The 69,530-nt window shown below is 51.3% G+C and overlaps 1 protein-coding gene across 1 annotated transcript; it reads right to left on the bottom strand.

Annotated features, from left to right (window-relative positions):
* Positions 1 to 26,296: 26,296 nt before the first annotated feature.
* Positions 26,297 to 68,645, bottom strand: LOC101405346 (tyrosine-protein phosphatase non-receptor type substrate 1). The gene is made up of 8 exons (XM_087445497.1): positions 68,542 to 68,645; positions 49,415 to 49,768; positions 43,589 to 43,909; positions 42,687 to 43,016; positions 40,654 to 40,764; positions 37,592 to 37,616; positions 31,290 to 31,329; positions 26,297 to 28,840 (listed from the first exon to the last, which is right to left on the bottom strand). The coding sequence occupies exons 1-8, from the start codon at positions 68,618 to 68,620 to the stop codon at positions 28,589 to 28,591; spliced, it is 1,512 nt and encodes a 503-aa protein (XP_087301623.1). The 5' UTR covers positions 68,621 to 68,645; the 3' UTR covers positions 26,297 to 28,588.
* Positions 68,646 to 69,530: the final 885 nt, after the last annotated feature.

Genomic DNA, 69,530 nt, shown 5'->3' with positions numbered 1-69,530 from the left:
GCATGGATGTTAGCTCAGGGCTGATCTTCCTCACACACACACAAAAAAAGGGAAGAAATGGAGTCTTTAAATATCGTAGAGCTTGGCGTTAGTGAACTAAAATGGATGGAATGGGACACTTTCAGACAGAGAACCACAAAACGTTCTACTCTGGAAATGACAAACCCAGAAGAAATGGAGTGGCTCTAATACTGAGGCAGGACATAGCCCAGGCAGTGAGGGGCTTGATGTAAGGAGTGATCAAATAACATCAATCAGACTTCCGGGAAAACCTACTAACATAACCATCATCCAAGTCTATGCTCCAACTACAGATGCTAGAGGAGATGAAATTGAAATTTTTTTTGCAAGAAGAAATTGATCATACACCAAAACAAGACACGCTGATAATTATAGGTGACTGGAAAGCAAAAGCAGGAAGTAAAGTGGAATCAAATGTCGTTGGAAAATTCAGAGTAGGGGTCAGAAACAAAGCAGGAGATCGGCTCGTGGATTTCTGCAAAGCCGACAATCTATCCATCGCAAATACATGCCTCAGACAACTGAACGGACGACTGTCTACATGGGCATCACCAGAGGCCAAGACAGAAATCAGACAGGCTGTGTAAGTGGACGCAGGAGATGGAGAGGCTGTGTTCTCTCTACCAAAACAAGACCAGGAGCAGACTGCAGTCCTGACCTCGAGCTGTTCACATCAAAATATCAGAGCAAAGCTGCAGGAGAGAGCTCAAAGAATCCTAGTGCCGAAAGTAACGTAAACAACATTCTCAATCAGTTTAAATTCCACATCAAAAACAGATTTGCGTTGTTCCACTTAATGGACCGAGAACCAGAAGAACTAAGGCCTGAACTCAGAAATATTATTAAGGAAGAATGCGAAAAGACAATGCCTGAAGTAAAAAGAAAAGAAACATCGAGATGGATGACAGAAGAAACACTAAAAATTGTTAAGGACAGGCGAGAGCAAAAGTAAAAGGTGACAAAAGCAGGGTTAGAATCCTGAACTCAGCTTTTTAGCGACTGTCTCATAGAGATAAAGAGAACTACTGTAATAGCCAATGCAAAGAGATAGAGGAAAACCACAAAAAGGAAGAACAAGAAGTCTCTTCCAGAAGATTCAAGAAATCAAAGGGAAACTTAAACCTAGATTAGGAATGCTGAATGACCAACAGGGAAGCACTATCTGATTACGAGAAAATAAAGGGAAGGTGAAAACAGTACACTGAAGATCTACACAGAAGAGACAGAAGGATGACAGGTTCCTTTGAAGAAGATTCCTATGAGGAAGAACCTGTAATTCTAGAAAGTGAAGAGAAAGCTGCCCGGAAAATATTGGGAAGAAATAAGTCACCAGGGGTAGACGGGATACCGATAGAATTATTTTAAGCCTCAGAGACTGAATCTGTTGAAATCCTAACAAGAATATGCCAACAAATATGGAAAACAAAACAATGGCTTATAGACTGGAGACACTCAATATACATCCCAATCCCCAAGAAAGGAGATGCCAAGGAGAGCAATAACTCTAGGACCATTGCTCTAACTTCCCATGCAAGTAAAGTGACGCTCAAGGCGCTGCAACAGAGGCTTTCACCTTAAGGAGCAAGAAATGCCTGCTGTCCAAGCTGGATTTTGAGAAGGGGGAGGCACACGAGATCTAATTGCAATTATTCGTTGGGTACTGGAGCGCTCTAAAGAATTTCAGAAGATGCTTAGTCTATGTTTTATAGACGACAGTAAAGCCTTTGATTGTGTGGATCATGAAAAGCTCTGGGCTGCTCTGAAAGAAATGGGCGTGCCTCAGCACTTGATTGTCCTGATGCTTAACCTGTATTGTGGACAAGAAGCCACTGTCAGGACAGAACATGGACAGAAAGAATGGTTTCCTAGAGGCAAAGGTGCCAGACAAGAGTGCATTTTATCTCCCTACCTGTTTAATCTGAACACAGAACATATCATACAAAAACCTGGGCTAGACTCAGAGGAAGGAGAAGTGAAAATTGGTGGGAGAAATATCAACAATCTGAGATATGCAGATGACCCCATCATACTGGCAGAAAGCAGCGATGACTTGAAACGACTTCTGACGAAAGTGAAAGATGCAAGTGCCAAAGCAGGATGGCATTTGAACATCCAGAGGACAAAAATCCTGACCACAGAAGAACTACACAACTTTAACGTAGATGGTGAAGACATTGAAGTTGTTCAAGATTCTGTTTACCTTGATGCAGTCATCATTGATTTCAGCCAAGAAAGCAAGAGAAGACTGAGACTGGGAAGGGCAGCAATGACAGAATTAGGAAAGATCATCAATGTAAGGAAGTGTCATTGAGACCAAGGCCAAGGCTATCCACACCCTTGTATTCCCAATTACTGTGTACAGGTGCAGAAGCTAGACAGTGAAGAAGGCTGACAGGAAAAAAATTGATTAATTTGAAATATCGTGTTGGAGGAGCACTCTACAGATACCCTGGACTGCCAGAAAGACGAACAAGTGGGTCCTACAGCAAATTAAGCCTGACCTATCGCTGGAGGCAAAAATAATAGAACTGAGGCTGTCCTACTTTGGGTACATTGTGAGAAGGCAGGATTCTTTGGAAAAGATAATAATGCTGGGAACAGTAGAAGGCAGCAGGAAAAGAGGAAGACCAAATAGGAGATGGATTGACTCCATGAAGGAAGCCATAGGCACGAGTCTACACGAGCTGAGTAGAGCTGTTGAGGACAAGACATTGTGGACATCACTCATTCAGAGGGTCGCCAGGAGGCAGAGCCGACTTGACAGCATGTAACACCCACCCTGAGGCATGAGCTTTGTGAGTACTCTGCCTATGGCCTTGTGAATTATGAGATTTTCCACTCTGGCTGCTGGGAACAGGAACTATTCCCAGCCCCGTGCCGGCTCCTGGGACTGTGTCCTCTAATCTTTTCGAGTGGTTCTTTGCTGTTTCATACATGTTGTGATGGCTAATTTTATGTGTCAACTTAATTGGGCTAAGATATGTCTAGACAGCTGGTAAAACATTATTTTGGGGGTGTATCTGTGAGGGTGTTTCTGAAAGAGATTAGCATTGAAAGCCATAGACTAAATAAAGAAGATCACTCTCCTCAATGTGGGTGGGCCTCATCCAATTCGCTGGGGCTCTGATTAGAACAAAAGTTTGCAGAAAGGGCAAAATTGCCCTTTGCTTGAGCTGTGACTTCCATCTTCTCTTGCCCTCAAAATTGGTGCTCCTTGTTCTTGGCTGTTGGATTTGGGTCAGGACTTATACCGTCTGTCCCCCTCCCCCTAATTCTTGGGCCTTTGGACTCAGAGTAAACTACACCAACAGCTTTCCTAGTGAGACTTCTTGGCCTCAATAATCACATGAGCCAATTCCTACAATAAATCTCCTCATATATAAATATTCATATATATATATGTATTTTATTGATTCTGTTTCTCTAGAGAACCCTGACTAATACAGATTTTTGTACCAAGAGTGGTTCTAGAGGAATAGAATTTTAACGATCAATTTTCTGAATTGGTTCTGGGGTTTCTGGAATGGCTTCTCTAATATGATTAGATTTATAGACACAAATGACTCTATATCCAGTAGCAAAGAGAGCACTGATAGTCTGTGGTGTGAACTGTTTGTAGAGACACGCAAAATATCAGCACTGGATACTCCTAATCAACCTGATCAATAAGAAGCCAGGAGCTGGGTGACTCTGTATATAATACATTCAAACATTTTTGGAAAACTAAGGAACATAATGACATTGGTTGGTTGCTCCTAATGTCGCTGGACAAAATGGTGAAGGAAAAGGATGAGCTCGGGGATTCCAATTCCCAGCTCAAGCACTGCATAAATGACTTAAGAGCTCTATGCGTGCCCTGAAGGAGAGCCTTATCGCCTGTAGCTGCAAGGCTGGAATTGCTGAAAATTAAATGCAGAGCATCATCTTGTGATTGGCTGAATTACAGTGTAAGCTGAACTATCAGTCTCATGAGGTGTCTGCTGTTAAAGTGAGGGCATTGATTGGGAAAGAATGGGGTCCTATGAGTTGGGAGGGGGCCATGTAGAAAGATTCTGATGAAGCTTGGGATACTGAACCCCTAAATTCTGATGAATCTTCTTTGCCAGTGGAAGAGTTCTCCCCACCCCCAGTGGAAGTAGCCACCCTGCCCCCAGCAGAATTGGCCTCCCCACCGCCAACAAAAGTGACCTCCCCAACCTTGGCCTTTCCACCTCCAGGCTTAGGGAGTTAACCCTGCATTGCCTGAGGAAACTGTAACGGCCTCCCCTGGGGCAGTCACCATGCAAAACGATGCTGATACTGCTACTAAACCTCTTAATCTCAAATATGTGTGCCTGATGCACAATAAGCCAATCACTGAGACCGTTGGGTGCTTGGAGATGGAGAAAGGTTTATTTGAGTTGACCAAAATGAGAAGGCAGGAGGATAGGTTCACTCAAATCTGCCTAAACAAAAGAAGAAAGTAGGGGGTTTTATGGAGCTAAGAGGCTTGGGAGGAAGAGTTTTGGAGAAACAAAGGGGAAATCCATTATTTCTTTCATTTCAGATAACCTCCTGGGCAATCTCACTTCTGGGCATCAAAAGCAGCTGGGGGTTAGGTTAAACCCTAACCCCTCAGGTTAAGCAAGAAAACAGCAAATTAACAAGATTAACTTCTTTTCATCTGTGTCTGTGTTGGGAACAAGACTGAAGGGTAATCACGTTCTCATCGAATATTTAGAGTAATTCTCAGGTGCCTGGCTTCAATACTCCTCAAGATCCACCACCACCACTCCTCTTTTTTTTTTTATACTTTTATTTATTTATTTATTTATTTATTTATTTATTTATTTATTTATTTATTTGTGAGGAAGATCAGCCCTGAGCTAACATCCATGCTAATCCTCCTCTTTTTGCTGAGGAAGACCGGTTCTGAGCTAACATCTATTGCCAATCCTCCTCCTTTTTTTTTTTCCCCAAAGCCCCAGTAGATAGTTGGATGTCATAGCTGCACATCCTTCTAGTTGCTGTATGTGGGATGCAGCCTCAGCATGGCCGGAGAAGCAGTGCATCGGTGCGCACCTGGGATCCGAACCTGGGCCGCCAGTAGCGGAGCCCGCACTTAACTGCTAAGTAACGGGGCCGGCCCCACCACCACCCCTCTTTGCTTCTAGACCTATAACTAGACTCAAATCCCAGCAGCCCCTAAATGTGAGGTGCAAGGTGAGCTACACTCCAAAAGAACTACTTGACTTTTCTAATTTATACAGACAGAAATCCTGGGAACATGTGTGGGAATGGGTGTTTAGGGTATGGGATAATGGTGGAAGGAACATAAAGTTGAATCAGGCTGAATTTATTGCCACGGGCTCCCCAAGCAGAGATTCTGCATTTAATGCTGCAGCTCCGGTGTTAGGAAGGGCTCTAACAGCTTGTGTGGTTGGTTGGCTGAAACATGGACCAAAAGGTGGCCCACTGTGAGTAAAGTGGAAATGCTTGACCTGCCTTGATTTAATGTAGAGAAAGGGATTCAGAGGCTCAGGGAGATTAGAATGTTAGAGTGAATTTGTCATTTAAGACCTACTCCCCCACACTGGGAGGTCCAGAAGACATACCATCACCACAACTGTGAGAAAGAAATTTGTGAGGGGAGACCCAGCATCCTTGAAGAGCTCTGTGATCACTCTTCTCTGTAGGCCAGACCTCACAGTGGGCACTGAAGCCACTCAATCGGAAAACCTAAATGCGTGGGAGTAATTGGATCCCAGGGTGGCAGGGGCCTAGTGGTGGCACTCATTACCAAAGGCAAGGTGGGCATGATTACCATAACGGGCAGCAGAATCAAAGCAGTGATCAGAATAGCCTGACTCACATGCACCTATGGCATTGCCGAGTTAATCGTGGTGTTCCTAGAAGTGAAATAGAAAGGAAGCCTACTAAATTCTTATTTGATCTGTATAAGCAGAGGAGTTCTAGGTCAAGTGGACAGTCTAACGTGAATCATAAAATAAACAGAGTCACGGCCCCTCAATTAATTTACAGACTTGACTCGGTTTACAGACTCAACCCCTGAATGAAGTGGAGCCTGGGTCCCCTTGAAGAAGGACCCTGATACACTACCAAAAATTTATACTGTTAATCTTTCTCCAAGCCTTCCCTCAAAGGGACCTATAGCCTTTTACCAGGGTAACAGTACGCTAGGGAAAAGGAAATAATCAGACCATTCGGGGACTTCTGGACACTAGTTCTTCTTCTTTTTTTTTTTTTTTTGTGAGGAAGATTAGCCCTGAGCTAACATCTGATGCCATTCCTCCTCTTTTTGCTGAGGAAGACCAGCCCTGGGCTAACATCCGTGCCCATCTTCCTCTACTTTATATGGGACACTGCCGCAGCATGGTTTGACAAGCGGTGCATTGGTGCACGTTGGGGATCCGAACATGTGAACCCTGGGCCACCGAAGCAGAGCACACACACTTAACTGCTATACCACCGGCACGGCCCCTGGACACTGGTTCTGAACTGACGCTAATTCCAGGAGACCTAAATGTCACTGTGGTCTACCAGTCACTGTAGGGGCTTATGGAGGTCAGGTGATCAATGGAGTTTTAGCTCAGATCTGTCTCATAGTGGGTTCCTGAACCCATCCTGTGGTTATTTCCCCAGTTCTGGAATGCATCATTGGAATAGACATACTTAGCAGCTGGCAGATTCCCTACATTTGTTGGCTGACCAGTGGAGTAAGGGCTATTATTGTGGGAAAGGGAAAGTGGAAGCCACTAGAACTGCCTCTACCTAGGCAAATAGTAAACCAAAAGCAATACTGTATTCCTGGAGAGATTGCAGAGGTTTGTGCCACCATCAAGGACTTGAAAGATGCGGGGGTGGTGATTCCCCCCACATCCCCGTTCAACTCTCCTATCTGGCCTGTGCAGAAGACAGATGGATCTCAGAGAATGACACTGGATTATCATAAGCTTAACCAGGTGGTGACCCCAATTGCAGCTGCCGTACCAGATGTGGTTTCATTCCTTGAGCAAATTAACACATCCCCTGGTACCTGGTATGCAGCTATTGATCTGGCAAATGCCTTTTTATTCATGCACGTCTACAAGGCCCACCAAAAGCTGTTTCCTTTCAGTTGGCAAGGCCAGCAATATACTTTCACTGTCCTATCTCAGGGGTATATCAACCTTCTTCAGCCCTAATTTATAGTTTAGCACATGTCATAATTTAGTTCACAAGAGTCTTGATTGCTTTTCCCTTCCACAAGATATCACACTGGTCCGTTCCATTGATGACGTTATGCTGATTGGACCTAGCTAGTAGGAAGTAGCAACTACTCTAGACTTATTGGTAAGACACTTGTGTGTCAGGGAGTGGGAAGTAAATCGGACAAAAATTCAGGTGCCTTTTACCTCAAGGAAATTTCTAGGGGTCCAGTGGTGTGGGGCATGTTGAGGTGTCCCTTCTAAGATGAAGGAGAAGTTGTTGCATCTGGCCCTTGCTACAACCAAGAAGGAGGCTCAATGCCTAGTGGGCCTCTGTGGATCTGGGAGGCAAACTATCGAGTGTGTTACTTCAGCCCATTTACTGAGTGACCTGAAAAGCTGCTAGTTTTGAGCGGGGCCCAGAAGGGGAGAAGGCTCTGCAACAGGTCCAGCCTGCTGTGCAAGCCGCTCTGCTACTCGGGCCATCTGATCCGGCAGATCCAGTTACAGAAAGGAGGACCGTAGCTGTCGTGAGTATTTCCTCCTTGTTTTATTATGAATACATTGGTGTATACATACAAATATTGTCAATATCTTTGTTTTCCTCCTCTTATTACTTTACCATGTAACAAGATGTATTGACTTTATATCAGTACTTAAGTATTATTAATTTTACATCATAGTATTTAAGTTATGAGATATCAGAAGAGTAGACATCACTCAAGTAAACATTTACCTCTTCTTCTGGGGAAGAGATTAGCGCATTTTTGGTTGTAGAGAGGGTAATTTGATCATATTAGAGGGAATTGTGGCCTTTTATTGTCATTATTTGGAAATTAAGTATGGTGTAAGGAGATAAGGATGTGTGCCAGATTGACAGGGGTGGACTTGTGATGGTTATGACCGCGGGTAGTTTCCACACGTGAATGTTGTGATGGTTGCTTTTGTGTGTTAACTTTATTGGGCTAAAGGACGCCCAGAAAGCTGGTAAAACATTATCTCTCCGTGTGTCTGTGAGTGTTTCTGGACGAGATCTGCATTTGAATCAGTGAACTGAGTCAAGAAGATCACCCTCATCAATGTGGGTGGGTATCATCCAATCCCTTGAGGGCCTGAACAGGACAAAAAGGCAGAAGAAGGGCAAATGTGCTCTTTGCTTGAGCTGGGACATCCATCTTCTCCTGCCCGAGGTGCTCCCGGTTCTTGGGCTTTCAGACTTGGATTGGGACTTACACTATTGGCTCCCCTGGTTCTCAGACCTTTAGACTCAGACTGAATTATACCACTGGCTTTTCTGGTTCCCAGCTTGCAGACAGCAGATTGAGGGACTTCTTGGTCTCCATAACTGCATGGGCAATTCCTATAATAAATCTCCTCTCCCCTTAATGTATCTCCATATATCCTATTGATTCTGTTTCCCTGGAAAAACCTGGCTAATACGGATGTGCTCATCAGTACTCAGAAGACTCGAGGGCCGGTCCCATGGCTTAGCAGTTAAGTGCACGCGCTCCGCTGCTGGCGGCCCGGGTTCAGATCCCGGGCGCGCACCGACGCACCGCTTCTCCGGCCATGCTGAGGCCGTGTCCCACATGCAGCAGCTGGAAGGATGTGCAACTATGACATACAACTATCTACTGGGGCTTTGGGGAAAAAAGATAAATAAATAAAATTAAAAAAAAAAGAAGACTCTAGCGGTCCTCAGCAGATCTCCAGAGCTAGCACATACTCACTCTCTTCCTTTCTCTCTCTCGCAATCCCTCCCTCCCCCTTTCTCTCTTTCTGTACAGCTCTCTCTTCAGTGACACTCTGCCCTGGGAACTCTAGCCACTGTGTCCTCCCAGCTGCATCTCCTCTACTCAGGGAGACCACTGGGCTCCACGTAGTTTCCCCTCCTGCACTATGTCCTGAAAACTCCCTCCAGATAGTAAGCTGGGATCAATTGTGGGCTCCCCTCTTTTGTTTTCTATCTCTCAGGGATCACTGCCTTTGTTGTCTGATGTATAATGTCTTGAAAACTGTTGTCTTGTGTATTTTTCCCAGTTTTTTGGTTCAGGTGAGAGGATAAACTCATTTCCTATTATCCCATCTTGGCCAGAAGGAAAGTCAATGAATGAGCCCAGATCTCTTCTTTTTTTTTTTTTTTTTGTGAGAAAGATCAGCCCTGAGCTAACATCCATGCCAATCGTCTTCTTTTTTTGCTAAGGAAGACTGGCCCTGGGCTAACATCCGTGCCCATCTTCCTCCAACTTTATACGGGACGCTGCCACAGCATGGCCTGACAAGCGGTGCATCAGTGCACGCCCAGGATCAGAACGCGGACCTCCAGCAGCGGAGCACACACACTTAACCGCTATGCCATGGGGCTGGCCCCCAGATCTCTTCTTAAGGAACCCATAGATCTCCAGATGTTTCTATTGGGTAACTAAAATGGAGAACTATTGATCTAAGCCACCCTAATGATACCACTTCAACACAAGGTTGACATAAGGGAAGCCATATTGTAGAAAAGAAACCCTATTGTAACTTTGGATGACCTCTGACTGACTCTGGACTTTATGGCCCCTCCCAGCTGCTATAACTTGATAACTTTGTTCTTTTGAGTTCCTTGGGAATGTGATGACCCCTGGGCAGAGACTCTATGCTGATAGCCATCATCAAGAACAACTGAAAGATCAGGGTATAGGGTGTTGCTCTGGTCTCTGATGCACATCCAGTAAAACAAAAGACTATCAGGAACTAAGGCCAGATGTCTGCCCTTACCTGGAGGCCAGATGCCTTCCCCATCGGGAGACCTGCCCCCTATATAACTGGCCTGTAATCTTTGTTCTGTAAGATGGTTTTTTTCGGACATTAGTTGGCCATCTTCCCTCTTGCTACCAAGCTGTAACAAAAAGTCCTTTCTCTCTTACCATCTTGCCTCTTGACTATTGGCATGACTTGCAGCTGGCAAACGACGCCCCCTTTGGGTGGTAACACTAATTCCTCTTTAAATATTTTTTTCAAAAACACGGGATGCACCAAAGACCTTCTATAGGCTATATTTGGCCCTTGGCTTGCCATTTTGAGATCCATACCTTACCTATTTCCAGACACTTTTTACTTGTTATTTTAGCTTGTTTAAGCCTCAAAGAGTTAGTCTTCACATTTTATAGGTTCAGAAATTAAGACCCAGAGAAGTTAGGCAAACTCCCCAGAGTTAGGAGTTGGAAGAGACAGGATTCGAACCCAGGTCCTCTCTGACTTCAAAGCCTGTGCCATTTTCCTACCGGAAATTCCTACCCCTTTGTCCTCATTGGCACGGTTTCATTTCATGGTTTTTTGTGTGTGTTTACTGTGGGCTTCTTCCACTCCGCCAGGCTCTGAGACTTCCTCGTCTTTGTATTCCCACCCCTCCGTGTTTAGCAGAGGGCCTGACCCGCAGGAGATGATGAGGGAATTTTTGTTGAACAAACGACTTTTCTCCTTCTGTTTGCCTGCTTAGTGTTTTACACCTTCTCTAGTCCACACCTGTCTATTAAGTGGGAGGTATGTTACCAGCAGCACAGGTGGGATTTAAATCAGGCAGCTGTTACCTGAGAGATGACGCCTCTGCTCCCACAGGCATGAGGAGTGTGGAGTGATGCCAAGATAGAGTCGGTTCATTAGAGAGGAAAAGAGCTGGTTGACATCATGTAAACACAAGCTTTGAGGGATTTTTCAAAGAAATTTAAAATCCTAAGATATTAGAGAGTGGATAGTCAACTTCAGTAGTCATCAAAAAATATCAAAGTCAAAACAAACAAAATATTAGCATACTTAAAGAAAACAACAACACTGGTATTGATGAAAATACAAAGAAACGATGCTCTCATATGCTTCTGATGGCATTATAAATCAGTATTATTTTTCTGGAAGGTCAGTTAGCAAAGCTTATCAAAAGCCTTAAATATGTTCATACCATTTGACTCAGCAATTTCATGTCTAGAACATTCTATCCTAAGGAAATAGTCAGACAGGTGCGCCATGACTTATCCATGAGAATGCTCATCGAAGCACTGTTTCTATTAGTTGAAAACTGGGGACTGAATAAATGCATCAATTCAAAAGACAACCTTGCAGTCTTTAAAAATAAATATGCAGAAGAATAATGACATGAAAAATGTTTATGAACAATTGTTGAGTTAAGAAAACTCAATTATAAAGTTATATGCATTTTCATCATAATTAATACTTCCTATGTGCTCTGCTTATTTAATTAACTCATTTAGACTTTACACTAATCTTAGGAGGCAGGTACTGTCCTTGTGGACGTAGAATCTGGAGCATGGAGAGGCCGGCTGATTTTCCTGCAGGCAGGTGGCGGGTGGCAGAGCCAGGATTCCAACCCCTGATGCTCAGACCCACGGTCCAGAACCTTAACCTCCACACCAGTGGTCTCCAAAATGTGGTCTCTGGACCAGGAGCTCCGCCTCACCTGGAATTTGCTAGAAATGCTAATTCCCAGGCCCAATCCCAGGCCTTCCGACCAGAAGCTCTGCGGGTGAGGTCCAGCAATGTGTGCTTGAACAAGCCTTCTGGGTGGATGCAGGCCGAATTTGGGGAACCATTGCTCTACACCATTCCACCTTTGCTTGAAGTTTTGTTTAAAAACAAGCATATGTAAAAAAAACATCCAATGAATTAGTCACTAAAGTATTGACAGCATCATCTCTGGATGGTGGGATTCTGGGTGATTTTGATGTTTTTCTTTGTGAGTTTTTTGTCGTTTCCAAAAGTTGTACAATGAACATTTGTGACCAGAAAATAAAAGGTGTTCTTAAAAAAAAAAAAACAAATAAAAACAACAACAAAAAAAACACAAAGAATTCCCCAGGGAGAAGGAATTCCACACTAAGGCTCAGTGAGGGTGTATGTCTGCATGGTAGGGGGATGTGCAGAAGGAAATAGTTCTCCCAAAGCATGTAGCTCAAGTGGTGCTTCTCGAGTGGGTGTGAATCCCCAGGGGGTCTTGTTAAAATGCAGACTGTGCTTCAGCAGCAGCGCAGGGTAGCTGAGATGCTGGATTTCCAACCAGCCCCCAGGTGAACCAGGTCCAGGGACCACACTTTGAGAAACAGGGGACCAGAGAGATGTAAATACTCTCAAATCACAGAATGCAAGCTCTGAAAGGGGAAACCCTTCTCTGGCTCAACAATGTACTCCCTGTGCTTAGAACAGAACAAAGAAGAGTTATCAAATAAATCGTGGGGACACTGCAAGCCGGGGCTCCTGCCGGGGACCCAGGAAACCCGGGTTTTGGTCGTGGCTCTGCACCTGCTGCCAGCAACCTCCCGGGTGAGCTGTGGCCTCCAGAAGTTCACAGGCAGAGTGACAGCGCTGGGCCCTCTTTGTCTATGACCCAGTGTGGAAGTCCTGCTCAGCCTGGGCCAGGGCTGAGATTTCAGCCTTGCTCAAAACAGAGAGGCCCAGGAACTTAGCAACTTGTGACCAGCTGTTGTTCTGAGAAGCCTGAGGAGAGGAGTTGGAAACGAAGAAATCTCTAAATTGAGGTTTCCGTAGAAACATTAACTCATCCACATAGGCTGTGTGCTGCATTTGGATTACAGGTTAGGTTTGTAAGCCCGAAATAAATTATACACTCTTCGTATTATTCAGCACTGTACTGTATAATAATAAATTATACAGTTATAGGCCTCAGCCCAAGTTATAACAGATTATACCACAGTGTATAATTACCCTGCGCTGCACCATATAATAATAAATTAGACAGCTACAAACCTAAATTGTGATTCCAGAAAGAGATATGAGAATGAACAGGGGCTATGGATCCATTCCTCTGATCAGAACCTTGCCAGACAAGCCGGGGGCCAAAGGAGAAAAGTGGATGATCTTTCCTTACTCCCTCCTTTCCTTCCTTCCTTCCTTCTCCCTCCCCCCTCTCTCCCCTCCTTCCTCCCATCCTTTCTTCCTTTCCTCCTTCTTTCCTTCCCTCCCTCCTTCCCACCTTCCTTCCTTCCTTCCTCCCTCCCTCCCTCCTTTCCTTTCTTTCTTCCTTCCATCCTTCCTTCCACGTATGTGCATGCCTCCTTGACTCTTGATTAGCACAGGTGTTAACTCCTCATAGTCCTGCAAGGTGGGCATCATCAGCTCCATTTCACAGGTGAGATGAGTAAGGCTAAAGAGACTTGTTCAAGGTCACACAACTAGAAATGGCAGAACGGGGATTTTAGCCCAGGACTCTCTGCTGGTTAGCCAGCCCTGGTGGTCTAGTGGTTAAGATTCAGCACTCTCACCCTGCAGCCTGGGTTCACTTTCTGGTCAGGGAACCCCACCACCCTTCTGTCAGTTGTCACACTGTGGCGGCTACACGTTGCTGTGATGCTGAAACCTATGCCACCAGTATTTCAAATACCAGCAGGGTCGCCAATGGTGGGTTTCAGTGGAGCTTCCAGACTAGACAGACTAGGAAGAAGGACCTGGCCACCCAACTTCCGAAAGAATTGGCCATGAAAACCCTATAAATAGCAGCGGAGCATTGTCTGATACAGCGCTGGAAGGTGAGAGGATGGCCAAAAAGACCGGGCAGGGTTCTGCTCTGCTGTGCACGGGCCCGCTAGGAGTCGGAATCGACTGGACGGCACTAACAAATCTGCTGGTTATACTCCTCTGAGGTGCTATACAGTGGAGTCAGCTTGGAAAGCAAAAATCAAGTATAATAAAAATTACACTTGCCACATCCCTAGGAGACACCAGGTTGAGACCGACGTGTCATCTCCTAGTGAGTGGGGCACAGCCAGGTTTCTCTGCAGCACTGGAGCAGGTTGCTCCTTCCTTCCCTGGAGCTCATGGGCCTGGTATAACATTAGAGTATGAGGTTATTGGGCATTAGGCACTGCTGTGAGCACCTCACATGCTGCAAACTGATTTTATCCTCTCAGCAACCACATGAAGTTGGTACTCTCCTTACGCCCATTTTACAGATGAGGAGCCTGAGGCACAGAGGGGTTAGCAACTTGCTCAATGTCACACAGCTAGTAAGCGGCAGAGCTGGAATCTGCACTTAGGTGAGTCTAGTCTGCAGCCAAATCCTTCATTCTCGACCACTAGGCTGCTAGTTTAAAAAAATTATCTTCGAAGTCTAAACTTATCTTTAGGTAGTTGTAGGATGAGAGGCCCCGGGGGTCTGAGCCCCAGAGAGCAGATTTCCTACCTGTATCTCACATCCACTCAGGGCATGCACGTGCTCAGTGGGCCACTGGTGCTTTATTTAATTATTCATCCTTCTTTTCTCTTTGTCTTAAGAGCATATTAAACATGCATAATTTGTGACTCTGTTGTAATCTAAGTGTGAAAGAAGCCCCAAAGGACAGAGAGGTGAAGGCAGGCACCTCTCTCTTTGCAGTGGTCAGGGAAGGCTTCTGGGAGGAGGTGGCATTAAAGGTGTAAAGGGTGAATAGGAGTTTAAATGGCATTCAGAGGAGGGAGAGACATTCCAGGCAAGGAGAAGAGTGAAGGTAAAGCCCTGCAAGTAAGAAGAGCTTGTCTCTTGGGGACTATCAAGTCCTTCTAGGTGGTTACGTGGGCTGGGTAGGAGGTGAGGTGGGGTGGCAGGTCGGGCGCTGAATGCCTCACTAAGGAACTGGGACTTTATCCTGAAGGTGGTGATGATCGATGTGTGGACTCGGGGTTCCCTGGGAACTTCCCAGCTTCAACTTGTAGCCCACGTGGGGGAAACTGAGGCCCTGCAAGGACCAACCTCAGCCTGTCCTACTCCATCCTCCAAGGCTCTCATATGCTGACTGAGTGCTGACTCGAATGTTCTTCTTGTCATGTCTGGCAAATGGAAGAGGCTCAGTTATGTGGGTCTCCCTGAAGGGCATCTATTGGGGGATGGAGATAACGGTGGCGAGACAAAATACAGCATGCTCGTGCCCAGTTAAATTTGAATTTCAAATACACAACAAATAATTTTTTATTATAAGTACGTCCCAAATATTGCATGAGATATACTTACACTAAAAAAGTATTCATTATTTGTGTGACGTTCAAATTTAATCAGTTTTTCTGTATTTTTATTTGCTAAATCTGTCAAATCTAGGTGGATGGGTGCAGGTCACTTTCCAAATAAAACTCAACCCCCTGTGCATCAGTCATGGTCCCATCAGAGAGGCAGAACCTTTATGAGGGATCTAGAAGGAGGGAAACATCATAGGGCCGTGACATCCTGCAGTGTGCAAGGTGGTGGGGCTGTCTGCACAGGCTGTCACCTCAGCATCTAGTGTGAGCTGGAAATTTCTATGGATCAGCCAGACCAGCAGTCGGAAAGGAGAGCCGCTGTGGACCAGCGCAAGGCCAAACTGGAACCCGCATCTACGTGTCACTACCCCCAACCTCGATGCCACAGTGACTTGCAGGAGAACCTGGTCCTGCATGCCCACCTGGCCCAGGACGCAGAAGCTGCAGGAGATCTGATGGGAGCTGCAGGATCTGCCGGTCTGAGCGCTGCCCCCCACGCTGGTGGGATGAACAGCAGGTCGGCAACAACCTGCGTGAGCGGCCTCTCTGCCTGGCGCCCTGCACAGACCTTCAGAGCGTAAAACAATGGTGGCTCCTTCACTTGTGCCTTTGAAACCTTGAGCAAAATGTCGCATGTGGTCAGTGTCAACCCAGAACCACGCAAGAAAGGAATTCTGGGACACGCAGCTCTGGCTTGGCCAGGTTGACATATTTCAAGACCCTGTGGCTGGTGAAAACCATGATCACAAGGAAGGGCCTCGGGAGTACTGGGTTTCCATCCCAGCTCTGCCCTTGACCAGCTCTACAGCCTTGGGTAAGTTCATTTCTCTGTGCCTCGGTTTCCTCACCTGTAAAATATATACAAAACACATACCTCCCTTGTAGAGTCACTGAGAAGATAAAATGAGACCATGGGTGCAATCTGGCAGCTGACACATGAGCAGTTAATGAACAATAATTACTCTCCATGTCAAGAATTTGCTATCCATCTATCTTGCCATGGAAAAAAAAAAGTCACTTGTCTTAAAAGATAAAATGTTAAGAAGCAGTCTGTTGCAAAATCCTCTCTCAATTAAGTATAACTCACCAGATCAGTCTTGGAAAGATAACATAAAACATCTTCAAAAGCATCTCCAAATGCCAAGATTAAAAACAGACACCGCACGCACACTAGTTATAAATCCCTGAGGTCTTAGCAGCCTTTCCCCTTCCCCAAAATACACGACACAAATAAGCCCTACGTGATGAGAAAATAGTAAAATTATGCTTCAACACTGCTGCGGGCAGATCTTGTAGCTGCTGATTAAAAGAAAATGCTTTCTGTAAAAAGGCCACTTATGAAAAGGAAAGTCTGGCAGCAGAGCAGGTGTGGAATGGAAGCCAGGAGGCCAGCCAGCAGGTGGTGGCCACCACCAGGGGATACTGACAAGGCTAGATGGGCCCCAGAGGGATGGGAGGTAGAGGCTCCGAAGATAGTGGCTCTCTCCATTCCTGGTGCTCAGGTCCTGGTAGGGAGAAGGGTTTTCCAACCAGCCCTTCGTCATTTGTAACTGCAGGGCCTGTTTTCTCTGCTCTCTCAGTGCCGTGCCTTATTTTCACAGCCGAACAGGAAAAACGAAGCAACTTCTCTCTCTGTGGTTGGAAGAATAGGGGCAAATTGGCCCTCTTTGAGGTCTTGGAGGCCTCTCTCTGACTCCCACTGGAAAAAAGCAGCCCCTGGGCAGTCTTTTTAACCACTTAGCCTGATTCTGAGATTTTCTTCTAAACAACTGGTAATTCCAGACTGCAACAAGAAATATGAATGCATTCGAGACTTGTGGGTTTGTGCCAGGGCTGGGGAGGCGGGGGGAAGTGTTCCCAGGAGCAAAGCAGGTAGAGAAAGTTGAGAGTGGAAACCGGAACTCTTTTTTGTTTTGTTTTGTGAGGAGGACCAGCCCTGAACTAACATCCAATGCCAGTCCTCCTCTTTTTGTTTGCTGAGGAAGACTGGTTCTGGGCTAACATACGTGCCCATCTTCCTCTACTTTATATGGGATGCCGCCACAGCATGGCTTAGTAAGCGGTGCGTCGGTGCACACCCGGGATCCGAACTGGCGAACCCCGGCCCACTGCAGCGGAGCACGCGCACTTAACTGCTTGCGCCACCGGGCCGGCCCCAGAAACTGGAACTCTTGCACTTGTGATGGGAGTGAAATGGAAGGCAACGTGGCAATCTGGATACGACAAAAAAATGTGTGTGTGTTAAATCCGACCATTCCACTTCTAGGAATTTCTGTGCAACGATGTTTATTGCAAAATTGTTTGCAAGTAGGGAAAAAATAGAAACAGCCAAACCTCCGTCAATGGGGAATTCATGACCTTCCCCATTCCTCTGTTAGTTCCCCTCCAGTCCATTCCTACCCCGCAGCCGGAGTGGTTTGTAAAAATGCATATTAGAGCAGGCTTGTCCTCTGCGCCAGTGGCTTCCTACTTCTCTTGGGATGAAACCCAAGCTCCCCACTATGGCTTACGGGTCCTGTTTCACCAGGTCCCAGCCTGCCTCCCCACCATCATTTCAAAAGTGCTCATTCTTTACCTCCAGCCAAACCGCATGGAGCTTAGTCCAGCCTCAGCCCTTTGCTCTGGTTGTTCCCTCTGCCTGGAATATTCTAGCCCAGGTTCTTCCCTTGCCTTCCCCCCTCTCTCTGCTGGTGGCAGTATGAATGCATGTCCTCAGGGAGTTAGAACACTGTGTCTAAATTGTCGTCCCTCTCCTATCCAATATCTCTCCATCACTTTGCCCCATCTTATTTTCTTCATAGACTCAGCGAAGGTGAAATGATCTCAATTATTTATTTGTGTGCTTGCTAATTGTCTCTCCCACTAGAACTGAGAGCAAGAACTTAACGTGTTGTTTGCCCTGGCTTGGTGTATAGAAGCTGCCACTTACACATGTTTGGCGAATGAATGAATGAATGAATGAACGAATGAATGTAAGAATACTATGAAGCTATCTGAAAGAATGAGGTAGATCTCTATGTCTTACTTGGAAAGGTGCCCCAGATATGTAAAGAAGTTGGATATGGGCCCATTTATGTAAAAAAAGTCTATTCAATAAGAAAGTACCAGTGTTTGAGGGCTCACTGTCATCCAGGCCCAGTTCTAACCACTTTTACATTGATTGTCTTGTGTCATTTGATCTTCACAGCAACCTTTGAGGTAGGTACAGTTTTAGGCACCATTCTGCAGAGGAGGAAACAGACAGAGAGGTTAAGAAACTTGCCCCAGGTCACACAGCTGGAAAGTAGGGAGCCAGAAAATGAATCCAGAGACTCTGACGTCCAAAAATATATTCACTAAATGGTGTAGAGTGATTATCTCAGGGGGTAGAAAGGGGCTGAGGTGAGATTCAGGAGGCCCTGGGATGTCAGGGGAGGGGTCCAGATGCCAACACATTCTTACAGCACTGTGTGATCTTGGGCAAGTCACTTCCCTTCTCTGTGCTCACCTGGGAACCCAGGGTGGTGGTCCAGAGCTACTGAGAGGAATAAATTGGATAGTGCACCCAAAAGGCCCGGAGCCAGCCCTCAACACAGGGTAGCTCTTAGCAAAGGTTATAAACCTTGGGGAAAGCAGGCCAGCCTTCCCTGCCTGAAAGCCATGTTCCGCCTCCGGAGCCAAGGCCACACAGGTTCTCCACAGGGCCTTGGCTCAAGGCAAGGGTCTTCCCGTAGGGCCTGGGCTCTCCTCCCAGCTGTCACTCTCGTGCTGCTCCCACCACGCTGAAATGCGACTCCCTGGGCGGCCCAGCCATGGGAATGCGCGGGGGCCATTCTTGAAATAGCTGAGCTCTGCGCACAAGGTGTTCAGAGCAGGGCAGGCGATTTCAAAGGGCCTTTGCTGCCTCTCTTCAAAGATGAGACTTTAAAACTTGTCCTACATCAGCGAACACACGGCTCAGAGGGCAGTCAAGTCGGGAGCGGTTGGCTCGGGAATTTGGTGCGCGCCTGGGCTGCGCTGGCTTCCGCGCAGATAGAAGAGGAGGGCCCAGTCTCCAGCGACCTCCAGTTCCGGCTGTGCGTTTGGGTTCCCTGTAAACGCCCCTCTGGGCACCCATCACTGACTCAGCTTCACGTTTACTTTGTGATTAATTGGTGACCCTCTCACCTGCGCCCACCATCCCCCAAGAGCCTGGGACTTGTCTGCTGCTCCACACGTGTCCCCCAGATGACCTACAGTGGATGCTGGGTAAATGCTTCGTGAATGAATGAATTTCCCCCTTCTGCTAGTTGCGTCACGTTGGAAAGGCCCTGGGACTTAATCCTGCTTCTAGGACTCACTAGTTGGGTAATTTTGGACTTTGTCCTCAAGGCTCTAAGGCTCTGTTGGGAGTCAACCCGTCTGGATTTGAACCCAGGCTCCACCTCTTACTAACCACTCACCTTGGGAAAGTTTCATCTCTGTGCCTCAGTTTCCTCATCTGGGAAATGGGGCCATCACAGTGCCCCCGTCACAGACTGGTGTGGAGGATGAATGGCTTAGCACATGGAAAGCGCTTCCAGTCAGGACTGGCACAGAGTAAGGTCCAGATAAATATGAACTTGTATTATTTTATTATTATTATCAAATCAACTTTATTAAGGTATAACTTACAAACAATAAACTGCACTCATTTTAAATACGCAGTTCGATGAGTTTTGATAACCATACACGCCCATGTAAGTGCCACCTCGGTGAAGATAAAGGACGTTTCCATCTCCCCAAATGTTCCCTCCGCCCCTTGGGTCAATCCCCTCCTCCCCCATCCCCACTTCTCTGCCTTCTGTCACAACGGATTCGGATTCGTTCTCCTGGTTCTAGACCTTGACGTTAGTGGAATCCCACAGTGTGCACCCTTGAGCGTCTGGCTCCTTTGCTCAGCAGAGTGTTTTTTGAGATTCATCCTGGTTGTCACGTATTAGGAGTTTGTGTTCCTTTTTATTGCTGTAAACTCATGTTATTACCCATTATTTTCCTAGTCTCTGCTTCCTCATCTGTAAAATGAGGTTAATAATTTCCACCCCACAGAATGTGGTAATAAACAAACAGGGCCGTGAGTGATGCTGGGGCCTCGATGATCCCCGCACAGAAGACCCACATCCCACACTCAAACAGTGCTTTCTCTCGGCCCCTCTCCCTCCGTCCCCCGTCCCCAGAGAGGCCCTTCCAACCTTGCAGGGAGCCTGGAGCCCAGAGGTCAGGGGCATTGTGGAGCTGACGGGGAGGAATCTTCCGAATGGATGCACAGCCTCGAGATGATGGCCTTGTTTATAAAGCAGACTGTTATTTTTCAATTCTCTGCCTTGTGTCCTTTCCCCTACTTCCCTCTTTTGAGGATAATTAAAATGCAGGCTGGCACTCCCTGCAAGGAGACAACGGAAGATTTAATTGCCCCAAGAAAAAATTTCCAGTGAAAGGTCCTGCGGTAATGGCAGCTCCCGGCCCAGCTGCCCAAGCGCCTTTGCATCCCGCATATGATCTTAGCGGTAACACGTTAATCTGCATGTGCACAGAGGCCATTTACGGGCACTGGGGGAGCCGGGGCAGAACGGAGCTGACAGCCGCAGTCAGGCCACAGCCTTCTCCCCATTAAACTCTCACCCAGCCTCATTCTGGAGACGGGTCTGTGGCCCAGATCCATGAGACCAGCTGCTGCACCAGCTGACCCTGCCCAGAGCAGGCCTGTGGGGGCAGAAGGCCCAGGCACCTGGGAACAGCACCTTCCACCATGAGGGCTTGGCCTGTTGTCCTTGAAGTGGGGCCAGGAGGACGCGTCTGCTGAGCCTGGCCAGCTCTCGAAGTTGGGCCATCCACCAGCCGTGCCAGGGTTGTGCAATTTCAGGATGGAGAAAGATCTTTGCAATCGCTCATCCTGTTTTCTAAGTATAGGCCCTGTTTCCCCAGATGAGGCATCAAAGACTCAGACAAGGGTCACTGGCTCCTTGCCTGTTGGGGAGCATGCATCAATTTTTTATGAAGTGATTGCTCTGAACCCAGGATCACGATGAAAGGCAGAGGGACTCGGTGAGAAAAGTCAGACGGACTGGGGTTTCAGTCCTAGTTCCAAACCCGCCGGCTCGGGCACTTTCAGTTCTGCTAAGACGCCACACAGTCTCCGACTTCTGGGCCTTTTTACATGCTCTTCTTTCCTTACCTTTTCTTCCTTCCTCCCTCCCTCACTCTTTCCTTTCTTTCCACCGGTCTATCCATCCTCCCACGCATCTGTCCATCCATCCATTCATCCTCCATTCTCCCATCCCTCCATCCCTCCTCCCATCCACCCAACAAATATTTATTTGATGCATCCTATGGGCTGGCGCAGGAGTTACATTGGTGAGCAAGCCAAGACCCTCCTTACCCTGAGACAGCTCCCAGGGCAGTGGGCGAGAGAGATGTTAATCAAATAATCACAAGGTCAGTGTATAATTACAAATTGTGACAAGGGCCTCAAAGGAGCAGTTCTGGACAGGACTGTTATGGCGGTGTTTAACAAAGAAACTTGGCTCAGTCTTTGGATTGGAGGACAAGCAGGAGAGACCCAGCAAGTGTTCTGGGCAGAGGGAGCAGCACGTGCAAAGGCCCTGTGGCTCATTGCAGGAACTGTCAGGAGGCTGGTGTTGCCAGTGCAGGGAGTGATGCGGAGAGTAATATACGATGCGGCTGCAGAGCTTGGCAGGGGCCAGCCCACACGGGAAGGCTTGCTTCTGCCTGGCAGTGGCTCTTCTACACCCTCTTTGTCTGGCTCAGTCTTACTCTCAGGTCTCAGCTCAGGGATTTCCTCTGTAGGAAGCCTTTTCTGCTCCATGCAGGCTGAGTGAGGCCTATGTACTTTCCCCTAATGAGAAAAATATCCAAAACTTGGAAATAAGGCAAAGAAGGTGGCACCTTCTTTCACTGCCATACCAGGGCCTGTTTAAAAAGGGCCACTAAAGGATGATTAATTCTATGGGGAGTATACTTGAGCTTGACTTTCTGTTCTGTATTTGTATGTATCATGTTTTATAACTTATGAAAATGGCAGATTGACATCCCCTTGTCCTAGTGGCACTCATTCACCTGTTGGGATTCCCAGATGTTCTGGCTCCCTCACATCCCATGAGCTCATAAGGGTGTGGCCCATCTTTTGTCAGCATTGTATACTCAGAATTTTGCACAGGGCCAACTTCAGAGTAGAAGCTTGAGAAATAATTACTGGCTGAGTGATCTTAAGCTTCTCTCTTCAACTCTCTGAGCCTCAATTTTCTTATCTGTGAAGTAGACATCACCGCACCCATCTCCAGAGGCAGTGAAGGGTCAGTGAAATAAAGAATTCAAGTGCCCGGGATGCTGTCTGGCACATGGTGGGCTTCTGTCCCCCTCCTCCCAGGGGCTGGATCCCAAAGGTGTGAAATGAAGTTCTGGTGTTGGGGAGCTCATGGTCTGGGTGGGGAGGGGTACGATGTCACTGGGGCAGAGGGTGACTCACTGTGGGGCCAGAGCAGTCAAAGGCGGCCCCACCTGGTATTTGGTGGGACGGGAAGACTAGCCTGGCCAGAGAGTGGAGTCTGGGCTGGGGAGGAGCAGGAAACGTCTTTAAATAGGTTGGGTGGGGTGTAAGGAAGAGGACCCTGGAAACTGGGCTGGGGCGTTGGACTCCCCAAAGTCGGTAAGAGGGAGCCACCCCAGGCTAATGAGGGAGGGAGGGACTTGATAAAGTTATTTCACCCAGGAGAGGAGACCTGTCATAGTTGAGCATCTCTGAGAACCTGGCCTTGGTGTGTGTGTGAATGTGTGTGTGAGTGAGTGTGTGGATGTGAATGCATGAGTGTGATTGTGTACATTTGTGTGGATGCGTGCAAGTGTGGATGCGTATAAGTGTGTAAATGTGTGAGTGTGTGTGACTGCTGTCTGCCCCACACCATGGCAGAGGTTCTCAGATCTATCCTCTATTTAACCCTCGCTAGGCCCCCGTGGTGAAGACTTCTACTATCACATTTCAAGGTGACCAAACCGTGGCTCAGAGGTGAAGCCCTTTGCCCAAGGTCAAGGGCGAGGACTCTGTGTGCAGCTGGCCCCCTTGCCCCCGGGGGAGGGAGGAGGGGTGTGGGTGGAGGGTGAGTGTGGAGGGAGGGGAGAGGAGTTAAGGGACTCTCAGTAGACAACGATGACAGATAAATGGTTCATCTTTGTAGCCGGCCTTGGCGTTCGTGCCCAGTCCGGCACTTTTTCTTTTGCGTTTCGTGTGCTATTTTGGTCCCTGGGATGCTATCTTTCAAAGGAACTCAGCAACGCTCCCTGAGCCCCTCACCTGGGCCAGGCACTGGGCTCCGTGACCAAACACACGGCGTTGACACCGTCTTAAAGAAACTGTCATGTTGGGGCAGGCCTCAAAGCTGGGCTGGGGGTTGAATCCCAGGGCGACAAGGCTGCAGTCTTTTCAAATCTTTGAGGTATGACTTATTCACAGGGGTTGCAGACATGTTAAGTGTGCATTTGATGGACTTTTACGTCTGGAAGACCCCACGTAACCACTGCTGAGATGGAGATACAGAATGTTCCATCACCCCAGAGGGCCCCTTCGGTCTCTTCCCATCACTGCCTCCCTCCAAGGATAGCTCCCTTCTGACTTCTGTCCCCAAGGTGTTGCCTGGTTTTGAACATCTGGGGCACGTCTTTTTGGAAGCATTTTCAATTTCACAATCCTGTACTCAGAAAAAAGTCCCAGACCCTGGTCAAGCACCGCGCCATGGTGAAAGGGGGTGGGGGGACAGTGGGGACCCCAGTGGTGGCAGGCTGAGCCCCAGGGAGGCCCAAGGGTATGTTGGCTGGCTGGTGACCAGGCAGGTGACTGGGACCACCCTGACGCTCTGATGCTTTGGGGGTGAGACCATGTGGCTTTTCCCGGCTGTGCACCCAAACACTGTGGCCCCCACAGTCTCTCTAGCAACCACCCGCCCCCCTCACACCCATCCAGGGCCCCCCACACCCACAGCAGCACCCCTTCTTGGTTGGCAGCCCTTGAACGAGATGTGTAACCTCTCCGTGCTTCAATTTCTTTATTAAACGGGAGATAATCATAGTATCTACTTTATAGGTTTGTTAAGAGGATGGAGTGAATTAATATTAGTATTTGTGCAGAGTTCAGGAATTGTCTGATACAGAGTGTTTATGTAAAAATTAAATAAAATAAATAAACCTTGATGAAATCTTGGCTGGTGGGAATATGCTGGAGGACACAGGGGCTTTTACAGTGGGCATTAGAATCTTGAGGAGGGGCAGAGATTTTCCCGATTATCATGTAAAGTGGGCAGGGGGTGCGGACGGCCTCTGGGTCCTCATGGAGCGGGGTGAGTCCTGTGGTTCTCCTTTGCACAACCAGGAACCCAGAGGCGGCGCCCGATAAATGCCAAATGCTTGACTGATTTCCTGGTGGCGGGAAGAGGGTCACTTGGCTCCTGTCAACTTCCATTTTGCCTGCCAGCCTGCAGCCCTGGAGATCTGGGCCGTGGAGAAGCGAGGTCCAGGTGCTGCATAAAGTACATCCCCCAGGTCTCCTTGCCTGGACCCGCGGTCCATCATCCCCCACCTTCCTGGAAAACAGAAGGCATCTCCCTGTCCACTTGGCCTGGATTCGTGCCTTGAACACCTCCCTGCAAGCAGCACACATATTTCACAGGTTCGGCCTCCAGGGAGGCCGAGAGCTGAGTTCGCTGTCACAGCCAAGGTCCTGGCCTGTGAGGCAGATGACCTCTGAGCATCAGGAGGCTCCTTGCATCAGGCGGTCCCTAATCACATGGACCAGGCCAAGGGCGCAGTGATGATCCCAGGCCCAGCTCCACTAAAGATTCACTGTGTGAGATTGGCCAGGTCATGTGTGCTTCCTCAGCCTCAACTTTGCTTCTCTGCAAAATGGGCAGAACCGCAGCTAACAGGAGAACAAACGAGGCAGTACAGTGTGGTGGGGAAGACCCAGACTCCTTGGGTTCAAATCCTGTTCTGCCATGGGACACTGGGGAAATGACTTACTGTCTCTGTGCCTCAGTTTACTCATCTGTCAAATAGGGTAATGAGTTCCTACCTCACATAGTGGTTGGGGGGAGCAAATCAGTTAATACCGTAAAGCCCTTGGCATATTACTTACTGTCACAGTCATTAGCTATTATCATTGCTAATCATTTTTCATAGTCAGTGCCAATACATGATGTATTGATTAACTCTTGGTTAGAAGTTGGGCCCTGAAGTCAGATAGCTGGAGTTTGGGTCTCAGCAACATCACTCATTCGCTGTGTGACCCTGTATAAGTTACACCACCTTTCTGTGCCTTGTCTATAAACGAGGTCAATAATATTTCCTACCTCAGGTGGTGAGGTTTAAAGGAGTTAATCGATGTAAAGTGCCGACACCGTAAGCACGAAGTATTATTAATACTATATTACATTATTATAGAATTGTCCCTAATGTGATTAATATTCAAATGGAGAGGAGGTAAGGAAACTAACATTTATTGAGCACCTACTGTATACTAGCACTGACATGCATCGTCTGGCAAGGACATTCTAGGACAAGCAGTAGGTTTCCGCCTTGGGTAGAGGAGGAAAGCGGGGCTCGGAGAGGGTGGCCTGCTTGTCCAAGATCACATGGGTGGTGAGGGGAGACCAGACCCTGCTGTGCAATGTTTAGGGCGTGAAGGAATGACCCAACGCTTCGGCCTGCCATGTGCCAAGCCTGGGGCTCGGTGCCTCGTGACCCCGTTATCCCTACACTAACCCCGGCGGGAGGTATTATTGTCCCCATTGTGCCAATGACAGGCTGCAGTCTCCAAGAGGTGAGTTGTTTGAATTCTCACAGCTACGAAGCGGCAGACCCGGGATTCAAACTCGGTTGTCTGCTGGAATTCTGCGTACACATGTGTTTTGGGCACAACCTTACACCGGCTCCCTGTGAGCCAGGGAAACAGTCTTTGTGTCTATAAAACCCCAGTGAGATGCCCAGACCCTGCAATCGTTTCCAAGCCCTGGGGCCACCGGCGATCCTCTCCCGGGCTCCCAGGGTCGGCGGACACACTCACAGAAACAAGGACACTCAACACCCAAAGGGTCGTTACCCAGAAATCTTTATTACAAAAATATTTTGCAAGCCAAAAAGTTTAAGTTGCAACTATATACAAAATGGGCCTGTTTCCTTCCCAGCAGTCTTAAAATAAACTCCCGAAACCACGCTCCTTCCGCACTGTTATTTCGATCTCTTCCTTTTCCTGGGGTTCCATACACAAGGTATGGGACTGTCCAGGCCGCCAGGCCAAAGCTAAGCTACACAACTTTCTCGGCTTCTCTTACTCCCCTTCCAAAATTCAAAATTAAATTAAATTAAAATGGCACCAAGAAAACATTCTTTTAAAATTGTGTGTGTGTATGTGTGTGCACGCATGCTCACGCACATGTGCTCTCTCTGGGCAGAAGACAGGGAGACTAAGGTTTACAGGCCAACCTTTTGGAATTTGGAAATAGCTCGAGCCAGGTGGCTGGGCCGCTGTGCTCCCAGATGCCACAGGGAAACTCTAGCTCGTCGGGCCAAAGCTGTGCACATGGCTGTTGGCTCAGCTAATTCCTAGATGCCATCATGTAAAACACCAAATCACTGTCCCCCAGAGAGCTGGGGCTGTGCTGAGCATCTGAAGTTCCACCAGAGGATCTCCTGAGGGGCAGGATGGCTCAGCTTCTCACTCTGACAGCCTGAGCCTGGAATCCCTTGAGCATCAAACGGCTGGACCCAGGGGCAGTGAAGACTAGTGTCTTAGCTCTAAGAGTTGATTAGTTACATGTGAAGACCAAACAAACAGGGCTTGCAACACCTGCTTGCCCTGGGCCCAGCTAGGCCCCCACACTGAATTGGAAGGGTGGGTATCAGAGGGTAACAAGGTGACAGCCTCTGCCCAAGCTCCTGAGACAGGGCGACAGAAGGCGGGTCAGTCCTGGCTGTCTTGGACTTATTCCAGTTTGATCCCAGTAGGGTTTGAGAGCAGAAATGGAAGATTCCTCCTGTAGGGATCAGCTCAGAGAGCTGGAACGGGGGAAGGTCGCTAAAGGGGTGGGGAAAACAGCCAGGCACAGCTTCCTACCCTGCATGGCCCTAAAGTGCTTGTGAGATGGAGGGGACGGAGGGCAGCCTTCCGCTCCCCTCGCTATGGGTGAGTAGACTGAGGCATTAGGTCTCGGCAGGACCGCCCTGTGAAGAGGCAGCCCCGAGAAGCAAGGGGCAGATTTGGACTACACTGGGGGCAAGGAAGGCATTAGTACCAGCCACGTGGCTTGGCTGAGAACATGGCCAATTTAGTCCTGGAGAGAAGGCTAAGCATCTCCATGGAGTAACCAAAGCGGAACCTTCTTCCCTATCCTCGGGACTCTGGAGGCACTCAGTGTCTGCTCTAAGAGAATCCCTCCAGGACAACCAACTGTTAAACCTTGGACTGCACAAGACCCAACCATGAACTTCAACACATGACAAAGAGCCAAGATAACGCTGCTGTTGTTTTAAGAAAAAACAAAACAAAACACCACAGATCAAATTTTCTAACACCTCAGTTTCAAGATTGCACGTTTCACATTTCTCAATAATTTACAGGCGTCCACAGCGAGATGTTGCTGAATTAGTGCTAGCTGGAGGAAGCAAGCTCAGGTCTAGAAAGGAGAGTTGGGTCCACATGGAGTGTCACGGGCGGGATGACGGGGCCTCAAGGAGTCTCGGAGGGTGAGGAAGAGAAGGGTTTTGTCCCTTGGTCCTTGGTGGTGGTTCCTTGGAGGGTCCTCTCCTCCCCCAGGGCTTGCGGCTCATCAGTCCAGCAATGGGAAGACCAGGACTGTTGGCAGCAACCTCCCCAAGTCTCAGGATGTGGGTCCCAGAGGTTCTTTTTCCAGCTTCTCCATGGATGGGGCAGTTCGATCTAAAGGGAAAACTTTTCCCAAAGCCCCAGTTGGGTGGTGGTGGTGGGAGGAAGACGCGGGGTTTTCTCCCTCTCCACCCTGGAAGATCAGGCTGCAGAGCATCAGGGAGGCAGTCAAGGGTCTCTAAGACCATGACCAAGATCCACGCATTGGTGGAGAGAGGCATGAGAGTTCTTGGATCCCTAATGGCTCTGGCCAGTTCCCAGGTCTGTTCCCTGGCAGGTCTGGCAACATCAGTCTCCATGTGTGGCAAGGCAGGGGGCTGCCGCCCTGGAAATGCTGGAGAGCCAAGTGAGTTGGGGAGACAAGAGCCAACCTCAGCCTTGGGTCCCCGGGCCCACGCCACCTCAGCCCCCCGGGAACTGGGCTGGCTGTCCTCATCACGGCTGCCCCACGTGGGACAGGAAGGCTCGTGGGGACAGACCCTAGAGATGACTGTGGTCCTGCTCACTTCCTCTGGACCTGGACACTGGCATACTCCGAGTAGGATGGCTCGGGCTTGGAGGCTGGCTGCTTGGCCCGGCTGAGGTGGACCATGTCCAGGTCAGCGTACGTGAGCGTGTCCTCAGGCACAGGCGGCGGGCACGCCTGGATGCTGGCATACTCCGTGTGGTTGTTGGGCTCAGCAGCTTGGGGGGCAGGCTTCTTCCCCTTGGGCAGGTTCAGGTCTGCGTATGTGATGTCATTGTTGTCCTGGATCTAAATGAGATGGAGAGAGGTCGTCCTGGAGCCCCTGGCCACTCATCCACCCATCAGTACCAAATCTGGATGCTTCTGTCTCCTCTTCCCCCACTGGCTCAGCCCTAATTCATAGCCCCGTCTTCTCTGGCCAAGGTTACCTGCCTCCAGCCCTACCCTTCCAACCCACCTCCCTCCTTACACAGCCTGAAGGATCTTCCTGAACACCAGTGGTCACCTCACAGCCCTGCCTCAATGTCACCTCCTCCTGCAGTCCGTCCTGTCTTTTCAATGCTCTCCCCTCTGCCTAGACTGTCTGGCCTTCTTTCTCTTTGTGAGGAAACCCAATCCGCCACGTACATTTCAGCACGAGCACCGCTTCATCCTAAGACCCTCCCTCGGCTGGGTCCAGGGCTCCTTATCGGTGCTTCCTCAGCCATGTTTCTCCATTACAGCCCCCACCACCTAGGACTGTGTCTGTTTGGGGGTCTGAGGAGATGCTGATCCCCCACTGGGAGGGGACAGTCATTCATTTACTCGTTTACTCAATATTCACTAGGCATTTGTTATGATGCAGAAACCAAGGCTGGCACAGAAAAAGCCCAATCAGTGATGAATGAGTGAATGAATGAGTGAGTGGATGGATGGACGGCAACAACTTCAGCCCCGCTCAGGGTGACGCTGGGCACTGGGAGACAGAGAATAGGGGCGTACGAGGATGAGACAGCAGTTAGCAGGTGGTAAAGGTTCTGCAGTTGAAACCCAGAGTTTGAGTCCTGGTTCTGTTCTCTCCAGCTGAGTGACTTTGGGCAGTTCACTTAGCCTCTCTAGGCCTCAGTTTCCCCAACTGTAAAGTGGGGATAATAACAGTGTCTCCGGCCAGGGTCACTGCGAGGACTGGATGAGGTCATCCAGGTAAAGCTCTCAGAATGGAGCCTGGCAGGTACCGAGTGAGCATTATGTTGCATAAATGTCAGCAGCCATCGACCACCCAGCCAATCTGAATCTGTCCCCAGTCTTATCACCCACGACTGCCGCCTTGCAATCACCCACCACCAAGTATAAGCGTGGCTCCTCCTGTGCCCGGCACCCATGCTGTAGACGCAGAGGGGAGCTACCGACAGCCCCGACTCCTGGTCAGTGCAGAACGGTAACCGCGGATCTCAGTCCCCAACGGCTTCTATGCCCCAGGCGATCCCATCGATCGCCTTACTTAGGCCCTGTCACGGCTCTGCTTGGTAGGAGTTCTTTACCCCATTTTCAGGTGAAGAGACTGAGACCCAGGGAGGTTAAATAATTTGGTCAAAGTCACACAGCTGGAAAAGAACCAAAGCCTGCTGGACTCTACAGCTGTGGTCTTACCACACGGCTCCTCTGCCCCTGCTCACTCACTCCTCTCTGGGAAACCCACGCCGACAGCATTAAATCCCGCCCTGGAGGGCTGGCACTGGGCACTGGGAGTCCTAGACTCGAGGCTGCAAGCTCCACACCGCTGGCTTGTGACTGCCTTGCTCCCTTCCCAGCGCCCAGCACACAGTGGGTACTCGGTAAGTCTTGGATGACTGAGAATTCTGTACGGGTTTCAATGACCAGTTCTTCTCACCATCGTCCTTTCCCCTGGAAGTTCCAGAAAGAAGTCCAGAGGAAAAGCGACTGGGGAGAAGGCTCCCCTCCCATGACTGGAAATTGTCTTGTTTTTCTAATTACCACCCAAGCTTGTGACTAGGGATGGGGTCAGGAGAGCAGGCTGTGCCTTTACCAGCCTGACCCTCTTCAACAGATGACATCTAAAAGGATGACAACCGCCAGGGAAATGTCAAGGACAGCCGGCGCTCTGTTGTTCGGGGTGCAGGGCAGGGCCTGTCTTCTTACAAGACTCAAGGAGCCCTCTGCCTCCAAGGCCTGACAGCGTCAGCGGTGGGGAACAGGGCTAGGGTTCTCGGAAACAGGCCAACCATGTTGCCTGTGAAATCACCTCAGCAATGTTGAGTGTGCCCTTGATGAGGTAATTACTGACACAGGGTCTCTCCATCAGCAAAGCAAGAGACCCTGGCTGTGCTGTGTGTTACTGTGTGAGAGACACAAGGGCTGCAGGAGGGGGCGGGAGTGAGCTGGGAGGGTGCTCCCAGTGGAGGGACTGGCCTGGGCAAATGCATGGAGGCAGGACGGCACGATCCACACCAAGGGAGGCCGCAGCCTGACCTCAGAGGCACCATTTACATAGCACACACTGTGAAGGGGGCCCCTGGAGTTGTGCAATGGGTGGCACTGACTCAAGGAGGCTGGGACAGACTCTCCTGGCTGCAGCAGAGGACAGGGGGGAAAATAGGAATGTAAGGATCCTCCCTCCTCCCCGCCCCCTCACCCCGGGGAAGGAGTCTTAATTTAGAACAGGATCTGCAACTCAGGCTGATGTAAGGAAATCACACCATCCAGTTTCCCAGGAAGGGCATCTCACCAAGGACCGTACCTGGGTTATTTCTCTGGCGTTCTTCTCGGGCTCGTGCAACCTAAAAAGGAAGGAGACAGACAAAAATAGCCTCCCTATCTTAAGTGCTCATGCAAATTGATAAGAATAACATTTAGGTTCCACTTCCTATACGGGTGGAGAATGTGCACGAGTGATTCACAACAGAAAGACAACCGCTTATCAAACGTATGGATAACAGGGTCAACCTCACTAAAAAGGAATTTTAAGCAATGCACTATTTTTATTTTTTAATCTACTTGATTGGCAAGGCTCTTTAGAAATTATAATACTTGGGGCCGGCTGGGTGGCACAAGCGATTAAGTGCGTGTGCTCTGCTGCGGTGGCCCGGTGTTCGCCAGTTCCGATCCTGGGCTCACACCAATGCACCGCTTGGCAAGCCATGCTGTGGTGACGTTCCATATAAAGTGGAGGAAGATGGGCATGGATGTTAGCCCGGGCCAGTCTTCCTCAGCAAAAAGAGGAGGATGGGCAGATGTTAGCTCAGGGCCGATCTTCCTCACCAAAAAAAAAAAAAAAAAAAATTATAATCCTCGATGCTGGGGAAGGTGTGGGGAAACTGTCCTGTTCACACTTCACTGGGAGGGGCACACCGGTACAGCCCTTTTTGCAAAATCAAGAGCTTGGAAGGTGTCCTTATCTTTTGACTCATAATTGCACAGTTTTTGGGCACCTGTCACAGAGCAGGATGGGGGCGGGAGGTTCACATCTTACAGCTCTGCCTATTGGAAGTTAGGATAGATTCATAAAGATTTGAAAGATTTAGGAGATATTTTTATTACAAATAATTACATTAAAATGGTAAGTGAAAAAGAAAAATTCTCTGTGGAATGATCTCAATTATGAAAAATGTGTGGGTAACACTGGCAGGAATCACAGTAAAATGCTCACAGCAGTGGTCTTTGGGTGGTATTTTTTTTCCTCTTTTTAGTTTCCCATATTCTCCAAATGTTCTATATTATACACATCTAGGTGTTATAATTAAAGAAAAAGAAAAGAGAAGGACCACCTATCCTGGTTAATCAAAGAAGCCGTTCACGCACTTGATTCTATAATCGGAGGCCGTAGCGTGGCTCGCTGCAGGGTCACTGTCGAGGTGGTGAGCAAGCCACCCGCAGGAGCTGTGTAAATTCTCAGGCCGGCAACGCCGGGGATGTTAGTCTGGATAATGTCAGAGATGAGCAACCAGGCTTGGCAGCGGGGTTATAAGTGGATTTGGCATGAGTGCTTGGCTCAGAGAAGCTCTGGGGCACGACAGCCCCACGTGGCCACAGAAACGGCCCTCCAGAGCAGGGCCACCGTCTGGTAAGGGAGATCATGCAGATCTAGCCTCACCCCTCCTGCTTCCAACTCTCTGGGGCTCCCCACTGCCTCTAGGTCAAGGCTAACTTGTTAGCTCCCCTGCCCTCATTTACCCACTTCTTCACCCACCAAATATTTCGACAGGGCTACTTGACGCTACATACTTTACACATCAACAATGGCCCTGAGTGACCCCCTCGACACTTTTTCTCTTGGTTAACTTTTGTGTATCCTTCAAGACATAACTCTAGTGTTGCCTCCCTGGAAAGGCTTCTCTGACAGTGCTGGGCTGGCTGGGCTGCCCCTCTATGACAACTTCAAACCTCCTTGCATATTTTCTTATCTGGTTTATGTGCCTGTCCTCTCTCTGCCTGCTATGCTTCCTCACCACTGGGTATAGGAGCTCAAAAGTGACTTGGAATGAATGCCAGTCAGACTGCCCCAGGGCCTTTGCACACTCATTTCTTCTTGCCTCTTCATCTGCTTCACTCCTTCTCTTCCCTCAGATCCTGTTTCAAATAGTCTTTTCTTGGGGAAACCTTCACTGAACCCCCAAACTCCATTCTCAGAACACTCGGTTCCTCTCTTTCAGAGCAGTATTACAGACTGGAAGCAATTAGCCATTTTTTCATGTCTGTCTCTCCCCGGTCTTTCCTTTCTCAGAGAAGGGCACTGCTCTCAGGCCTCCCTGAGCTCAGGCTGAGGAAGTGGGAACACACCCTGGTTCTCCTCTCTCCTCCTTCACAACCCACGTCTAATCCACCACAAGGCTGGCTGACTCTGCCTCCAAAATATATATCAAACCCACCCCTTCCGTCATTTCTGCCATCCCGGCTCCCTAGATTCTGAGGAGCCTCCTTCCTGCCGTCCCTGCTCTATTTCTGCCCTTCTGGGCCCCATTCCCCACATGCAAAAGGCATAAGTGACGTCACATCATTCTTCTGCTCAAAATCCTCAGCCCCTTCTCACACGGTGAAATCCATCTCTGTATCCTATGGTGAGGTCGGCATGATCGGCCCCTGCCCGACGCTCTAGTCTTCCACCTCTCTCTCCCTCCCTCACTCTATCCAGCTGCCCTGGCCTCCTCCATGTTCCGTGAGCAGTGAGCATGTCCAGCTGCTCCTGCCCTGGGGTCTTGGCACCGGCCGTTCCCTCTGCCAGATATTCCCATGGCTGGAGCCTTCTCATCCTTCAGCTATCTTCTCAATGTCACCTCCTCAGACCAGCCTTCCCTGATCACCTACCACTCTCACCTCCCTGCTCTGCTCTACGCCCGGCTTTCTTTGATTTAGTCAGCACCTGCACTACATCGTGTACTAACCTCCCAGTTTGCTTGCTAACCTGCCTCCCAATGGACCCTGAGCTCCATGCGGGCAGGGACCAGGTCCACCTCATTCACCACTGGAGCCCAGACACTTAGTAATGGGCTGGTGCATCGTTAGCATACCATAAGTATTTGTGGAATGAATGAATGAATGAACATCTCTCCCATTGGATCAAAAGTGCCATGAGACCAGGGCTAGGTCTTTTGTGCTTCCCTGTGCAATCCCCCAGCTTAGGCCCGGCACTGAGCGGGGCTCAATCCAGACGAATAAATGAAAGAATCAGGGAAGCCCTAAATATTCCAAGTATAAATGCGGGGAACGTCTGATAAGTGAGCAAATAGCGACCAAATGAACCCCAGTGCCCAGTTAAGGGAGCAAAGACACATTTTTCTCTTGCCTGAGCTGAGAAAGATTATAGACAATGTTCTGCCTGTATGTTCCTAACCCAGGGAGTTAGAAAGAACCAGTCCCTCCACTGGCTCTGCAACCTGAAGGGCCCTTTGAGCTCAAAGCAGCAGCATCCCACCTTGGCACCCTCCCTGAGGGGCTCGGCTGTTACCCACGCCAACGTCCTCTGAAAAGTGTCTGATCCCAGCCAGCCGAGCTGAAGCCGGCTGCTGCATGGAAACCACCATTCCCGCTCACAAGCTATCACTTTGCTTTAGAGAGATGAAAGGGAGCAAGTGATCTCACGGCTCCCCTGGTAGGCTCATGCTAGAAAAATACAAAACAGGCAGAAAACAGTTGGCTTCTCTGGGGGAGAAGAAATAGGCAGCAGGAGTCATCGGAGCCGTGATGAAGAGCAGCAGCTTCAGGGTCAGAGAAATCTGCCATAGAGTCATAGTTCCAGCATTTAATGGCTGTGGGACCTCAGGAATGTCACACTACTTCTCTGAGCCTCAGTTTCCTCAACCATACATAAGGACAATAATAACCTTCTAGAACAGGGGTTCTCAAAGTCTGGCTCAGGAACAGCAGCATCAGCACCACGCTGAGAACTTGTTAGAAATACAAACTCTGCATCAGAAACTCAGGGAGTAGGGCCCAGAAATCCATGTTTTAACAAGCCCTGCAGGAGACTGCTACACACGCTAGTTTGAGAACCGCTGTTCAGTTAAACTGGGATAATAGTAAATCGTAGGGTTTTTGTGATAATTAAAATCACCAGTGGGCTAATATAGGTAAAAGCATAGACCCAGGCCGGGAACACCGAGCACGCTCGATAAATGTTAGCTGCTGACACTGTTGTCATTATTATTGACACAGCCCTTTCCAGAAATTTGTTGTCTAATTGGGGAGATAAGACAAGCAAAAAATAATGACAACAATAAAAGCAAAACCAAAAAGAGAGAGCCTTCCGTATTCGGGGCCGTGAAGGCACTGAGACGGAGAGTTTAGGGATTCAGAACAGGAAGAGACTGGGGCTGCTGCAGAGGTTTGGGGGCATTCATTCATTCATTCATTTAACAAACCTTTAATGAGCACCTATTCCATTCCAGGCATGGTGACAAGTTTAGCAACTATTAGCAGTGAACATGAGAGAAATGGTCCCTGCCCTGGAGAGGGAAGGGTTATAATATGGGGATAATGCAGAGACACCTTGAACACACCAGGCGTCAATGCAGGGGCAACAGGAGAGCTCACAGGAGGCGCTTCTGTCCCCTGGGGGAACTAATGTCCTACTAAGCCCAGAAGGAAGAGCAGGAGGTAAGCAGCTGAAAGGAGAGGTGCCCACTCTAGCTCCCAGGTCGCACAACTCCAGGGGGCGCCATGCACTGAGACCAGTGACTGCCACCCCCTGGAGTTGTGGAGATCCTGGGTGGTACATGAACAGGGGTCGGGGGGCACACCTCAGGGAGAGAGGCCAGCGTGCAAGGGCTGGGAGGAGAGCGAGGACGCAGCATTTGGGAAGAAGTGAAGGGGGTGCAGTGTACCTGAGCCACAGAATGCAAGGACCAGGGCGTGGCCGGAAGTGGAACTGTCCAAGTCAGCAGGGGCCAGACCACGAGGGGCTTGAGGGCCCCAGAAGGGCATCTGGACTATCGTGAGGGCCACGGGGAGCCACTGAGGGCTTTAAGGCAAAGGATGGAAGCCAAGTCTTGCCCTTGGAAAAGAGTGGACTTGGTGTACACACACACAGCCCCTCCACTGCCCCCAACCCTGGGATTGTCCTTGACTCTACATCCAGCATCAGCAAGTCCTCTTGGCTCTCCCTCCAAAATATAGCCAGAATCTGACCATTTCTCAGCCCATCCCACCACGCTGGTCCAGGCCACCATCATCTGCTTGGACCCTTGCAGCAGCCTCCTCCCCAGCCTCTCTGCCTCCACCCTCGCCTCCTAGAGCCTGGGCCCCACAGGGCAGTCAAGGTGATAACTGCAAAACAAAAGTCAGATCATCCCCCTCCTGTGGCTCCTCATCCCACTGGGAGTGAAATCTGAGTCCTTCTAACGGCCACATGTCCTAGACCACTGGTCTCCACTCCAGATCCTCAGTTCCCGCTCCGCAATTCTGAAATCCACAAAGCCCTAAAAAATCAAGATTTTCAAAACCCACGTGGTGGCAAAACCTGACCTGAACCAACATGAAGCTATTTATGCCTTTTACTTATTGGCCTTCGTACGGATGTCCGTGTGTTTCCACGTAGGTACATTCATGTGATAATTATGGGGATCTGCCTCTACTCTGCTGGGGGTGAATATCAGGGCCCTTCCTAAAAGCTGAAAAAGTCTGGATTAGCAACACATTTGGCTGCATGGGCTTCAGCTGAGAGACAGTGGACTTATATCCTCCTGACATCATCTCCTGCCCTTCCCCTCGTTCCTTCTGCCCAAACCGCATAGGCCTTCTCTAGTCCTCTCGGCACATCCCGCTTCGGGCCTTTGCCACACCTGCCCTCTCGTCCAGCAAGCTCCCTGGCTTCGGGTCCCTGCCCACATCTCCTCTTTAGAGGAGGCCCCTTTCCCGGCCTAAGATAGCTCCCACCATGAATCTCCGTCCCCTTGCAGCGTTTGTCACCGCCTGACATGACATTACGTATCATTTCACCCCCACACTTACTGCTCCTCTCACGGGCGTCTGAGCCCCATGAAGGCCTGGCCTGACTCTTGCTCACTGCTGTAACCCCAGCACCCAGCACAGAGCTGACGCATGGTAGGGACTCAGCAAAAATCACTGAAGACACGAACCAACAAACTAATGTACCGTCTGTCATGTCAAGTCATCGCCTTAGCCTCTGACCAGGCCCTGGGCTTCAGGAGGGCACAGATGCTTTCTGTCCTCCTCACCGGCATTCCCAGGCCACCCGTGCTAGGGGATCAGTAAATATCAGTAAATATTTACTGAACGAAGGAAAGAGCACAGTACACAAGTCGGATCTGGGGGCGGTGTGTGCAGGGCACGTGGAGGCTTCCGCCACAGTCCAAACGGGACTTGATGAGGTCTGACAGGCAGGAAATCAGGGCCTCAGTGCACTGAAATCCCCTCATTGGAGACAATAATTAAAGACGGACCTGGTGCGAGGAGCTTACAAAGGAAAGAAACAGAAAGGCTGAGGGCGTGGGAGTGAGGGTCAGTGGGTGGGGTTGTGCTTTGCAGTTTTCAGGGCAGTCAACCAAACCACAACTGCTGAAGCATCCTCGCCCAGCACGCACTTACCTTGTGGAAGAAGTGGAGCCCTTGGCTGAAAGAGAAAAGAAAAAAAAGCCAGTCATTTAACCTAGAAACACGCTTTTCTTATGTAACTTTTTTTTTGCAAAGGTTTGCCTCCAGGGGCGTTGGGAGGAATTGTTGAAATCATATCCTCCAAACCACAGGAAACCCCCACACCCACCGCAGTGGGGTGGTCCATTATCTTCCGTGAGGAAGACCAGTGAGCAGGGCCTTCCTGCTTTCCTGCCTCTGGGAGTTGCCAAAGGTCGGATCCAAAAGCTGCCTTCAGCCTGGGAGGGCCCAACTGCCCTAACTCTCTCTAGGCCTCACTTCCTTTCACCACACACCTTACCTGAGACCCTCCAGCAAGCCCGGGTCCCAGCCAGGGCCCCTCACTGCCGGAGAACAGATTCCAGCAGGGCTGCGAGTTAGGGGAGCAGGTGTGAATCCCACTTCTGCCACCAACTCACTCAGTGTGTGACCCTGGGTGAGTCGTCTTCCCTCTCTGAGCTTAGATTTCAGCTCTTTAACTCACAGGGTTGGGCTAGACATCCATTTATTTTCATGTCACCACTTTCCAAAAAAGGATCTTGAGGCAAAAATGGGGTCCATCTGGTTCAGAGATTTTAAACCTGTGATATGAGGCAGCCTGCAGAGAAGCCACCAGGGTTCAGGCACCACTGGTTCCTATTTCTCTGTAAAATTGTAATTAAAAAGCAACATGCACACCCCAATGTGCTCTGCACCGCATTTTAACAGGCTGGAGGCTGCCACAACGTAAGCATTCTCACGGCCAGGTTAATGCTTGGTGCCTGGGTAGGCACCTGATTATCAGGTGAGCAGGTACAAGCTGGGAAGGCTGCAGCTTAGCATCTAACATCCGGATGGAGGATGACGGGCGGCAAAGTGCTGGGATACGAGTTCTCAGGAAGTCCAACACGGGACACTGATCACCCCCATTTTACACCAAAGAGACTGGGTGAGCCCTTAAGGTCCCACAGCTGGTAAGTGGTGGAGCTGCAATCAGGACATGTCACTGTGAGTACTGAGGTAGAGGATGGGCAGACTTCTTCAGGGACTAATGAAGGGGTGTCTGATTAGGGTGGAGGATGCACAGAATGGTCTCAAATGTGGGCCCTGGAGACCCACTGCCTGGGTTGTAATCCTGGCCCCATCACTTACCAGTTGAGAGGCCCCGAGTAAGTTTTATGACTTTCCCATGCCTCAGTTTCCTCATCTGCAAAATGGGTTTAGTAAAACCACTGCAGAGGTCTGCAATGAGAACAGTGCCTGGCATATCAGAAGAGCTGAGTGAGTGCTAATTGTCTCTGTCATGGAACCTGGGCTTGAGAGCTGGGCTCTGCAACAAACAGACCTGCCACTCGGGGTCTGGGTGGCCGTTACCAGTGTCTGCAGCTCTCCAAACCCCTATTCCCCCTGTGGACACTCAGTCGCTGATGCCTAAGCCCACGGGAACGAGCTCATGTGCGCAGGGAGCCTGCACCATGCCCAGGGATGGGCCTCTAAAGGGGGTCTGGGGTCTTACTAACCTGGCTGCCACGAATGCCATCCGATGGGCTGGCCTGTCACCCTTGGTGGGCGGGGGACCCTGCCTCCCCACCCAAGAAGGAGTGAGGCTCTCCAGGAACTTGAGGGAAACCACTGCATAGATATCCTGGTGGAACCTCTTTCCGGATTCCAGAGAGGCGGGGCCTGACTCCAGCCCTCTGGGACTGGGAGCTCGAGGCTTGGCCGGTACTCACAGCTGAGTCCTTCCAGCCAGCCCAGGCAGGAGGGGAACTTGGGGGGCAGAGGAGAGGGGGTGCAGAAGGGATGAGTGACTGATGCACAACACGCCCACCCGAGCTCGGCCTGGGGTCTGAGCACAAAAGGCAGCTCAGGGCGGCACGCTACACTGCGCAGGCTGTGGCACACCGTGGGTCACAACCAGCATTTTAAGGAGAATTTAGTATAGAATATGATGAAAAGGAATATATCAGAGTTCTAATTTTATCTATACGGGTTGTGCGTGTTGGGTTGAGACATGAAACGTATGTATTTCTATCACGTGTAGTCAAAAAAGTTTCAGAAACACTGGCTTAAAACTGTCTCCTCCAAGAGTGGGAAAGAGAACACGCATGATTTGAGGTTTGAGAACGTGTCAGGGCTGTTATTTCACATGAGCTTATCTGTGTCTCATAACTCTCCTCCCAGGTAGGCATCGCTATATATCCCCAATTTACAGATGAGGAAACTGAGGCCACACTGACTGTTTAGAGTATATAACAAAAGTCTGGAACCCTGGTTTGGTTGACTCCAAAGTCAGAGGCCTTGCCACAGTAGCAACCACACACACACACACACACACACTTGTATGCACACACACACGCGTGTGCACACACACGCAAGGGGACCGTGTCCTGGATTTGACTTTGTACCTTCCTGTTGTGGAGTACACAGCCGCACACCTCGTCACTGTGAGGCGAGCTTTCCAGGGAGAGGGCTCGTGTCTCTGGGCTCACATGCAACACCGATGACAAGAGCTAACATTTCTTGAGCACTTGCTGCATGCCGGGCACTCTCCTAACATTTTACACGTAGTCTCCCACATAATCCTCCCAAGGGCCTTGGAGGTGGGTGGTGGTATTACCCCCACTCCCTTCCTGCCTCCTGCCTAGGGGCTGGGCATGTAACCTGGACAGGCACGAGGAACAGACGTTTGCCAGGGGAGCTCCTGGGAAATATTACCGCCTCCCTGAGACCCTCTTACTTGGCGGCTCCCTGCTTCCCACCTCAATAGTGATCCCATGAGGATGTGAGGCCTGCAGCAGGGATGGCGATCTTGCACCCACGAGGGGAAGGCTGCGGGAGGGACCCACCCAGAGGCCAGCCTGGCGAGCGCGCTGCACCAGCCACAGCACTGCTACCCCTGGACGTCTTGTTACCGGAAGGAACTGGACATCCTTCCAGCTTAAGCTCCGTGTAGCCCAAAGCACTCTTGCGGCCTCTCCCTCTGGAAGGACAGCCCAGGGGCAAACTCTTGGGGAGGAGGAGGGGAATCCACCCACCTTTCTTCTGTCTGATTCGGAGGAGGTAGAGGGCCGCGATCAGCAGGGCCACCAGCAAGGCGCACACCACGCCCACCACGATAAAGATACCGTTCAGACTGTGAGGCTTCTCTAGGGGTCAGAGGGAACAGAAGGTTCATGGACGCAAATTAAAAACAGTGAAATTTAAAACCCACCGCCCCTCTTCACCACTAGGCAGGCATCACTAACACCTGGCTGGGCCTTCTCAGACGTTTCAAGCCACACGGGCACGTCATGGGTCTGCACACACTTCCGCAGGGGGGTCACCCACAGGCAGTGTAAAACCATGCTGAGGGGCCAGGAGGGAAAATGCTTGTTGCTGACAGCTATGGAGGAAGCCCAGTTACAGGATGTGGGCAGAAATCTCACTCCCAAAGAATGGAAACATGTTCCTCCTCATCTCAGTGAACCACAGAGCAGCCACCACGGCAGCACAGGTCCATCCAAAACTCTGAATCGCTACTGGGATGTCCCACAGCAGCTGTGGGGAAGGGACAGCGAGGAATGGCAGACGTGCAGCTGGCTACAGGACTCTGCAGGGCTCGCAGGGGCTGTCCACTGACCTGTGCCTGGGACCTGGGCCGCTTACGCATCAGCATACGAGCTCTGAACCCACACACTTGAAATGGAGACAGGGACTTGGCTGGCCCCAGGGCACCGGCAGAGGATCCTATACTAGAGCATGCTGGGTAGTCAGGAGCAGGGTTCTGAGCCACAGACACATGGGTTCAAATCAATGCCCCTGGTTGTGTGACCTTGAGCAAGTCATTTAATCCTCCCTCCACACACCGGCTTCCTCTCGTGTTACTGAGCCAATAATCATCTCTACCTCATTGGAGAGCTCTGAGGATTAACTCAGTAACTAACCAATCAACCAACTCACTCTTTTACCCTTTCTAAAAGTATTTCTTGAGCGTCTACTATGTGCCAGGCTGTGCCAGGTCCTGAAGCTATGGTGCTGAGCATGACAGTCATGGTCTCTAGCAGCTGAGACTCAAAGCTGAGGAGTCACAAGGCTCATCTCATTTGACACTGCCATGAGCAAGCAGAGGCCCAGAGAGGGGCAACGACTTATCCAAGGCCACCCAGCAAGTCTGTGACAGAGCCAGCGTGGAAATCCTCACAGCCTCTCTCCCAGTGCAGTACTCATCCTATGAAAACCAGGCTTCGGTGACATGAAAGAGACACCCTGACAGGGCCCCAAGGCTTCTTTAGAGCTCCCCATTCCCTTGAAGGATGCATGAAGGAAAAAAATGGTCTCTATTCCAACCCATTCAAAGAGTCTGCTATGTACAAGGCATAGCCATGCTAATAACAGGTGCTGGAACATTCCACAGTGGCACCGAAACACCAACTACATACTGCCATTTTGAAGAAAGAAGAGGGACACATCAACAACAGGTTGGAAGGGGGCTGAGAAAATGGTACCCCAACACCCTTTACTCTCCCAGGAGAGTGGCAGTGTTATCATGGTCTTAATGGGCATGCACTTGGTCTAGAAATGCTCTTTGGGAAACTGTTGCACAGAAACAGCTGCACATGGAGTGGAAGGTGCTCAAGGACGTTTACTGCAGCAGAGATTACACCTGAGATAAGCCACAAACGTCCTGAAGCCCGGCCCCATTCGCAGGGTGACAAGCTTGCAATGCCGGCCAGCGGGGCTAGGCAGAGGTTAGAGAGAGCAAGGAGGAGGGGGGTGGGCTGACACGGATGGTGACATAATCATTGTTAGGTGGAGAAAGCAAGAGGCAGGATGCTATGAACAAGATGAGCTTCCTCCTTCCCTTCTTTTTAATGTATATTTATGTTAACAGATCTATAAAGATATGTACCAAACTCCTACCAGTGGCGACTCTTTGAGTATGTGATTTGGGGGAGGGGAACTTACCTTAAAATTCTACTTTATATTTATAGACTTCTGGATTATTCTATAATAAACATATATTACTATTTTTAACATTTAAAAAAAGACAAAATTTAAAGAGCCAGGTTTGTTGGAGTGGAGGCCTCACCAGGGGTTCCACCTGTGTCCTGCTCCTTCTGGTGGGCAGAGGCCTCCAGGGTATGGTGTTTGGTGACCGCCGGCTGCCCGTCATGCTCCACCTGGCAGGTGAGCACCACATCCTCCCTGTGGGCAGATGAGTTCACCAGGAGCCAGCTCGTCCAGTTAAAGGTCCCATCCTTGTTCTCTATGAGTGTCGAGGCCATTTCTGTTCGGGACACGTTTCCGTTCTCCAACCAGGTCAGCTTTAGGTGCCGGGGGTAAAACTTGTTCACCTGGCAGGTGATGTTCACCAGGTTCCCTGCCGTGGGGTGTTGGGAAACCTCCAAGGTGGGCGGAACTGAAACAGGACAGGGCAGAGGCTCTGACCTTTGGAACAGACAGATCACAGAGGAGGGCTCCATACCTTAGCTCCCAGCACCACAGATGGGAATCACCCAGGACAATGCTAGGCATGCAGCAGGCACTCAAACACTGAGGGTGCATCACTAAGCACAGTGCCAGGCACACAGTAGGTGCTCAGGGACTGGTAGCTCCTGTTAGGGTCATAATGAGTGAAATCTACAAGCACAGCCCCTGGGATACAGCGGGAGCATAATAACTGTAGCAAAATAAATGAAATCACCAAGCAGGTAGGGGCTGGGCTTAGAGTAGGTGCTCAGTAATTGGAGCTGCTATTGGTAAAGTAGACGACGTGACCTAGCACAGAGCTCGGCACATGGCAGGTGTTCACCTGGCAGCTGCCATTAGAACAGGAGTGAGTGAACAGCACATCCAGGTGCCTGGTGATTGGGAAGGATGGTCAGGAATTAGATTCCAGGAAATCCAGGCCTGGAGCAAACAGCAGGGGGAGAAGCGGGCTTGGGGGCTTGGGGGCAGGTCAGGGCTTGGGCTGGGGTGAGGGGCGTCTACCTCGGAGGGTCTCAGAGATGTTGGCCGTCCCACGAAGAGGAGGGCCCCCCTGCAGGGTGACGTGGGCCACCTCGCAGATGACCTGGGAGTGAACATCCCCCGGGGCCAGCACCACCTTGGCTGTGCTGGAGACGCTGTAGGAAACGCCGTCTCCTTCTGGGTCCACGTTGGTCTGGGAGGCTGAGAGCTCATTCCCATTTTTGAACCACTTCAGGGTGATGTTTCTGGGGGAGAAGCCGTGGGACTCGCAGGTGAAGCTCACTGTCTGCTCAGGCGGGGCCCTCGCCGTGGGGCCTGATACCACGGGGGGAGAGGGTTTGGCTACAAAAGGAGCATTTATAAACAATAAACGTGACTCTGACTGTCATCACTGACCATAAGTGTGTGACACCGTTAAGAACATTCACATACATTATTTTTAATCCTTCTAACTGTGCTGGGAGGGCGGGTCATCATCCTCATCTTACAGAGGAGGACACACAGGTTCCCAGAAGTGAACTCTGAGGAAGGTGCAGGGCAGACACGCAACTCCAGGCCTGAGTTCAAAGTCCACCTTCTTTGCTCTGCCAGGTGATTTCCCAGCAGTCTGGGCACAGGAACAAAATTACTGATGGGTCTCAGTCTGTATTAAGTGTTCCTAGCTGGCCACCTCTGGAAACCCTACCAACTTCAGAGAAAGCGTTTACAGAGGTAAAGGCAGGGGAGCAGTGGCATAGCGGGACCACCAGGAAAGCTGGAGCCAGGCTGGCCAGCTGACGAGAGGTGTGGCTGTGGCACATCCAAGTTCCTCATCTGTGAAATGGGGCAGCAGGCATCCCTCCTTCCTGGGGTTGCAGTGAGGGCTAAATCAGGCAATGGAAGCATTTTTGCTTTGAATAAAACAGAAGATGCTTCACAGAAATAAACAAACACAGATCTGTCTTTAACCCAGACTTAATTTATATCCACAGCTCTCCCTGCAGGTATTTATGAATTTACTCCATAGTTTTCTTTCTTTCCACTAATATTCCAGTAGAGTCTAATCTGTGCCATTCCTGAATTTGCAAGGGAGGGGGCAAAAGGATGTTTTTCTGAATCTGGGTTCTTCTTTTGGGTCAGTTTTGGTTGAAAGCAAAGATCACTGATGCTGAGAATTTAGGTGGTTAATTTCTTAATCATTATTAAATCAGCAGACACACGGACAGAGGCCTATGAAGTAGGCAGAAGCACCTCCCGTGTCCTGAAAACATAAAGTGAATCAAAAGTGAGAGCAGTTTTTCCCTGTAGAAGGGTCCTATAGGGTATCTCCAAATTGTTAATTATTACACAACGCCTTCTGTAACCGTTGGCAGACAGCAAATATTACAAATATTTGTGTTTGTAAATATTTAACTTGCTTCCTAAAGCTCATCAAACATTTTGAGGACAGAGTAAGGAGGTGTCACTTGAATAAGTCGTCAGAAAAACACCAGCAGCCCCAATGCCCCTAGAGGGACTGTGATCAGTCACTAACTATGGAGAACATTTCGGGAGCCTGAAGCTGGGCTGATCCCTCCAGGCCCCTCAACTCCTTAGTCCTCCCACCAGCCCTGTGAGCGAGGCCCCGGTGTGTGGTTCCATTTACCGGATGAGGCTCAGGGAGGAATGGGGCTGGCCGAGGGCACACAGCATGTAAGGGGCAGAGCTCATCTCCCCGAACACACAACTGATTCATTTTAGCATCTCTGTCTGTAACCTGAGCCTCAGTGTCTGTTTCTTTACAAAGTGGATCAAAACACGACCCTGTAGATGAGTGAGGATATGTGTAAACAGAGAGCCTGGTATATAGTAGATGCTTAATAAATAACACCTGTCACTATTATCACAAGGCGTGGTCATTCCTCGTTCTGAAACTGTGTATTTGATTTAGGTCAAACGAAAGCTTAGGGGGCCGGCCCCGTGGCTTAGGGGTTAAGCGTGCGCGCTCCGCTACTGGCAGCCCGGGTTTGGATCCGGGCGCGCACAGACGCACCGCTTGTCTGGCCATGCTGAGGCAGCGTCCCACATACAGCAACTAGCAGGATGTGCAACTACGACATACAACTATCCACTGGGGCTTTGGGGAGAAAAAGGGAAAAAAAGGAGGAGGATTGGCAACAGATGTTAGCTCAGGGCTGATCTTCCTCACCAAAAAAAAAAAAAAAAAAAAATCTTAGCAGACACCAAGAAAAGTCTTGAATCCTGCTCGTGCAGCTGCCATGAAAAACCCAGTAGAAACTCTCAAATTATGATTCTCTCTCTCTTTTTTTAATAATCCCCATAGGAAACAAGTTTGGCAAATTGGCTTTCAAAATACACAGGAGATCATGGGCATTTCCCTACCGACCCGCTCTTTACAGAAAGCTGACATTCTGAAAGGAGGGAGAACAGGTTTTGTCAGTGACATCTTGGTGAGCTGAGGCACAGAGGGCTCAGGGCTGAGCAGTGAGTGGTTGGGGGGATTCCAGCCTGTTAGTCACACAGGTGTTTAAAGATGGGAAGGTTTCCCCAGCAACGAAGCTTGGCTCTGAACAGGGCGTCGGGGCTGCCCATTTTTGGGTGGAGGGGGCAGGAAGCCACTCTCAGCCCTAGGTGCTCCTGGGAGGGTGTCCTGGACACTCCATTCGGGCTTATATTCTTGGGCTTCAAACAGCTGTCACTGACACCTGCTATTCTGAAGCACCTACACCCCCAAAAGCTGTTGTCGCAGCCCCAGCAGCAAGAGGGAGCCACCTTTGTCAGGGAAGAAAATCACCAGGCTCCTGTATTCCTCACCACATCCTGCAGAGGTTGCGTGATCACCCACCTTCTACAGGTGAGGACACTGAGGCCCAGCAAAGGGAACTGGGTCACACCTTGAAGTAACACCTGGATTTGGGGGGTGATGCTCTGTGCTGGGTGATTTAGAGAGAGCACATCAGATCCTTTCAACTCTTGCAATAGGAGTCCATGATTATCCCCATTTTACAGATGGGGAAACTGGGGCTGAGAGAAATGAAGGGACTGTCTCCTCCCCACACTGTGTCCCAGGGGAAGCTCCTGTGGCCCCCAGGCTTTCACGTCCATCACAGAGCAAGTGTCCTCCTCCATGAGCCCACACTGACCACCACCCTCTCTTCCCTCTGGGATTCCTGACTTCAAGCAATTACAGGAGGAGTCGCCTCTGGAGTGCCCAGGCCTGGGGACCCTGCAGCAATAAAGGGAGGACACGGGCTCCTGACAGCTGGTCTAGAACATGAGCTCTTGCTCACACGGGGCCCCAGCACCTCTGGGAAATGCCTCCCCCTCCTCCTCTTCAGTCTGCTGAGCCAGGGTCGGGCTGCACCGTGTTGCTGGAGTGCAGCAGCCCCTCTCTGCTCTGCCCACACCTCCCTTCCCAGAGCTGCTCCCGTGAACTGCTCAGTGAAGGACAACGTCACAGCGATGGGGGAGACTCCTGAGTGCTGTGACGTGTGCTGAGCCCTGTGTTTTAGGAACAGGTTCAGCACATCACGAGACACGTGCAGGATCTGCCTGATCTGGGGTTGTAGGGTAGCCCCGCCTCCTCCACAGGACTTTTCTTTTTAATGCTTATTGCTAAAGAACAGAACATACAAGATTTTAGAGGAGAGGGCTGGAGCTTTCTCCACACTTTGACAAGCACAGCGAGGGGCTGCCGAGCAGGGCTGTGAGTCAGGTTGCTGGGGTTCAATCTTGGCTCCCCTGCCTGCTCACTAGTCAGGTCCCCTCTCTGAGCCTCAGTGTCATCATCTGTAAAAGGGCAACAGAGGGCCCCTCCCTCACAGCACTGGTTATAAGAGTAAGTGCTGTGATGCAGATACAGCGTCTGGCACGCTGCCACTCCCTGTCCCCTCCCACCTCCCTCCTTCCTCTTCCAGGGCATCATCTGGGCAGGCGCCTTGGGGAAGAGGAGTGAGCCCTCTACTAGGAGGCAGCAGATCTGAGCGGCAGTGGAGCCACTTACTAGCTGTGATTAGCCAGGCAACGGACGCACCATTGGGAACTTCAAGAATATCTGCAAAATCAGGATAAAGCCACGTTCCCTGCCTATGTTGAGGGGTTGTGACACTTGATTGCTACCATGTCTAGGAGGGAAATTTGTTAATATCCACACAAATTAAAATATACACACCCGGGGCCGGCCTGGTGGCGCAAGCAGTTAAGTGCGCGCACTCTGCTGCGGCGGCCTGGGGTTCGCCGGTTCGGATCCCGGGCGCGCACCGATGCACCACTTGTCAAGCCATGCTGTGCTGGCGTCCCATATAAAGTGGAGGAAGATGGGCACAGATGTTAGCCCAGGGCCAGTCTTCCTCAGCAAAAAGAGGAGGATTGGCAGATGTTAGCTCAGGGCCAATCTTCCTCACACACACACACAAAAATACACACAACCCTCTGACCTAGCAATGCCACCTTCAGTGGCATCCTCCACACGAGTAGGTGGTGCATGGACAAGGTTATCCCCTACAGTGCTGTTTTAATATTCCAAGGGAAATAACATAAACGTGGAGAGAAGACTGTAAAATGAATGTGCTGTCTCCATACAACGGATGTCGTGAAGCTGTGGAAACAATGGGCAGCTGTAGGTGCTGATATCAAATGCTTGATTGAGGATGATGTGCCTGAAGGTGGGAGAGGTTCCCAATCTCCTCAGGCCTCGGGGTCTAAATGCAAGGGGCATTCCGAACCTTTGGGAAACCAGTGAAAAGGATGAGTCTTGCTCCCTGTTCAACGGTTTGGTGTAAGTGTTTCTTCAGTGCCTGATACGCGACAGGATCTTCCAGGGAAAGAGTGCTCAACACCAGGGCAGGAAGGAGCCTGCCTGGAATCAGAGCTGGGTTCTGAACTGATCCCCTTACTCACTGGCCATGTGACTGTGGGCAAGGCCCCCGTTATCTCTTGGCCTCAGGCTCCCCACTCTATACATGTGAGTTTGGGTCGGATGGGTCTAAAGGTCCATTGTGCACTGACATTTAAGAATTCAGGATCCTGGGCCTGTGGCAGAAAACTCTAAATTAGCATCTTTGCTATCTCAGTGGGAAACCCTAAGTCACCCACATGGGGAACCTCTTCCCTGGGTGAGGCACATTCTGAGATGCCCCAGCTCTGCCCGGAGTCTTCAGTGACTGTGTGAGTTGGTCCCTGAATCACACGAGAGTTTTCTGGACAGACATACAGCAAACACGCAACCTGTGTGCATCTCCTCCAGCCGGGCTGTCAGAGTGAACAGAGAGTCTGGGCCTCTTAGGGATTCCTCTCAGTGTGATGTTTCTGAGGATGAAGTGAAGAAACACACGTTCTCCCCTCCCTGCCCTGCATGGATTTCTCCTCACAGGAAGGGAAGAGGACGTGAGCCTCCTGGGAGAAGAGCCTTTGCCTGCTGTGTCCACTGCTGCTTCCATAGCACAGAGTCCGGCACACAGTAGGTGCTCAGTAAATGCTGAGTAAAGGAGGACTCGGCCACATTGAGGGGCACTCTCTGGAGGCAGGGGTGAGGTCTCTCTCCCTGTGACTGGGCGAGTCACTCAGACTGTCAGTTCCCTCCTCCCTGGAACAAAGGGCTGGACGGGATTGGAAAAGGCAAAGATTGTGGAGCCAGGCAGATGGGCATTCCAGAATTTCCCCCCCATTTACCAGCAGTGGGGCCTTGAGCAACTAGCACGACCTCTCCAGGCCTCAACTTCCCTGATCTGTGGAAGGGGGTGAAATCAGATCATGAATATAAGCACCCACTGCCACACCTGATTCTTGCTGTGGCTCAAAGAATGGGGGGTGTTATTATTGACTTGTTGTCACACACCAGGGGACGAAGGAGGCCCACACTGTACTCACCACTCACGGTGAGCTGGGTCCCTGGTCCAGACTTAAACTCCACGTCTTCAGGGCTCCCTCTCTGGAACTTCACACAGTAGTAGATACCAGTGTCTGCTGGGGTGATGTTACTGATGCGGATGGAAAAGTCCGTGTTGTTTCTCTTTGTGGTGTCTGCAACATTTATTACTCGGGGGTAGTGGCCTCCTTTGAAACTGTAGATTAACTCCCGGCCTGGCCCTGTGCCCCTGAACCACAGGACGTTCCCCACAGGGAGCAGGGAGGTCAGGGTGCAGCACAGAGTGGCCGTCTCTCCAGCTGCGACAGACACTGACTTCTCAGGCTGAATCACCTGCAGGTCCTCACCTGCCGCTCCTGGAGGAAAACAAACCGATTGTTTATTCATCCTTATGTGATCTTGTAGGTTTTCTCATTTAATTATCAACGTCGACACTCACTCACTGAATGAACACCACAGGTGGGCCTTGAGCTCAGCACATTGCATGGACACTGCATGTAACCCTCACAATAAGCCTGTAATGTGAGATCATAGTATAAATGAGGAAACTGAGGCACAGAGAGGTTAAGTGACGTGGCAGAGAGCAGGTTTGAGTGCCTGAGCCCCCTCTGGGAGTGTCGTGTCTGAGCTGGGCTCTGAATTCAAATCTGAGTTTACTAGGAGGAAAGGGCACAGTGTTCCTGACAGAGGGAACAGCCTGGGCAAAGGCTCAGAGGTGGGTGGCGGCATGGCATTGAGGGGACTCTACGTGGAGTTTAGATTCTGATTCAGGCCTGACTCGGGAAGCAGGCCCCTAGTGGGAAGCCATACTTGGCAGCTGGGGCTGGTCCAGCTATGCAGCAGTGAGGTAGGAAGACTTGGCCTTGAGTCCTGGCTCAGGGCTTACTGCTACATGACCTTGACCATCCCTCGGGACACTGAGAAGATCCTGTGTGTGCTCGACACTGCCAAGCACCCCATGAATGAGAGTGCTGCCCTTAGTCTGGGCAGGACCCTTCACTGCCTCTGAGCCTCAGTCTCCTTATCTGTCAATTCTATGAACCCATCGCGATGGGTCTCTGGTAGGACAAAACCACAAGCCTGGGCTGGGACAGGGTCAAAAAGAACCATCTGGGGGCTGGCCCGGTGGCGCAAGCGGTTGAGCGTGCGCGCTCCGCTGCGGCGGCCCGGGGTTCACTGGTTCGGATCCCAGGCGCGCCCCGACGCATTGCTTGACAGGCCATGCTGTGGTGGCATCCCATATAAAGTGGAGGAAGATGGGCATGGATGTTAGCCCAGGGCGAGTCTTCCTCAGCAAAAAAAGAGGAGGATTGGCAGATGTTAGCTCAGGGCTGATCTCCTCACAAAAAGTAAATAAATAAATAAAAGAACCGTCTGGTCTTTGGAGTCGTCTGACCTAGTTTGAAACCTGGCTTGCCTTTTATTCACATGTAACCTGCTTATCCACCAGTTTTGAGTCTCAGTTTCCTTATCTACAAGATGGGTAGACAACCCCCAGCCCTCTGCTTTGTTCTGAAAAGAAAACAAGATCACACATAGAAGTCACTCAGCACCAAGTGGGCACAGGGAGGATACTGTCATTACACAATGAATAAACGAGGGAGGGTCTGTTGCTCAAACTTCACTCCCACTCACCCTTGCTGATGCTCCTGCAGGCTGGCCCATGCTTGACGCTGGGGACCCACAGGAGGTGGACCCAGGTCAGGCCTCAAGGGCTCTGGGCTGGGCAGCTGGAAGGATCCTGGAGGTCAGGGGAGGGGAGGGGCCTGAGCCCCCAGTTGGAGAGCACTAGGGAACATGAGACAGGGGCTCAGCACTGGGGCACATGAGACAGGGGCTCAGCACTGGGGCACGTGAGACAGGGGCTCCGGGTGGAGGAGATGGGGGAGGAGGGCAGCACACAGCTAGGAAGATGACCGGGCAGGTGATGTTGCTGTGAGATGTGCTGCAGGTGCTCAGAGCAGGCACAGCTAGGGTCCCAATTCTGAACAAGAGATAGGGAGAAAGGACAGGTCATGAAGACCTCAGAGAAACACAGAGAGAGAGAGGAAGAGAACCAAAGAGACGGGCAGAGGGAGAGGCAGAGAGACAGAGACAGAGTGAAGAGTGAGACGGAGTGGGGGGAAAAGAGAATAAGACAGAGACATGAAGAGGCGGACGCCCGGTGTAGGTGTAGACAGGCCTTCTGGTCTCCACCTGGGCGTTCCACTGACCCACAATGTGACCTTGCCCTGTCCTGACCTAGGCCACCTGTGCCTTGCACATCAGACAGGGTTGCACTCAATGCCCTGAGCAGCCCCCTCCAGCTCTGGCTGAGACCTTGTGAATCTGCCCACCAGCCCATGGCATGGGACCACCCCCTGGCAAGGGCCGGGCGCCCAAGGGAAGGGACGCCCACGGACTCCAGTCTGCCCTCACTGCGGGCAAGCCCAGAGCCTCAGGACAGGCCTCTCATCCACCTGCCCGTTGTCCCAGCCCTGCCTCCCAGGCCAGGGACCGCCCTCATGGTGCAGGGGAAGGGACCAGAATCCACAGAGGGCAGGGGTGGGGGTGGAGCTAGTGGCCGGGTGTGTGAGAGGCACACGGAGGACCCACAGAGGCAGTCAGCCACCCAGAGACACCAGAGGCAGCACCAGCAGTGCCAACAGCATTGAACCGGGAACATTCCCAATGGGTCTGCATTCCAGCATTGCGACTGGAGAAACTGGGAAATGCCACCTGGAGGAAGCACAGGCGCTGGGAGAGAGCACAGGTTCCCCGGTAGCCTGCCCAGCACCCACCCCCCCGGGCCTCCATTCCATCTTCCATAAAGGGGGCAGCAGCATCCACCCCTCAAGACAGTCATGAGGACAATGACACAGTTGAACGTAAGTACCTGCTGCATAGGTGCTGGTTAAATTGTAGCTTCTGTTCCCATTACTATTACAGATACATTATTCATATACTCGATTTTCTCTAGATTGTCTTAGTCCCCCCAACCAGGACGCAGGATCCACAAAGAGCTGTTCGCAACCCCCTGCTTAGAACACTGTCTGGTACACACCGGGCCTCAGTAAACATATGCTGAATGAACGCATTAATGAATGAATGAAGGAAGGAGGGATTTGTCTTGCTCCTGGGCAAATCCCCTCTCTGAGCCTCCTTCCTCATCTGTAGATGGTGCTGCTATAGGCATATCTAGGAGACGGTGCAGACCCGGAGCCTGGGACTGCGCCTGGCCCACAGACGCACGTGACGAATGGCAGTTATCATCATCTTATCAATAACACCACACAGGGCTGTGAGTCAGCGGTCGGCGAGAGGAGCCTCGAGCAGAAGAGGAGGCTGCGGAACCGGCGGGCGGTGTGGGAGCCGGCTATTCTCGGGGTGCAGCCGGAGGCCTGCAATCACACCCTGGGAGGCGAGGAGAAACTCTGGAGTTGTGTAGGGCTGGCTCTCCCCTCTTTTTTTTTTTAGCTCCTCTCGAGCTCTCTCCACCAACTGCAGCCAGATTTAGGCGGCTTAATTAATTAGCTAGTGTTTATAAAGCGTTTGAAGAATTTTAAAAGTGCGACGTAAGTGCCAAATATTATTTTAATCTGTGTATGTGTGTGTTTTTTCAGCAGAGAGTTTTTTCCTCACTTGCTTGCTTTTCTTTTTCTCTGCAGGTTCTGTTCTGGGAATCGGGCTTGTTAAAACTCACTCCTGGGGTCACCACGCTGGCATCGCTGACAAAACCATTCCCTGTTCTCTCCTGCCCGCCCGGCAGACAGAGCAACTGTCCAGGGGCCTGAACCGTCCCCGTCTCTGGGAGAGGAGGGCGGCTAGGCGGGCGTTCCCACACGCTGCTGGTGGGAGTGGACACTGGTACACCCTTGCGGGAAGCAGTTTGGCAGGAGGTCCCACAGGTGTGAAAGCTGTTCACCAGCCTTTGCCGGGCTGTTCCATGAGGACATCACCCCAAACACGGAGTGGGGTTCCCACATCACGATCTTGAAAAACTTGGAAAAAAACCCAAACGGCAAATGATAAGGGATGGTTAAGTGAATTATGGCCTAGATGGAATTAAGGAAGCCCTAAAAAGCCATCACCATGAAAACTGTGGTAATCTGGAAATTTTCACATGGCATAATTTTAAATGACATTGTGATTATGCAAGTAAAATCTGTTCACTGCAAAGCATTGAGAGAAAACAAAAACGTATAAAAACAAAATAATAATCTCATAGAATACCACCAAAGATAACTTCAATCAACAATTTGATGTAGTTGAAATATGAGTGAATAAAAACAATGTAAAAATCATACTCGGATACCTAAAGATGTGTGCAAACATTCTGCTTCATTCATTTAGGTGTTCTGATAAAAATAAAAAATTGGAAATGTCCTAATGTCCAAGAAAAGATGACTGGTTGATCCCATGATGGTGAACTCACATGACGACCAAGTCTACAGCCATGAAAATGACATACAGAATTATAATTATTGATGCAGAAATATATTATGAGATCAGAGTCAGTTACTGGGTGATAGATTCAGTGTGATCCCAAACTTCTAGTTCTGGAGCAAATGTCTATACGATATTAAGGATTAGCAGTGATTAATTGTGAGCTGATTTACAAGCAATTTTGCTTTTACATTTTCTGTTTGCATTACTTGTGCAATAAAAAAAGAACGAAAAACTATGCTTTCAGTATGATCGTGACTTTGTAAAACAAAATAAAACTATATATAAATAAAAACTGCAGGGTATTGAACAAAGCTATAAAACACAACTCTCCTTGGACCATGAATCTAAAACTGATGGGTTTTTCTTTTCTTTTTTTTTTTTTTCGTGAGGAGATCAGCCCTGAGCTAACATCCGCCAATCCTCCTCTTTTTTTGCCGAGGAAGACGGCCCTGGGCTAACATCTGTGCCCATCTTCCTCCACTTTATATGGGACGCCGCCACAGCATGGCTTGCCAAGCAGTGCGTCGGTGCGCGCCCGGGATCCGAACCAGCGAACCCCGGGCCGCCGCAGCGGAGCGCGCGCACTTAACCGCTTGCGCCACCGGGCCGGCCCAAGATGGGTTTTTCTTTTTTTCTTTCTATTTTGGGTATTTTTCAGATTTTCTAAACTGGATGAACATTAAAGAATATTTACAGTATCTCATTTGGTAATAAGAAAAAGCTATACATGTAACATGTATGTTACATACGTGTTTATCAATTGAATGAACCTTCCCTCCAGGAATTCTGCCTGTTTTGTTCACTGCTAATTTCCCAGCTCCTGACACAGTGCTTGGCACAGAGTGATGCTCGATAGATATTTGCAGATCGACTAACCAATCAAATGTCTAGAGAAAAGGTCTAGAATGATCATGACCATAATGTTGAGGTGTGTTATGTCTGGGAAATGGGACCCGGGGGTGGGGGCGGGCATGGGGGTGGACACGTTTTCTACCTTATGCTAAACAATATATTGAAGTCGCTCTCTCCCTCTCTCTCTCTCTTTTTTTTTTTGTGAGGAAGATTAGCCCTGAGCTAACATCCGTTGCCAATCCTCCTCTTTTTGCTAAGGAAGACTGGCCCTGGGCTAACATCTGTGCCCATCTTCCTCTACTTTATATGGAATGCCGCTACAGCATGGCTTGACAAGCAATGCATAGGTCCATGCCCAGGATCCGAACCCTCGAATCCTGGGCCCCCGAAGCAGAGCACACGAACTTAACCACTACGCCACTGTGCTGGCCCCTACTTTTTTCTTTTTTTTTTGCAGTGAACATTTATTGCTTTTTGAAAAATAGTGAAGTAATGAAATAAACCTGTGAGTAATTTTCTAATGGGAGAAGTCAGCATAGTGGGTGGAACAGCCCCGTCCATTTGCTGGAAGAGGAACCCAGTGTGCACAGGGGTGGTCAGCCATGGATTACCGGAATCTACCGTGCACCAGGCCCTGAGCTGAGGGCTGCGGGACGGCTGTGTCCCTGGCCTCATGGAGTTTGCACACAAGCGGAGAAGACAGACTTTAAGAAAGTAACTCCATTGATTACATTTGGAATGAACCCCAACCCCTTAGACAAGTGACTCCCACGGGCATCTCTGACCCCACCTCCTGCCCCCTCCCAGGGACCCACTGCTCCCACCACCCCATCTCCTCTGTCTTGCAAGAACAGGCCAAGGAGGGGGAGAGATGCAGTAAGACGGGGCTGAGAACTGACCAACGGGCTTGGAAAAATATATTCAGTTTTTTTTTTACAACGTTCACATGTGGCTTTTGAGATTGAGAAAGATGAAAACACTTTTCATCAGAAGTGAAAAAATAAGCAAAGATGCTTCTCTAATAGAAAAAAAAAAATCAACTTAGAACCGAAACTTGCTGGGAGGGAAACAGGCGCTGTGATCCCCGAGTGTGAATCCTCCAGAAGCCTGCCTCACCGGAGCGCAGAGGCAAAGCTGAAACGCACATTTCCTAAGAGCCGGCCTTGCTCAGACGGGCGCTCACTGCCACTCGCTTGGGGGCTGGCCTGTCCCCTGGAAGCAGCAAGCCACCAGGGCCGGGGCCTTGGGATGAGGTGAAGGCCACCCCTTAGATTTCCACAAACTCAAGGAGCCCAGGGCTGGGAGCCTACGGCTGGAGCTCTGGCAGTGCCCGGGGCTCAGCATCCCAAGATGGCTCGAATGACACCCCGGCTCCCACAGCAGGGGCAGCTCGGCGTGCCCCTCCCAGACCACGATCATTACTGGCCATCCCTGGGGCTGCTGGTTTATCACCCCACGCACACAGCACCTCCTCAGGGGCCGCCTTTGGCATCTTCTGGGTTACCATTTGATGGCCGTGTGTTAGAGCATGTAGTGCAGGAGTGTGGCTGAAAGAGTACGCACACAGGAATGAAATAGAGCAGATGCGGGAGTGTGTACACACACGCACAAGTGTGCCGAGTGCAAGTATTCACACACACTTATGCAGGGGTGGACCAAGCGGGCGTGTTCGCCTGTGAGCGTGTGCACGAGATGATGCGTGTGTGCAGGAATGTGTGACAGTGCAGCTCAGGAGTGCGTCTGAATGGGGGCCAGGGAACAGGGGCACGAGGGGGTGTGAACTGTGTGCAGCAGAGAATGTGAATCGCGGGCGGCCTGGGTGTGTGCGAGCATGTTGGTGGCATGAGAGGGTGTGTCCGTGCCCGAGGGTGTGAACAGATGTCTGGGAGGGGTGTGAGCATGGAGGTGCATGTGAATGTGTGTGTGTGTGGGGAGTACAGAAGGGGCAAGCACGTGAGTGGGATGTGTACACGAGTGTGTGTGTGTGAGGAGGGAGAGCACGTGTGTAGAGGGTGTGTGCGCAGGGAGGGCATGTGTGCAATGGGAGCAGTGTATGCATTAGTGTGCATGTGAGGGTGTGTGCTGGCATAAGTGCTGGGGAGCGCTGTCTGTGTACCCTCCGTGTGTCCATGCACCCGTGTCTGTGGGTGTGCCCAGCTGTGAACGTGCCCGGCACAAGGATGGTGAGAGAAGAAGGGCGGGAGAGACACTCCCCTCAAGTCTGCCATCTGCTCCGGGTGGGCACGGCCCCACATGGCCCCGGCACAGGGCGCTGCCCTTGACAGGAGACAACCTTCGCTGAGCACCCTTACTGTGTGCGAGCCCCAGGGCACGGCGGTGGAGGGGCCAGCCCAGAAGCGCCCGCTGGAGCTGACCTGGGCGGGGGCGCCCAGGGCTCCCACAGCCACAGGCAGGCACTGATTCTCCTCTGGAGTCAGAATGACTCATTCATGCCCTCTCAAACCTCTCTCTGCTGCCAGGCCCTGTCCTAGATGCCACAGGACACAGAGCTGAGTAAGATGGGTCCCTGCCTTGGTGGGGCAGAGTCCTGGACACAGACAATGACCACATGCAGGGTGATCAGTGAGCAAGAAGAAGTTTGGGGATGGGGTCCTGCAAGAGGGGTGAGATCTGGGAAGACTTCCTGGAGGTGGTGGCCCCTGAGCTGGGTCTTGAACACTGACATAGGCTGGGGAGAAGGGAAGGCATTCTAGGAGGGGGTAACCACATAAGCAAAGGTGCAGAGGGGAGAAAAGGGCTCTGCATAGTCCAGGGACCAGGGCAGAGTCCCTGGGACACGCTGGTTGGCTGTGAGCGAGCTGGGATAGGGCCAGCCTGGGACTAGGCTAACCTGGCACCTTAAAGGACGGCTTCATTTGCCATCCGAACAGCAGGCTGTCACCAGCAGCTGTCTACCGGTACCACCAACAGATAAACCCATTGGGTGGAGACGCCCCAGGTGCTGCGGTAGAAACCACCATCTGCATTGAAGTGAGCACAAATGGGGACGCACGTGGCCTTGCAAAAAAGGTGGGGGTGGGCCCAGCAGTCCAGGGTACTCTCCTCTGCCCTCACTCCAGGCAACTCTGAGAACTGGGCACTGGGCCACATCCCTGCAGGGAAAGGGTAGACCCTGGTAGCCCCTCCAGGTAGCAGGTAAACTCCTAAGGTGCTGAGACAGTCCAAAGTCGGGCTCTGGCGCCACTTGTCCCTAGTGGGGTGACTAGGCAAAGTCACTTTTCTCCAAGCCTCCACTTTTTCACTGTAACGAGGGGGTACCACTGTCTCTCTCCCAAGGGCAGATGTTCAGAGGTTAGAAGAGCCGGACTGGGAACTGTACATTTCCTCAACTCCCCTCTCCCCATGTCCCACATCCCATCATCAGCAGATCCTGCTGGCTCAACTTCCAAGATACGGCCAGACTCCGATCTCTTCCCACCACCTCTACTGCACCGCCGTCCCTCACCTGCATCCTTGTCTCAGCTTCCAAACTGGCCTCCCCACCTCCACCTCACCTCTCTCCAACACACACTACCCCTGCAGCCAGAGGAGCCTCTAAAACCTAAGCCAGGTAACATCCTTCCGTTTCTCAAAACCCTCCTGCAGCCCCCACTGCACTCAGTGTGAGACTCAGAATCCTTCTAGTGGCCCCCAGGGCCCTACAGCCTTGCTCTCAGTCAGGCCAGATTCTCCACTCACCTCAGGGCCTTTGCACTTGCCATTGCCTCTACCTGGCACTCTCATCCCCCAGATATCCACACTATGGCTCCCTCCTCAAGGGAGCCTATCTGAGACGCTCTCCCTGGCCACATGTATAAACTGCTACCCCCTCAATGCCCCTGGCTCTGCTTTATTCTACATATCACCCACCACCTGACACATTATGTAGGAATTTGTCAATTTCCTTAGTGTCCATCTCCCTCCCTAGACTTACTTACAAGCCTTTCAGAGCAGGGACTTAGTCTTGTTCCCTGCAGTACCTGCCAGGTTTATACCAGTGCCTGGCATTGGCTGAACCTATGTTCTGGTTTGGATTCTAACTCTGCCGTTCACAAGACCCCAGGAAAAGTCTTAACCCCTCTGGACCTCTGGTTTCTCATCTGTAGAATGGTGACGATGATAATAATAATAACACTAGGGTTGTTACAGGATGACAGGGGCTAATGTGTGTGAAGGGTTCAGCGCAGAGCCTGGGGCACGGCAAGCACTCAGCGCAGGGCAGCCGTCACCTGCAGCGGATACGGAAGGATGAGGGGATGACAGCCCATCACAGCCTTAAGCCTGAGAAGCTAAGGATTCTCTCTGAGGCAGAGCCAGCTCTGCTCCAGCGTATCCAGGAGACCACTCAAAGCCAGACCTGCGAGCAGGCTGAGCACAGTGTTGGCAAGGAGGCCAGGAAGGCCAGAGGCCCTGTGAGTGTTCGCTGGGTGTAGACCGGGCCTGGAAGTGAAGAAATGTTTGCAAAGCGGCAGGGAAGAACTATCAATATGTGTGTGCTGTAAGCACCCTTCATATTTACCAGGCCTGGGGACCAGATGAGGCTGGGAGAGCACATAGGGACACTAACATCCACCATCCACTGTGCTTGGTGCCTCAACAACCTAAGAACCTTCTTCCCACCTTCCCATTTTGCAGATGGAGAAACTGAGGCTGGGCAGTGAGGTCTAGAGAGGCTGAGAACCCAGGTGGCGTCCTTCCAACCTCCAGGCACCACCCGTTCCTCTAGGACAGGCCCTCGGCTGCCTGCCATGCTCTCATGGATACAATGTGTAGACGAAGCCAGATAATGGGAAGCCCTGATTTAACCGTCTCGACAGCCTAGGGAGGCGAGTGCTGTTGTCACCAGCCCCTTCCTACAGGTGAGGCAGCTGAGACCCTGAAGGCAGGGAGGGGACAGAGGCAGGTCTCAAACACAGACATCTGCCATCGGAGCTCGTATGCGATCACTTCTCTCTGCGACGGGGTCCCCCTCCAGCTCAGGCTTCTGGATTCTCAGGCTGCCAAGGCTGCGCACACATTTTCCCAGCTGAGATAAAGCCCCCTTAAAAGCAACACGCATTTATTAAACGACATTCGCCAAGGCTTCGGCACACTCTGCTGCCGACAGCGGACAGTCTCCGGATGAGATTTCTCCCCAAGCTGACACTATTCATTGATGCCTGTTACAGCGCTTTTTGCAGCTTGCAAAAGCACTTTCCACAGCTCTTGATTCCCTTAACCCTACATAGTCCCCGTGTGGGAGGAAACAGGGGTAGCATTTCCATTTTGCAGATGGGGAAACTGAGGCTCAGAGCAGGAAAAGACACTTGCTCTGGAGCACGCAGCTAGCAAGTGGCACAGCCTGGATTCAAACTCAGGAACATGCTCCAAAGCGGGTGCCCCCTCCACCGCCTCCCCTGCGAGAGAGGGGGTCTGGGGTGTCATCAAGACAAACAGTGAGCCAGGCATCCAGGCTGGAGCATCACAGCTGGAAGGGACCCACAGGAGAGCAGTCACGCTGAGCCTCCACTTTGCAGAAGGGGAAACTGAGGCCCAGAGGGGCAGTGTAGGGGGCTTCAGGTCTCCCGGCTGGTAAGTGATGGAGCGGGAACTCCACGTGCGCTTTAGAGCCCAAACGTAAAATGATGACCACACAACAACAGCAGTAATAGTAATGATGGCTAACGAGCATTGAGCACCGACATTACCAGGAGCATGACAGGCCTCACCAAACCTCTGCAGGGACCCAGCAAGACGGGGCTGTCAACACCCCCATTTCAGAGGACAAGACTGAGGCTCAGGGAGGTAGGGCCACTTAGCCAAGGTCACAGGGCTGCGGAGCGGTCTGACTCCACCTGTGTCCTCACCCATCACACCAGACGGCCTGTGCAACGAAGGACCCTCTGGGGCAGGCTGACCCCCGAAGCGGGCCCTCCAAACCGAACCCCGGCCAAGACAGTGTAGCATTAATTGTGTTACATTTCAGGGTTTGCTTGCTCATCTCGCTGTCTACACCAGGGCAAGCAGTTTTGTGGAGCCAGAATTTTAAGTACAAATTCTGGGGTTTCTTGGCCGCCTCGCCCAACCAGACTGGCACTGATGTTTTTGTGTTCCTGATATTTTAGGGACCCCTGTGACAGCGCGATGGGCAGGGGTCTGCGGCGTGGTTGTGGCCCTGGTAGTTAGGATACAGCTCTGCTCTGGGCCCAGGGGTAGTGCCTGTGTGAGATCATGGCTCTGAGCCCCCTCCTAAAATGGGGATCTCACTACCCACCTGCTCCTTCATTCAACCAGTACGTTATCAACCTGACTGCTGTTGTTGCCAGGCCCTGTGCTAAGGCCCCTGGAGGCCTAGCAGTGAATAAGACAGACAGAGTCCCCACTCTCATGTAGCTTATATCCTAGTGGGGGAGACAGGGCTGAAATAATGAAGCCAATATAGAAATGGCCAGGAGTGCTGGGAAACAAACACATTTGGCGCCATGATAGATAACAAGGGGGAACCTCTTTTAGAATGGAGTGGTTGGGAAAGGCATCTCTGAGGAGGTGAGACTGTAGCTGAAACCCGAAGGGAGCAAAGGCTCGGGAAGGTGTTCCAGTAGGAGAGGACAGCAAGTGCAAAGGCCCTGAGGTGGGAAGGAAGCTGGTGCATATGAGTGCCAGAGAGAAGGCCACTGTGGCTGAAGCCCATGGAGCAAGGAGAGTGTGGTGTAAGATGAGGCTGGAGAGAGAGACGTGGTCCAGAAAATGCCATGTATCATGGATCATGGTAAGCAGTCTGATTTTATTCTACAGGGTGTGGGAGCAACTGAGGAGTTTGGAGCAGGATCAAAGAGGACTGGATTCACTCCAGCTGCTATGGGTGAAGAGCCACAAGGGGCAAGAGGGGGAGCAGTGAGGAGGATGCTGCAGCACTGAGGGGCCTGGGCTCAAATCCTAGCTCTGCATTTACACGCTGTGTGACCTCAGGCAAGTCACTTCACCTCTCTGAGTCTCAGTCTCTTCACCTGTCCAATGGGTATGATAACAGTTCCCATCTCACAGAACTGTAGTGAGAATGAAATGAGATAACGTGCAGAGTAATGATCCTATCACATGGCCTGACATGTTCAATGTCAGGTGCTCAAGGACCCAGATCCTACTTGGTCTGGCCCTGACCTCTCCTAATGCCCCCACCCATCTTTCTTCACTCCAGCCGCATGGACCTCCTTGCTATTCCCAGAACACAGCAAGCTCATTCCAGCCTCAGGGCCTTTGCACTTGCTGTTCCTCAGTGTGCTGTGCTCTTCCCCTGATATTCCCACAGCTCCTCCCTCAGTTTTATTCAGGCCTCTGCTCCTGGGAGGCCCGCCTCTGTCCCCACTCCACCTTCCATCCCCTCGTCCTGCTTTAGTTTTCTTCACGGCACCTGTCTCCACCTGACGTAACGTTTCCTTGGGTCTGTTCTGTCTTTTCACTAGAGCGTCAGCTCTGTGAGAGCAGGAGTTTTGTCTGTCTGGTTCGTGGTCCTACCCCCAGCACCTAGAGCCACCCCTGGCACAGAGGAGATGCTCAAAAATATCTGTTGAATGAATATTTATAAATGACCATAATAAGGACAGCAAAGTGGTTAAGAGTAAACTGAGGCTTGGATCCGGCCTAACTCTCACTGGCCGTGTGGCCTTGGGAGGACCCAACTTGGCTTTGGGGATCCTGGTTTCCTCATCCGCAAAATGGGGGTGAAAGACTCCACACTTTCTGGCTCATTAAGGATTAGACAACGGCGCACATCAGGAGATGCACATCAAAGAGTTGACCAATGAAACGATCCCAATGTCCAGCGTTTGCTTTACGATACTCGCCCAGCCCCCACCCCCAGCAGGGTGAGGGGAAACAAGAACGGCAGGTCAGCGCTGAAGCTGGGGTTCGCCTGCCATCCCTTCTCATTTTGTGTATGTTTGAAATTTTCCAAAATAAAAAGACAAGGAAGAGACAGCACGGATTCAAGGCTCAGCTAAAGCCCAGCACGCAGTGCACTATTTCCTTCCACCACAGGCTTCCGTTTCTGGAGGACACTGTCAGCTTTGAAGAATGGGGGCCATAGAGCCGGCCTGGCATCGTCACCCCCCCCCACACTCCGGCGTCCCTCCGGGCTGGAGGCTCCTCGCTCACTCTTCCAGTCTCCCTCCTGATCCGGCACCTGATCTCCCTGAGCTCCTAGCGCTAATCTGCAGCCATCTAACACCCTGCGCCCCCAAATGGATGTGCCAGGAAATCTTACAGACACAAAGAACCAATCTGTATCCTTTCTGACTTCCACCTCGCTGTTTTGCATCTCTCTGGACGGAGGGCCTGGCAAGACACCCGGCAGGGAAGTCCACCCTGCGGAGGGCTCCCGCAGAAGAGCTGTCCCAGGAACGCCCCGAGTTAACAGGAACACAGTTCCAGCTGTGAAAACAGATGCTTCCTTCTCCAGCATGGGACGGAAACACATCTTGGGAACACCCGTCACCTCTGCCACCGGGGAGAATACACTGATTGATGGAAATACGAGAGGAGCACCAAGGGAGAAGGATGCCAGCACTGCTGGGCCTCAGTTTCCCTATCTGCCAAACAAGGCTAACTGATGTCTAGTTAGCATGGGCTCTGCAGTCAGGCTGATCTGGGTCACCATTCTGACTCTGCCACTTACTGTGTGGCCTTGGGCTAGTCGCTCCGTCTCTCTTGTTTTCCCACTGGTCAAATGGATTTGATAATAACTGTGCACATCACCCAGGGTAACTGTGAGTACTACCGGGAGACACACACCAAGTGCTGAGCCCAGTAAGTGGCTGGAAATGATGGTTCCCATTATTATTACTTTAGTATTTTCCCACGGAATGCGGGATCCTGTCAGATTTTTAGCTTTAATGATGGAAACTTACTGTACAGCCCACTTTTTAAAAGCCTTGGCCTGGACGACAGAGGGCTTGGCGTCCCACCCAGGCCTGGCCACGGGTCTGTGTGTGAGCCTGCCAGTCCCTTCCCTTCTTGGGGCTGCAGCTTTCTCCGCGGCACAATGAGGCAGTAGACCGATGGCTCTCAGGCCCCCTCGGGCTCTCCGGGGCTGGGAATCACAATTCCAGACCTGTGCATCCGGACAGAGACACCTAGAGGCAGGCTGTGCCCGGGCGCTCAGTCTCGGTAACTGACAATTCAATCACACTCGCTCGGTTTCCACTCAGCCTGTTCATCCCCCATAACAGCCACAGAAGAAACATCAGGCAGGATGACTTTCACTCCCTTAAGAGCTTTCGTTGCTTTGTGAGGACCCACTATGTGCTGTGCAGGGAGCTGTGCTAGATGCTTTCCAGAAGTCAGTCCCCTTTCACGGGTGAGGAGATCCAAGCAGACAAAGCAAGGATGCTGACAACAGCAGCTGACAGGTACTAAGCATCCACCACAGCCAGGCTGGCTTCACACATTACACACGCACTGACTGACTTCATCCTCCAAACAGAGCTGTTGATGTCATCTCTCTCTTACAGACAGGGAAACCAAGGCACAGGCTCAGTAAACTGTCCAAGTCCGTAGTGCAGCTGGGATTCGCACCCTGGGGCCTGGCTCCACGCCTGCGACTCAGCACTTGGCTGTCTGTGTCTCCACATGCAGAGGCTACACGATCCCAATGTTGCAGAATCACCATGCCAACCAGGTGTGAGCGTTACAGGTGTGTGCATACGGTGATACAACAAGGAGAAAGCAGTAAGCAGTCTCAGCAGGGCAGATAAAATCCTGAGGGCAGGGTTCAGAGGAGGAAGAGACCCCTTGGAATATGAGGCAGCACAAACTGGACCATGAAGGACGAGTAGCATTTGGACATACGAAGATAAGGAGATACAGGGAAGGGCCTCTCTGATGGCAGGAACAGCATAGGCAAAGGTACAGAGATGAGAGAGTTTAGCTGAGGGCATGGGTTTGTACAAACGCATTTCCCAAACTGGGTTAGGCCGCGTGTTAATGGGTATTATATAAACGAAACGCCTCTCGTTCATACGTTTGGGGAACCTGGAGTAAATAGGTTCCAACTTGGGATTCTAAACTGCGAGACTTCTCAGGGTCTTTTAGGTGCTAATGGGCTCGAGCAGCCGGGAAAGCTTCGGCCTGTAAGGAGCAAGCCTGGTGATCTTGCAGCGTCTCAACAGGTCAGCTCTTCAGAGAACACGTGGCTGAGAAATAAGGCCTGTCAGGGAGGAAGCCCAGGCCCTGCTGCAGTTTGGCGTTTTTTTAAAAGAACACTTGGACCCACTCAACAGTTTTGAGCAGGGAGGTGACATGATCTGAGCTGTGTTGACAGGCCAGAAATCTGAGCACATTTCAAACGAGAGGGGGGGACCTGCCTGCAGTCCAAGACGACAAATAAGAAAATAACCTGTCGCACGGAGCCATTGGAAGCCGCGAGCGAGAGCGTGTGGGATCCGCACAACAGTTTTAGACTCCTTCCTCTCACACGCCCCCTCTCCATCTGTCGCAAAGGGCACCAGGAAGATGCAAGGAGGAACATTCCAGCTCTGGGGGCTCCAGAGCTCGGCAGCCCAGATGGGGGGCTCTGACGGGAGCCACGTCACTCCCATGAGCTGTCACTTGTGAGGGCCAATGGGCTGTCAGGGTTTCCACCCTCAGCACCCTCTCAGAGACACAACTGTGACTCAGTCAAAAACTTCTGCCCCGGAAGGTGTCCTTCCACACACCTCCACCTGAGCCCAGAGGGTGCGCCTCCTGCTCCCTCCAGCTTGGCTTACCGAATTCTGATTAAGTCATTGAAACTTGTTCCTCAGGCTACGCAGCCAGGAGGCCGGGATTCCAAATCCAGGCTCCCTACCACTTACTCCTTAGACAAGTGACTTCCTCCGTTTTGGACTCCATTATCCTCGTCTGCAAAATGGGGAAATAACAGCCAACCCATGCTTTGCTTGGCTGACTAATGAGATCACACAGGCAGATGCTCAGCACACAGCCTGGAACACAGCCAACACTCAACCATCACTGGTTCTCCCCACTTCTCTCAACACGTGGTTCACATCAGGACGTCATACGTGCTGAATGACTGCAAGTAAGGGAATGGAATCATGTCCACGGGGCTGGGAAAGGAAAAGTTAATGGCCAGAAAATATCCAGAGTACACCAGGGCTTTACAGGACCTTCTAACAGCCCAAGCCCATTGGGGCCAAAGCCCTCCTCCCCCTTTCTCTTCTTGTGAAAGAGGAAGTGAGATTAACTTCGCCACTCAGGAAAGTACAGAGGAGCCACCAGCATCCACCCGCTACCAAAGGGTCAGGCCCACCAGAGGGCCCAGCTATCCCCCGAAGCCTGAAACCCAACTTGGCCTGGCCTTCTCCAGGCCAGAGCAAGGAGTGAACGGGAGCTCATCTGAGGTCTGCCCAGCAGGTGACCCCCAGGTCCCAAGACCTAGGTGGGGCCAAGCCAGAAGCCCACAGGGTCAGTGGCAGGCGCTGCTGTTGCAGAATCAGGGTGCCCAGGTGTCCCCAAGCCCCAGATCCTTGCCTTTCTCCTAGTCTCAGAATCTCCCTCAGCAAAGCTGTTTTAGGAAACAGACCTCTCGTTGGCTCCAAGAACACAGGTTGGTGACTTCACGTGCATCTTTTTAGAATTTCCCTTTGGCGGCATTTGTGCTGAAAGGAATCTTTAGAAACTTCTTCCCCTGCCTCCCCAACCAAGATAATTTACATGACTAGCCCCTCCAGACCCCGATCATGTGAAGCCACAGCGATCATGTGACACCTCCCAGGCTGACAGTTCTGCCTGAGACACTAGTAGTCATTCAATCCTAGCTGCCTTCTGAAGCCTGACATTTGAGTTTCTCACTCGAACAAATTCATTTTCTTACAAAATTGGACAACTGACTCCTTCTACCTCCCTGCCCTTCTGTCCTGACTCTCTTCTGCTTTGTCATAAATTTCATGCCTGGAGCAATTGAGGGAGGGGCCTGAAGCCCCATTCTTCAGCCAAACCAGTGAACTCCATGCCAGGGCCCAGAGTGTGACCAGGACCCCGTAGAACGAGAGCGAAGGATGCTGGGAGATTTGAGCTATGACGATGACACCCCATCCCTTCCCCACCACCCTCAACCAAGAAATTTATTCTCACCTTCTAAGATTTATTTATTTCAAAGTTAATCTTGGCCCCTCTGCTGCTCCCACTTTTTCAGGCTATTGATGCTGAATGGATTGGAACGGAAGTTTTATGGTCTAATCTTTACCATTTTATAGATTGTTTTTATAGGCAAAACGGGGAGATTTGCTCACAAGAAGGGTGTTGGTGTTCCCAGCCAGGGCCCAGGAGAGGCAGGCTGCCCATCTGAACACTTGTTAATCAGCGTCACAGCTCATTTGCCAGGGACTGAACCAGAGGGTCCTGGGTGGAGAAGGGTCTGGAATAGACATTTAGAAATTAACTTGGGCCCAGTTCCCCGCTTCAGGAAAATTAAGCACTTCTGAGAGACGCTCGTGCGTTTGCAGGCCAGGAGGATGGCAGGGCAGGAACTGGGCTTTGCAGGGTGTAAATGGCCGGCTCAGGCAGGAAGGAGCAGATCAGAGATGCCACTCACCAGAGAGACATGAAATATATCAGTGCTTACTTCCACCCAGCCCAGCAAGAACCCAACTGTCACTGAAAGCCCCGGGGGGTGGGGGGGATGCCTACGTGGATTCCCGAGGTCCGAGGTTCGGGGGAAACTGCAGGGCAGAGAAGCTGCTGTCCACCCCCACTTCTCCCTCCACCCACTCTTTGCTAGCTCTCCCTTTCTCCGTGCTATCAGATGGTTACCAGTCTCTAGGCAAATGCAGAAAGGGGGGAGGATACTGAGCTCATCTTTACCTCCCTCCTCAAGGGAGGGAGGTGCAGAGACCCCTCTGCTGGCAACACAGCTTCAAAAAACAACATCCCCATTCTTCTTCTCCACCCCAACTCTTGAACGACGTTTCTCTGCCCCCCACGCCCTCCCAGGAGACCGTGGTTTTGCAAAATCCCTTTAAGAAGCAGTACTCCTGAACGGTGACCTCACCCCTTGGCGAACACATACGGTAGCCTTCAGAGCCCGCCTGCTGGAGACAGCCAGGTGTTTGATGTAGGCCAACGAAAAGCCACGTTCAGAGCCACAGGTAACAGCCCCACAGAGCACCTGAACTGCAGGGAGCTGCCTGGAAGGCTGGGGAAGGCAGGAGGAAGTGGGGGGGCCAGGAGAGCCGCAAGAAGCAAGACCATCCAGCCAGAGGCTTTGGTAACCACAGGGACAATCCACTGTGTTTTCACATCAGGATCTGCTGCTCGCAGCAGCTCACCCCAGGGTTACCGGGCCTCCCTTCCTCGCTTTCTCCCCTATACACAGGCTAACACTGTTTTACTCTGCGCACCAGAGAGAGAGAGCTCACTCTTCCCTAATTGCAACAGCCTGTTTCTGTTCCATCCCAGGCAGAGCCAGACCTCTGCCCCACTCCCTCTCTCTGACCCTGAAGTCAAACGTGTGGAAAACACAGGTCCAGAGAAAGAGCTTCTAGAGAAGCCAGGGCTCCTGGCTCTGAAAGCAGCTGACAGCCTGCCTCTCCCATCAGATTGGCAGGGGCCGGGTGAATCAACTCATCTGGGTATGTCCCAGTGCCTGGCACAGTACCGCACAGTCAGAGTCCAGAGAGACTGGGTTTTATCCTTGGCTGTGTGACCTTGGGCAAGTCGCTGGCCCTCTCTGGGCCTCAGTTTCCGCATCTGTAACCCTGATTACAGGCATTTTTTCCCCCTATTACTGCTCTACATAGCCGAGCGGCTCCCAGTGGCGGTCTGAGAGGCCTGAGCCCGCAGTTTGGGGATGGCAGCGGTGGGGGTGGGGGGTGCTTACCTGTCCGGGCGCAGGACGCGGCGAGCAGCAGGCAGAGCAGCGGCCCGAGGCGGCCGGGGGCCGGGCCGGCGGGCTCCATGGGCCGCGGCTGCGGAGCGAGGAGGGAGAGCGGCCGTGAGTGCGCGCTCGGGCGGGCGCAGGCTGGAGCGGGGAAATGACTAAGACTCCCCCCCCGCTCCCCCCCCACCCCTCCCGGCCGGGCTTCCCCCTCCCCGGAACGGGCGCCTGGAGCGGCTTAGGAGCTGCCGTCACCGCCGCGATATTCGGAGACCCCCCTCCCCGGGAGAGATCGAGAGACAGAGAGGGGGCGAGACCCCGAGCGCGCGAGAAATAAAGCCAGGGACGGCCAGAGAGAGGCGGCAGGAGAGAGAAACAGACCCAGGGGAGCCAGGCAGAGAGCCAGAGACACGGAGAGGCGCGAGGGGGAGAGAGGGAGAGAGAGGAGCGCGCGGCGGCGCGCCGAGCGAGACCGACAGCGCGGGAGAGGAGGACCGCCGGGGGGCGAGGGGCAGCACGGCCCAGTCCGGCGCGAGCCGCCCCCGCCGCTGCCCACCTGCCCCGCCCGGGCTCCTCGCGGCGCCGGCGCTCGGCTCGCTCCCGGCCCGCGGTCCCGGCCGCGGCCCCCGCCCTCCCGGCAGCCCGGCCCCCTCCCGCCCCCCCTCCCTCCGCCCCCCCCGCGCCCCGGGGCTGCGGGGCTCGGCCGCCGGCACCTTCTCGGCTTGCGCCCGCCAGCAGCGCGCCCCCTCGCCCGCGCCGCGGCCCCGGCACCCCGGGAGGCGGCCCCGCGAGCCCCCCCGCCGGCGCAGCCGCTCGGGCTCGGGGCGGGACGAGCCCCCGGCGCCAACAGCGTGCCAGTGCAGAAGCCCGCGCCGCCGCCCCCGGCCCCGCGCCGTCCCCTCTCCTCCCCTCCCACTGCCGGCCGGGCTCGGACCTGCGCCGCCAGCGAGGGCTGGAAGGCTGTGGAAGCGCCGCCGCGGGCTGCCCAGAGG

This window comes from Ceratotherium simum, chromosome 21 (genome assembly GCF_057802395.1).
Source record: "Ceratotherium simum simum isolate JZ-2026a chromosome 21, ASM5780239v1, whole genome shotgun sequence".
NCBI classification, from domain to species: Eukaryota; Metazoa; Chordata; class Mammalia; order Perissodactyla; family Rhinocerotidae; genus Ceratotherium; species Ceratotherium simum.
This window is presented reverse-complemented; position numbering and strand designations above follow the sequence as displayed.

What these genes read in the sequence shown, in the direction of transcription:
- LOC101405346 (XM_087445497.1), bottom strand. Translation starts at nt 68,620, where the DNA reads ATGGAGCCCGCCGGCCCGGCCCCCGGCCGCCTCGGGCCGCTGCTCTGC. An exon ending in CCGAATCAGACAGAAGAAAG is followed by an intron (nt 37,617 to 40,653) that starts GTGGGTGGATTC and finishes TTTCTCTTTCAG; the next exon opens with CCAAGGGCTCCACTTCTTCC. An exon ending in GGCTCCACTTCTTCCACAAG is followed by an intron (nt 31,330 to 37,591) that starts GTAAGTGCGTGC and finishes CTTCCTTTTTAG; the next exon opens with GTTGCACGAGCCCGAGAAGA.